This window comes from Metopolophium dirhodum, chromosome 1 (genome assembly GCF_019925205.1).
Source record: "Metopolophium dirhodum isolate CAU chromosome 1, ASM1992520v1, whole genome shotgun sequence".
NCBI classification, from domain to species: domain Eukaryota; kingdom Metazoa; phylum Arthropoda; class Insecta; order Hemiptera; family Aphididae; genus Metopolophium; species Metopolophium dirhodum.
The window spans coordinates 137,422,544-137,494,632 of NC_083560.1; the positions used below are offsets into that span (position 1 = coordinate 137,422,544).

The window sequence follows — 72,089 nt, forward strand, 5'->3', positions numbered from 1 at the left end:
CTATATACGATAAAATTTTCGAAATATTTTGATTTATTTTGAACTGTTTAGGAATATTTTCTGTTTCTAATTTTATTAGTCTTTTTTTCTATATGAATGTCAATAAAACTTTATTTGTTGGGTAGAAATGCTTGAAATTTAATACAAGGCTCCTACTATATTTTTACAATGATATTTGAAAAATATTAAAAATCTTAAGTCACAGTTTTTAATTATAAGCATTTAAAGTTCAAATTTTGACAAAATACGGAAAAATCACGAAAAATAGCAAATTATTTTGATGAGAATTCATAAAAATTTTTCTTTTTAAATCTAAGATTTGAAAATGTAATATAAGATTACTCATAAGTTTGTCTACCTTTATCAAAAAAAAAATGTCTAGAAGAAACTTAAATTAAATTTTTATGAGCGTCTGAAATTTATATTTTTACAACATTTGATATTTACTCGATTTCTCATGTAACAATTTTCTTATTTTATTGTAATTAAAAAACGAATGACTGTAGATACTTGAAAATTTCACTGAATGTTTATATTAGCATTTTCTATACACCATAAAATGTTGAAAATATTTTGACTCTTTTTGAGCTGTTTACGGACATTGTCAGTTTTCAATTTTTTTAGTTTTTTTTCTATAAATATCAATAAATTTTTATTTGTTGGGTAAAAAAGCGTGAAAATTTAATATAATGCTCCTGATATATCGTTCTAATAGCAGTTGAAAAATATTAAAAATACATAGGCACAATTTTTTTTTATAAGCATTTAAAGTTCAAATTTTGACAACATTTATCAAATTTATAATTTATTAATTATTTTGTAGTTAAAAATTTATAAATTTTTAACTTTTATGGCTAAGGATTGAAAATTTAAAACAAGGCTCCACGTAAATAGGTTATATATAAATTACTTTATTCACAATAATATCATCAAATATACTTGGTAAAATCATAGGCTGACTGACCGTTTTCGCTCAGAATCGTTTTTCTTATACAATGATATTATATCATTGAATTCGAATTTAACACCATCCATTACAGTGACCCACTCGTAACCTACCGTACAGCAGAGCGACATCCACTTATCCACCTTTTTTCTTTTTCTTTTATATATATTTACTTTAGTGTGTTAATTCAGCTATTTGTTATTTGCTATAATAAAAGTTATAAATTCGCAAAAATTATATTTCACAACGTGGTACGTGGTATTGTCTATATAGGTTGGAATTGTTTCACCAAATTTTGGTACCCATATTCCTTAACCATTCTGTTGAATATGCATTTGGTAAATCTCACATCCGTCTTTGGGTCGTGAGCGTATGTTATTTTATGTTTTTGTGTACATACGCCGCTATGCGCTTCCGTTAAATTCAACAGTCTACCATTTTTCTGGATTCTACCTACGTTAAATTCGAAAATTCTCTCAGTTATTTTTCCCCTTAATTTTTTTAATATCATGTAGAAGTCCCCATCAAAATTCAAATCATAGCATCTAATATTTAGTAATTCTATATGTCCTAACCCTAATCTACTTAGGATATTCCTATCGTATGATTCCCCAAACAATACCACTACATTTATCTTATCTCCACGCAAAATATAATTTTTTATGAACTCTGGTGTTAAGTTATTTAATTGTGAATTCAGACTTTTGTTAAGTTGCGCTAAGCAGGTCATCTCCACTTCCTTTTTGTTGTGAAAAATCCGCCTTATCGATTTCTCTGCCAACTGTGTTTCACGAACAGTCATAACTCTTATCTGTTCATGGAGTGGCAAGAGAAGCGGTTTCCCTTCGAGCTTACGAATTTTACACTTGTTTAAGCTGTTCGAGATTGCTCCTGATATTAGCACAATGTCTGTCCTCTTCATATTGGTAAATTCGAAATCCATGACAACGGACTTGACTTCCCTTCTAATTTAAAGTCGATAATATATTTAATATCATTATTAACTTACAATTAATGTGTTTCATTCTAATTACTTTTTCTAACTACTTGTGTAAATATTTTCTATAAAGTTTCTAATATTTTCTAAATATATATTCTAATTAATAAAATATTATTTCATAGGTTATTTTATTTGGGGTGGTACATCCTCCCCTCCGAGTGTATTTTGTTCGTCTATCTTATTAAACTTTTGTTCAACTTTGATATCATCCGTACAAAGTTTACTTCTACCTAATCGTACCATTTCATATTGTGGACGTCGCAACGAAGTAAGCCTACATTTATACGTTATGTATATAAAAATGATTAACATGACCGAGAATACTATCAAGCCCAATGTTAAATAAAATAAATAATTTCGCGTATCGCTTGCTTCTAACTGTCCTGATTGTGTTAATATTTCATTATCGATTTGTTGTTGCACCTTATCTAACGATTGTGCTATTTCGTGTATTTTTTCGAGTTTATGTGAATCTTGTTTAACCATTATCTTAGGTAGGTTCATACTTTTTATTCTATCGGATACTTTAAATGATATTTTTCCCTGTCCTACTTCGGGTATAAAGTTAACATAGTGTTTTGATTTTATTTCTTGTGTCGGATTTAAAATAATATCGTTTCCGTACGCTCTGCATTTTGATCTTAACCAAATCAATCCTTGCTTCCGTATTTTCGTAATGTATGGTTCCGCATTTTCCCTACACGCAATAGTCAATGTTTCACCCTTTGTTGTGTATATCCAAGTGTTTGCATGTTTTAATTTATAAAATATGTCTTTCGATAATACTAGGACTCCCGTCTCGCATGTTTCTGGCAAGACATCCGGATTTTTGAATAAAGCTATCTCACATGGATTTTTGCTGTTCGAGTGAACGACTGGTGAAAATTCTGGACATATTGTGAATATTTCTGTTTCCGTACAATGTAAAAGCTGAGTTTCTGTGAACGTGGTATATTGTTCCCTATTCTTTGTAATCGCTACATATTGGAATTCTGGTTTTAAAACAATACTATGATTTTTATTCTTTATTCCGTTTATCATTGTTTCAACCGGCTGTGGTATTGGAAGTATTCTGAACAACGTGAGCTCCAATTCGGTAACCAGCGGAAGCTTTATTACGAATACTATTTGACTTTCTTTATAGAACACTGCCATTTTTGTAATCTTGCTTAATTCGTAAATTTCATTCAGATTTGTGCCCATAGGCAAATTTAAATTAATTGGTAAGGTTAACTTAATTTGCGTTAAATGATCTGCCATTTCACACGGTGTCATTAAACTTGGGTGTATTACTCCTGTCCTAGCCGCGGTTATAATAGCACCTATTGATTGCGTTTCCATTGAATATTGCGATAATAGTGCTGTGAATATACCATGTATTTTATTTGATAAAACTAATGCTTCTAACGTGTTTGTTTTATTACTTCGTTTATTATATCTTTTTTATTTACTAATTCATTGTATAATTTATTTATTTCATCAGACGTGGTAGTACCCAGATAGCAAAAATGTAATGATAATAATACTAAATTATTATTAATTCATTATATTTGAAATAATATCATTAAAATAATATAGTATTATTTTATTTACATTACATTTTTTATAATATTTCGGTATCGAAAAAGTAATCATACTATATTATTATTACTTCATTACGAAGATATTATTATTAATATAATAATATAGTATTGTTTGTTTTGGAATAAATTTGTAATATTAGTTTTAAAGTAATAACACAATAATATTATATTGTTATTACTTCAATACGAGAATATTATTATTAGTAAAATAACATAATATCGTTTTATTTAGAATACATTTATAACATTATTTTCAAAATAACAACTAAATCATACTATATTATTATTAATTCCGAATTCGTTACAAATTCGAAATTCAAATTTACGAATTCGTCAGTATATAAAACAGTATATTTATATATATATCTAATATATAAAAATCTCGTGTCACAGTGTTAGTGTACGAACTACGAACTCCTCCGTATATAATAACGACTCTACGGATTTTAATGACATTTTTTTTTATAATTTGGTAGGTATATTATATGCGGAGAATAGGTAAAAAATTATTCTTCTCACTCCTCTATAATAATATAATATTATACCACCACCCGCGGGGATGTGCTCTAACGGGGATTTTGTGATTTACAGTGGAAATTTTTGTTTATACCTAAATGATTGCTTATTGGTTATAAGATAAATAATTAATAGTAATTAGGTATTAGTATTTATTTATTATTGGTTGCCATTGGTTATTCAGGCAGATCAGGTAATATTATTAGCATGCATTAAATCGAATTTTTGAACATTTTTGCCTACCAATATAATCTTGTTCAGAATTAAAAATACTATATAAAATGCAACAAATTATTATAGACGGTGATAATAATATTATAATATTATTTTGTAAGCACTCGAAACGTACTCGCCGATATTTCCCTCCGCGCAAGTGTTATGGACGTCTCCAAAACCGAGTTTGTTCGCTAATAAGAAATACGCGGTGTAGGAGTTATCACTAATACTTTATTAATATAATCAGTTGTACAGAATACTTAGATTTAAATAATTAGACTTAAAAGATTAACAGAGGTTCTGCTCGATGGTCTGACAGTACTACACTAACTCTTATACAGACAGCGAGACACGGTAGGGGCTCGCTCGGGCTCAAAACTGTCCACACAGCGAATTCCCTTAGCCCGTGTGACTCTGCCTGTTCACATATTAATATGCTTACACACTATTCTATATAATACTATTACTATATCTTATACTGCGTATAGCATACAGACAGGGGTTCACAACACCCCCCGGACTACATGAAACATGGGGGTCTAATGATCACCATGTTTCACTTCATCCGTGAGTTCCGATGCTTTGAAGCTTTTAGAATTTGTAGAGGAGTGTATGGGTTGCACACACTCTGCTACTTCCGGTCTGTAGAGTCGGGGTAGATTACACTTATATTTAATCAACATGTACAGACTTACTGCTATTATCAAAATGACAATAATATAAACTATAATAAAATGATGGTCTGGATTTACAAATATTTTGGTATCGTTGTACATTTTAGATAATTCTTTCAGTTTTTCGGCATCTTCAGCTAACTGATTAAAATTTTTAAAATATTTATTTGTATCTATTTGCTCGGGGACATGACTGTTAATTAATTCTGGTATTTTTAACATTGCGTGCAGATTTAGATTTTCTGGAACAAAATCTTTATGAATTTCTGATGATAGGGTTCTCGATGGTGTTAAGATCAGATTTTCTGTATATATAACGCAATTATCGGAAATTTGAATTTTTCCTGTACCCGTTAGTAGAATTCTGCTAGAGTTTTGTAAGCATGTTACTGTCACTGCCTGCGAAATGCAATAATATAACCACGCGTTTTGCAGATAAAGCTTATGCCAGATTGTAGTATTTAGGCTTAGATATTTGAAATTACACGCTTCTATCGTTTGATACGGGGAATTGTACAAAGATACCTCACAATTTTCCTGGTGTATAAATTTACTGATTGCCTCAGGATTTACACATAACCTAAAAGAGAACAATGTTTCAAATTTTTCATACTGATTTTCGGTTAGACTAAAATGATATTCATTAGTATCGCTTATTGCCAAGTACTGAGCTTGTGGTTCAATAATTACTATATTACCTTTATTTGTAGGTATCGGAAGTGGAATATTATGAAACTGGTTAAACCGAAGGTTTGACAATAAGGGTATACGGGTCACAAATACGAGATTCTGTTGGATGTACACTACGCTTAACTTGGATGTTCTGAATAATTCAGGAATTGATAAATGAGATTCAGTTATAGGTAGCTCTAGTGTAGACGGTAATGTCAGTTGTATTTGTTTAAGTTCGTGAATCAATTGAGATGGGGGGTAGACATTTGTATGCATCAATCCATTTAATGCTGAGTTGACAATGGATTGCAGGTTTTGAGTTTCCCAAGCGAATTGGTTTAGAAAAACTGTCAATATTGCAGTGTGCTCCAGGAAGGTGTTTTGTATTTCCAATACATTGATTGTTGCCACAGAACGCCTGGATTGTTCTTCTATTTTATTTATATTTTGCTACATGCATGGTAGAATTAACATTATTCATGACTGAAGATACTATGCGTATTTGTTCCTGTGATAGATGAACATGTTTATTCTCGGAATGTGCTAGATCTTCAATGTTTTTGTAAAAGAATTCTGCATCTTGATCAGAGCAAACTCCAAAAAGAATGTTTGCTAGCCTTCCTACTGCATTTATCAACCCGCGGGGTTGTCGATTTGGATGTTCAGAAGTTCTGTGGTTTGACCCAAGGATTCGTATGACAGAATTGAAATTTGATTCAATTTCTTGCATGAACGGAAACGTGGATTGTATGAAATCCGTACACGCACTAGTTAAGATCGAGTCCTCTCTTTTTTTCAGTTGAATACAAACGTATCCCGTTTGATCATGGAATTTCTGGAGTATTTGGTACTTCATGTAATAAGTTGTCAGATTTACGTAAGTGATGAAATCCCAATTTGTGTAAGATATGCGAAGAGGTCCCATTGCTTCAAAGTATAAGCCTGATGAGTTCTGGAATGAAGTAACCTGAAAACGTCCGCTCTGAGAGTTTGAAAGTCCACAACATAACAGTGAGATTCTGAAACACAATTTAGATTTCATTCATGAAACTTCTTCAATAGATTTTTGTGCAATTTTACATGTTTATTTTTTTTTAATATGGTTACATTCGGAGAGTCTGTATTAGTTTCCACCACTGTGAATGGTCCTAACCACTTAGGTGCTAATTTTCCTTTACTTGCTTTTTCTTGCACTATGACTTTATCACCTACATTGATTTGCAATGGTACTGCTGTACGATCATATCGCTCCTGCGATTTGTGTTTTGATTTCATTTGTTGCTCTGTTACCATCTGATGCGTTTCTTGCATAAGACGTTTCATTTCATATTGGTAGTCTTGATAGTTATACTGAGGTTCTGGCTTACGACTTATAGAATTTGGTATTGATAACGGATATCCATACACGACTTCATGTGGTTGAAACCCTGTGGAGGTGTGTACTGAAGAATTATGACAGTACATGGCATAAGGAACATATACATCCCAGTTTTGCGGATTTTTTCCAGAGTAGTTCCGCAAATATTCACCAAGGGTTCTATGACTTCTCTCTAAACTACCATTACTCTGAGGATGATACGGAGTAGTTGAAGTTTGAGAGATCTTCAAGAGTTTGCATACTTCTTTAAGAACCTTACTAAGGAATTCGGTTCCACAGTCCGTCACTAGAGATTCTGGTTGTCCATGCAGACATACAAATTGAGTAACAAAATGCTGTGCGACGGTGTTTGCTTCATGATCCTTCATGGCACACGCCCAAGTGAACTTTGAAAAGTCATCGATCAGAGTTAATATATACGAATTCCCGTGGTAAGACTTGTTGAGAGGCCCTACGATGTCCATGAATACTTTTTCGAATGGTTTCGAAGCAGTAGTTGTTATCACCATAGGTTCCCTGATGGTCTGGTTTGGAGTTTTGTTGATCTGACATACAGGACATTTCTTTATGTATTTCCGGATTTGTGCTCTCATGCCCTGCCATTGGTATTGTTGTGCAATTTTGTGGCATGTGCGCGTTACACCTTGATGTCCACCAAGAGGATTTTCATGAAATTCCTGGATGATCTGCAGTTTGCTATCTGCCGTTAACTCATCGCGGGTGTATATCTGAATATACACAGGAGAGTCACGGAAGATATACCTTAATATATTTCGTACGACTTCCCACTTCAGTCCATCTAGGTCACAACCTAGACGTGGACAAGCTAGCTGTGTAACTTTATACTTGACACAGATTGACTTGAGGTTCTGCAGACTTTGAAAGAGAATTTCATAACTTGTTCTTTGCCAGAAAAAGTCTTTTGTGATTATATAAAACACCTGATGATTGTTCACATTAATTGTTGCAATCTCTGTTATTTGGCATTTTTGTCGACGGAGTTCATTAACTTTTCCAAATCGATTTGGGAATTCGAATGCAATTCCTTTTCTTGAATTAAAATCTGCTGATACACAATGAGCTAATGAGATTCCAACATCTACGGAAAACAGGTCTCCTGTTCGCTCGGCAATGTTCTTCGTAGGATCCAGCTTAGTTTCATCTGCTTTCAGGAATGCTTGATAACCAACATCACCTTCGCCCTTCGATTCTAAGTCTAGGTGTTCGTTATCTACTAATTGTAAAGAGATTCCTTGAGTTTCTGGAGGTTCTGACTGGTTATGATGTCCCAACAAGGTTTGAGCTCTCGTAGTTACTATTTGAATACGACTCAGTGCGTCTGCATTGGTATTATTCACTCCTGGTTTGTAATGAATAGTATACTGGTACTCTTCAAGCTTCAAACGCCATCGAGTTAAACGTGATCCCGGGTCTGTAATATTGAATAACCAAACCAATGCACGATGGTCCGTTATTACGTTAAGATGCTGTCCAAAAAGGTACGGCCTAAATACTTTTATTCCCCATACAATACTAGTTAGCTCTTTTTCCGTAGTGTTGTAGTTGATTTCAGCCTTTTTTAGTGTCCTTGATGCGAAGGCTTTTGGTAAGTCCTTTCCAATAGGTCCTTGAGACAGAATACAGCCTATAGCGTAGTTGCTTGCATCACACGTTAGATTAAATGGCTTCTGGAAATCTGGGCATTGTAGAATTGGAGCTTGAGTGAGGAGGTTCTTCAATGTTTCAAATGATTCTTGACATAAATCGCTCCATTTATAAGGAACGTCCTTTTTTAACAATGAGGTCGGTGGCTTAGCGATCTGCCCGTAGTTTCTGATGAATCTTCTGTAGTAACCTGATAGTCCTAGAAAGGCTTGACCTCTTTCACATTTCTCGGAATTGGAAATTGTTTCACACAACTTATTTTCTGAGGATCTGGCTTGACTCCTTCGTCAGTGATTTGATGTCCGAGATAATTAACTTCTTTTCGGAGAAATTCGCACTTCAGTGGTTGAAGTTTGAGATTATATTGGCGGAGTCTCTGAAAAATCTCGGTGATTTTCTGTGAATGATCATTTAGATCTTTTGCATAGATGATGATATCATCTAGATATACGAATGCTTTGATTCCATTTATACCGATCAAAACTTTATTCATGAGCCTCTGGAAGGTTCCTGGAGCTCCCTTCAAACCAAATGGCATTCGTTCAAATTCGAAATGTCCCCGGTCTGTAGAGAACGCCGTTTTGCTACGGTCGGAGGGATCCATCAGAATTTGGTGGTACCCATGGGCTCAATCCAAGGTACTGTAATATTTTGACCTGCCTAGTTGGTCCAAAATATCCACAATATTTGGAAGTGGGAAAGCATCTCCTATCGTGACCTCGTTCAGTCGGCGAAAATCCGCACAGACGCGGTATTTAACCTGGCCATTGACGTCGGGTTTCTTCGGGACTACTAAGAGTGGAGCGTTCCAAGGTGATTCACTAGCTGTAATCACACCTTCCCGTTCGAGGGCCTCCATCTGGTCCGTAATTTCCTGTCTATGCCTTTGTGGTAACCGGTAGGGCTTCACGTGAATTGGTGAAACCGCTTCTGAGGTTTTGATCCTGTGCGTCACCGCTGTAGTTGCTGATACTCGATCTCCTTCTAAAAAGAATATGTCTGAGTAGTCTTGACAGATGGCCACTAATGATTCCTTTTCTTCAGAATTCAGATGATCGGTTCTGAGTGCTCCTTCCAGTTGTTTCAGTCGACTACTGCTTGCATGAGGTTCTTCCTGTCGATCCGTGACTTGTACCGAATGGATCAAAGCTTCCCTGAACTGCTCGTGGACCAGTTCCTTTAAATTTGGCGTCTTTAGCCTAATCGCTTCTTCAGTAGGGTTGATGAATGTGGCTAACACCCTTTAGTTTTGTACTTTGGTTACGGCGTTGCTGCAAGTGACTGATTTCGTGATTTCTTGACATTCGATCATGATGATTTCGTCTTCTGCGAGATTCCCTGCTTCTATTCCTACAAGGGTTTCAGTGCGGGGTTGTAGCACTATTTCAGCCCCGTCAGGAATGATAACTTCATTAGTCTGATAATTCAGAATGATTTTGTTTTCCACCATAAATGGACGTCCAAGGATACCATCATTGGGGATCGGGAATGCAGAATGGATTACTTGGAACATTGCAACTATAATTTTATCCTCGATATATAGTTCAAGTTGTGTTTGTCCAAGTGTGTGTACTATCTGGTCATTAATGCCCTTCAGGTGATATATAACGTCTTCATACACGATTGTCTGATCCGCGGAAGAAGATATTTTTAATAGATTAAGCTCACTCCCAGAGTCTAGAAGTAGCTTTGATTTTTTGCTGATGGTCTGTTCGATATAGCAGGTTAGATGATCTTGATCTAATTCTGCTTTGAAGTAGAGGATTTGGCGTTGCCGGTGTTTTTTAACTCGCTCACCGGGCGCCCAACGCTTGCGGCCGGTTGCTGCTGGTTTTCCTGCTGGTTGCCTTCCTTTTTGGAGTTTAAATAATTCCTTTTACGACAATCTTTCAACAGGTGTCCTGGCTTTTTACAATAGTTGCATTCAATGCTTCTAATTTGTGCCGTTGTGGAAGAAGGTCTTGAGTTTGTCGTTGGCAGTTTGCTTCTGCAATCCTTTGCCATATGACCAACTTTACTACAGTGGAAACATGTGGGTTTCTTCGTGGGTTGGTTTGGCGCTCCATATAGCTTCTTTGTCGCTTCTTGTGAGTTTCTGACCCGTTCTTCTTCCCTTGCTGCTTGTATGGCCTTGTCTAAAGTTAACGGATTCCTGGCCTTGATGAAGTCTCTTAGAGGTCCTAGTCCCTCTACGAATACTTGAATGCTTTGCCTCTTGATACTTACTCCTAGCGCTTGAGCTACCTCCCAACTGTGCCCACTCATCTCTTGCTCTATGATGAGTGTTTGGAGTTGTTCAATCCTATTTGCGTAGTTAGTAACATCTTCTCCGATTTTCTGTCTGGTTGAATACAATTCTGAGAATAGATAAGTGGTCGTCCTCTGCGGTTCCAATGCAGATTTCAACGCTTCCTTTAGTTCAGTCCAATGTCTTATTTCCTTAAACTTGACTGCCTGACGGGCTTTCCCTGTCAGTCTAACTTGGATACCTTGGAGAAGTCGAGCCTGTACATTGTCATGTGCGCATGCTAACGCGAACTCGCATTTTTCCAAGAATATCTCCAATTCCTCCTGCTTGTCTCCACTGAACGAGCCTGGCAAGAGTTTTAGAGCGGCCTCCAGTCCTATTGTCTCTCCTCTTGATCCGAATGAATATCGTACACCGGATGGATCTGGATTTTCTTCGATTACTTGAGGATTTGTTATCGTTTGAGTGTCTGCATTTGATGGTCTTTCAGAATTTACCATGCCGCTTTGCTGGTTATTACTGGTACCACCCTGTGTTTGAGCTGTTTCCTAGTATATAGTTTTTCCTATTGGTGTATACTGGGGTCATGAAAAACCTAAAGACTCAAATGAATTTTTAAGAGATTTTGTTAATGAAGTTAATACTTTAATACATTTTGGTATAAATATTAATGGTATAACCAAACAAGTAAAGATTGATGGCTTCAGCTTAGACGCGCCTGCAAAAAGTTTTATTTTAAAAATCAAAGGTCACTCTGGATTTGATTCTTGCACCCGATGTACTGTTGAAGGGGAATACCTTAAAAACAGAACTTGTTTTCCTTATCATCCAAATACAATAAAACGTACCCATAATGATTACATCATTAGAACACATGAAGAACATCATGTTGGAAGTGCGATTTCGATATTGTCAGAACTACCTATTGATAATATAACTTGCTTATTTGGTCTTGATTATATGCACCTAACTTGTCTCGGTATAATGCGCAAATTAATACATTTATGGATTGACAAAGGCCCTTTAAATGTAAGATTACCTAGCTTAACAACAAAAAAATTATCTTCTTCACTCTTATCACTAAGATCCTCTATACCTTGCGAGTTTTCACGCAAACCAAGAGGGTTATGTGATTTAAATAGATTCAAAGCTACTGAATTCCGTCAAATATTAATTTATACTGGCCCAATTGTCTTTAAAAACATTTTAAATCATGACTGCTATAAACATTTTATGTCATTGAATATAGCTATGACTATTTTATTGTCACACAATATGGACAATTATGTAGAATATGCTCAAAATTTATTAAATTATTTTGTTCAAAACTTTGAAACTTTGTATGGAAGACACTATTAATGTCCTTTAATGTCCATGGGCTAATTCATATTACCGATGACTATAAAAAGTTTGGTCCTTTAGATAACATTGCTGCTTTTCCATTTGAAAATTATTTAAAACAATTAGCTTATCCAATTATTCATGCTTTAAACTGATAATAGTTTAAAAAAAAATATATTTAATATTTTTCTTGTAAATATATTGTAACTAAAAAAATATATTAGTTAGGTACCTATCTATACAGAGTGTATCAAACAGTACTGACATATGGAATAACTTTTTTGGTATTCAATATTTTTTTTTTTTTATTTTTTTGTATTTTTTGTAGACGCTTGCGCTACATGTTTTATATAAAAAAAATTTTTTACTTTTTTAATTATGAAAATAAAAAATTTTAAATTTGATAAAAAATGTATTTGAAAAATTCAAAATAGCCAATTTATAAACCCGATTTTTAGAAAAATTTTGATGGTTCAAATATTTATAAAAGTGTTGCCGTTAATTTTCTACAATTTATTTAGTTTTTGGAAATATGAATAATTTTTTCCTTTATCATACTAAAATAATCAACAATCATCACTCATCACTGGTACGTCCTGACTAGACGTAGTAATCACTATTTATTTTCCCAACAGATTTTATCAGTTATCACCATTTTTACACCGGCCATCGGCAGCTTGCTGCTAATGCATAGAGATAGATAAGAGCATTACTGAGATAATTACTGGTTAGGTTATAGAAAAAAAATAACTTTTATGTTACTACGTTTAAAGTGGTTTAATAGAATTAATATAACAATAATAAAACAATAACAAACAATATGGATCAACAATATTTACAATAATTAGTTCAGTAATCAGTTAATTCAGTTGGTACCTTATATTATTATTCTATGCTAATATCTATTTTAAATAATTTTCAAAATGCCCACCATTGTTTTCTGTACATTTTTCATATCGCTCTAATATTGACGAAGTGACCGACTTTAACATTTCTGATGTAACTGTTTTACATGCTTTAGTGATACGCTCTTTTAAATCATTCAGAGAAGTAGACTGTTCTGAATAAACGTTATCTTTTAAGTAACCCCATAAAAAAAAATCTAAAGGAGTCAAATCAGGAGACCGTGGAGGCCATTCCAGTGGACCACGGGTACCTAACCAGCTTTGTGGATAATGCTGGTTCAAGTAATCTATTACTACTTTTGCGTTATGAGCAGGAGCACCATCTTGCTGTATCCACATTGTTTTCCGAATTTGAAGAGGGATACACTCCATCAATAACGGCAACGTATTTTCTAGAAACTCTAAATAACGTTGCCCACTCAGAGTGCCATCATAAAAATATGGCCCGATCAATGTGTTGTTCAATATACCACACCATACATTTATAGACCATCGGACTTGGGCATTTGTTTCTCGCGTCCAAACTGGATTGGTTTTGCTCCAGAAATGGGAATTATGACGATTCACAATTCCATTATTATCAAAACGGCTTTCATCAGTCCACATTATCTTAGATATTATATCATTATCCTGATCAAAGAGGCAAATCATTTTGGAAATAAATGTAAGTCTTCTCTCTGGATCAGAAGGCTTTAACCCATGGACATAATGCAGTTTAAAAGGATGATATGAATTTGATTTCAATATTCGGTGTACTGTGTTATGACTAATGTTTGTACATCGAGCTATGGATCTTGTAGACGCATTTGGATTAACGCCAACAGCAGCCAAGACTCCTACTGTATTTACATCTTCTCTTTCGGTATTTTTTTTTTTCTGTAACCATTTGGAAAACTACCTACATCATAACAAAAATGATTTAGATCAAGTTTTATTTAAACATTTTAAGTACTAAATCTCAATAATTTTTATATTTATAATACAAATTGAATGTATTGTAATGAGATGTATTTATAAGTAGATTTATTAATTTTTACTCAATTAAAATAAATTTGTATTTTATTTATAATCAACTATTAAATTATGTATTGTTTCAGATTAATTAAAATAATAGGAATTTCAATTATATAAATGTTTAAAATCCATATAATGCATATGTATAAAATGTATTAATAATTAACTATAATGTAACTACATATTGTAATATGTGTAATATATAATTCATTATTGTATAAGTATGTTTATAATATTAATTTATGTACATTTTGAACTTTTGAAGTTTAATCATTAATTAATCATTTTTGTGGTTTTTATTGTGTATTATTAATCATTTTGAATAAATTGAATAAATTAGTTATAATACATAATACTTTGACTATACATTTTTAATATTACCTGTATCTTTTAATGTTTGTACAACATTTGTAATCGTGGATCGTGACGGTTGTCTCCTTTCGGGAAATTTTTGTAGGTATAAGCGACATGTTTGAACTGTGCTTTTACCACTAGTATAAAACATTTCTATCATGTCGGAATACTCTACATGAGTATAAGTAGGCGGCATATTTAATAGTTTATGATAATTATAAGTGTGCACAAAATACAAAATAATTTGCAGGTACTGGTATGAAAAATCATATGAGATAATTATTATAGGCTGACTATTTTTAAAAATCATTGGGAAATGTATACTGGAAATGTATAAATCTTATCTTAATAGCTGGAAAGTTTGTTCGTATCTAGGTTAGAATTTGTGAGTTACAATAGACTAAAAGGTTTTAGTTTACTTGATCAGTGTTCAATGTTCATTGTTCAGTGTGACAATTTAATTTTGATATTTTAAGTTGTGGTTCGATTTAAAATATTTAAAATGTACGAAGAATTGGAAAAATTATATTTTGAGTATCAAAAAAACAATGCTGAAAATCAACTGTCTGAAGTGGAATTTTTTAAGAAATCGTTCTTAAATTGTTTGGATGAAATGGACACGTTACGTCAAGTATGTACAGTTGAAATATTTTAGATAACTTTTCATTTAGTGATTTTTGTATAAAATATAATTTTATATTCAACCACAGTGTAAATCCTACAGTTGTACATGAACATAAAATAATTATTTACAGAATTGTCATTCATTAAAAACCGAGTCAGAAAAACTTAAAAATGAGAACAGTCACTACGTCGAGGGTATAGCTCAACTGGAAGATGAAAAAGAAGAACTTGCTAATGTTGTTGTAAGTGTAGAAATATACATAAAACTTAATTTATTCATTAATATAAATACATATAATATAAAATAACATAAATATTTTCATAGATAACATTAAAACATCGAGAAAAATTATTAACCGAAAAAATTGTACGTTTATAATAAGTACTTCATTCTAGTAGATACAATTAAAAAAAAAAATAAAGCTCAATAAACATACATTTTTTTTTACAGACTATACTTACAACAAAAAATAGTATTTTGGAAGATGATATTGTAAGTTTTGTTATCGTGAGAACTTAAAAATACCTAAATTATATTCTAAGAACTAAGAAGTATTTGCTTTTATTTTTTAGAAATTGCTTAATCAAAAATTGTTGACATATGAGGAGAAAAAAACTGTTGTCAATGAAAAAAACAAATCGGTAACAGTTATTTTTACCTAAAAATGTACTCATTAAATAAATGTATAACAGTCTAAATAAATATATAAAATTCTAAATAAACTTAAATCTAATAATAATTAATAGGAATCACTCTCAAATTCATCTACTTCTGACTTGTCTCATTACGTCAAAAAAGATGAGTTACAGCCGCTAATTGACACAATGATAGAGTCCAGGGTTGGATTCTTGGAAAAATTAGTATGCAACCAAATGAGCAATTTAAAGTTGGATGAATCCACTCAGTCGACCGGGAACAAAAGCACTGACAATTCATTAGAGATGCGTGAAGTAAGATAGTAATATTTTCATAATTTTATAATTAGGTATGTTAATACTTTGTATTTTTTATGTTTTTTCTAAACTTAGAATTGTGTTGAATGGTGGTGTCCATTGCATAGCAAATTTAAGGACATTCTGGGAAATATATCTGTTCAAAACCAGACATTAGAGGACAAATATATAATACGGAAAGCTAAAGCTAGATTTGAATACTGGCAAGGTGGAAATAAGGTAAAATAAAAATGTGAAATTTGATTTTAACAAATCATTTCTTTCAACTAAAATAATTATTTTGTTTTTGTCATATTTTAGAATATACCCAGGTGTCCAACATATGACAGGAAGAAAGGACAAGCCATTCATTATTCACCTCCTTCATGTTGGCCCAAGAATAGTGAATAAATAAAAATCTTATCAAACACTTTTTAAATTTTTTTTTTTTTTTAGTTTTAGACTTCAGATACCTCTATCTCTCATTTATAGTTATAATGAATTGTTTTATAAACTTAAAATAAAATGTAGTCTAAAATGATGGACATTAATTTAATAATAATTTATTAAAAGTAATGAACACATTAGTTATCAATAGTTTCATTAGAATATAGACAAATTTCCGTAATGCTAATATTTGCAGAATTTGGGTATGTCCACATCTAACAAAAAATATTAACACTTGACATGTCCAGAACTCAACATAAATTAATTAAAATTAAATGAACATAAGTAGCAACTAAGTGTAACATAATAACCTAACACATGAAATAACTTTGGTTCTAATCAATATTTTACCATTTTTTTTTATATGTATACATCAATACATAATATGTATGTATATCATTAATTATAAATGCTCATGCTACAAGTACAGTTTACCACTTTGTCTAATTTTGAAGATAAAAATGTTTATTTAAGTGAAATAGTTTATTTTTTACAATATTTTTTTTAAATATCAATATTTTTAAGGAATAAATAAATAAAATATATTTCTTAAATTATTTATTATTCCTGGCATTTTAATAACTTTTGTTGTATGTTTTAACTATTATCAATCTTTAATTTTTATTTGTCAGGTCATTCTGTTACACTTTTTATATTTACTACTGTAGATTACAATTTATTTTGAGGGCTATGAATGTTGTATAAATAGTTCTTAAATTTGTTAACGGGACACTTTATGTCATCTATGTACAATTTAAATATTTTAGATAACTTTTTGTTAAGGTGATTTTTGTATAAAATATGATTATATACTAAACCACAGTGTAAATCCTACAATGCTACATGAACATAAAATAATTATTTACAGAATTGTCATTCATAAAACCAAGTCCCAAAAGCTAAAAAATGAGAACAGTCACTATGTATCTGAATTTGAGAATGAGAAAAAACTGGTATGTCATGTTATACATTTCTTCAAATATAGCATAGAGTTTCATATTAGAAAAATATTAAATTATCCATTTTAAATGTAAAAAAATCTCTATTGTGACTCATGAGTCTTAGTTATTTTATTACAATTCAATAACTTAACCTAATTACTTAAAATATACAACCAAAGTTTCGTCTGCATAATTTACAAAAAAGGTAGTCCAACTTGATATTTCATGTTTCATAAAAGCTACTGTAAAAAGAGGGGTACTATAATTATTAGATTTAATTATTTTATTGTTAAAAATATTGGTACTTACTTATCAATTGTGTAGTCTGTTTAAAAATGTACAACATAAGTATTTATTATTCGATACTTATTTAAATGTACACAGTACATGATCAAAAAATATAAATTTTCATTTGCTGATCCAATTGGGAAATATAGTCAAAATATATTCAAATTTGACTGTTATTATTGATTGATTTACTCGCATTTAAAGAGTTTCGGAGAAAACAACATTTATTTCCTAAATAAAAAAAAAATATCAAATTATTTATTTTTTAGTTAAATGTATTTTTAAGTACATAGCTCATTAATTTTGTAGTTTTTTTATCAAAGATTATAATGTATTATAGTTGTTTAGTACCCATAAATAGTTTTTTGATGTTATTGTCAAAATAATTTAAATTGCGGACATCCTATCGACAACCACCGAAAAAATATAACTATTATGTACACTTACGTCTTGCAGTGTGGTAACTTCGTTTAGCTTATTTTGTTTTTGTAAGTGATGCCGTGATGGTGATTAATTTCTTAGAAATGTATAACAATTTAATTTGTGGAACATTTCTTCAGAAACCACGTGGAAATTATTTTGCAAATATTCTGTCGTTAAGCAACATATTATGATACCTTATTCTGTATGTGACCGATTTTAACATTTATGCGTTGTGTCACTCTTGCATTGTGAGATACTGATTTTGTTTTGGTGAGCAATACATAAATAATCCAATGACAAATTAAATTTGTCATGAATAATCCATAATGCATTCACAGTTTTAAGTACTCCAGTGTTTGTACACATGAAACAAATCCTCAAATTTGATGGACGTTAAAATGATGAATGGTGAATTGGTGTGCTACATTAATAACACAATAACGAGAATTTTCGAATAATAATAACAAGCTTATTAAAATAATAACAGTTAAGATTTAAGAATATAATAATTAATTTATTAGCACTCGAATAATTCAACTATACCGATTGCTATTACTGACGAAAATGCCTACGGGAAGTCGGGAAACAAGCAGAAACGTTTACTTAATATGGGTGACTTTGGGTCTAACATCATGTTAGTACGGGAAACGTTTCCATGTTTTTCGGAGGTTCAGACGTCTTGATATCATAGGGAAACAAAACTCCAATCAGCTGATCGAGTTTCGCTTCTATAATATTGTTCTATGATACTAGTAACAGTGATGATTGATGATTGTTGATTACTTTAGTATGATAAAGAAAAAAAATATTCATATTTCCAAAAACTAAATAAATTTTAGAAAATTAACGGTAACACTTTTATAAATATTTGAACCATAAAAATTTTTCTAAAAATCGGGTTTATAAATTGGCTATTTTGAATTTTTCTAATACATTTTTTGTCAAATTTTAAATTTTTTATTTTCAGAATTAAAAAAGTAAAAATTTTTTTTTTATATAAAACATGTAGCGCAAGCGTCTACAAATAATACAAAAAAATAAAAATAAAAAAATATTGAATAACAAAAAAGTTATTCCATATGTCAGTACTGTTTGATACACCCTGTATAACAGGTGTATTACTAATTGTTTTCTTACTAATTTAGCATTTGGCTTTTATAATATTATATGTTAAATTTAAAATTTATTTTATTTTTTATTGTTTAATAATTAGAGGTAAAAAATAATTATAAATTATAATTATAATTACAAATAATTATATTTGTTGTGCAAACATTATTTAAATGTTGATGTATATTTTTCAAATTTATAGGTAAATACCTAAAGAATTAATTATAATGTGGACAATTATATGTTTCGATGACGAAAATTGTGTGGAAGTTGTCCCAAATTATTGGTTTAAGAATGGCTATTGTGCGTGGCCAAAGAAAAGTATAAAAATCCAAAAAAATATGTTGTCCGTCGTTCCGAAATGAATTGGAATTTGATTATTTCAAGGCAAGGCCTATATCTAAAAATATTGGTAATTTTCTTGACTAATATTTGTATAATTAGGTATATCGTAAATTGTAATGTTTATATTATTTTTATTATTTAGCTAGTATAGAAGATGCACGTTCTAGACTAATAATGGCCCAAGAAACATCAGAGTTGTCAACTTACGAAGATGATAAGTCAACTCGTAACCAACGACACCGTCGACCAACAGATAATATCATGGAAATAAAACAAGACAACCAAAGAGACCATCATACAATAGTAATAAATTGCCTGGAAATGCAATTGAAGATCCTCCTTCAATGATCAATTTGAATAGTAGTGACAACAAAGGTGATTAATTTAATCAAAATAATTTATAAATTAAATAATTAGTATTATCCTCAATTATTTAGAAATTACTTAGATTTTTACTTTTTTCTAAAAACCATGTGATAAATGATTTTTATTTATATAGTGATATTGAGTAACAAAGACAGCAGTGATGACAGCAGTTACGACAACAGTGATATAGATAAGAGTTATAATCCGGAAAAACATTCAAAACATCTTAATACAGGTAAATAACCAAATTTAGTTATCATCTATGTTTGCATTATAAATTATTTGATTTTACATTGTGACTATTACAAATTACAATGCATGGAAATGATGAAACTATCAAACTAAAATACCTCACTAAATAGATATAAAAATACTATATATTGTATAAAAATTATAACTAGGTATAAAAATTGTTTGTAAATTAAGAGCACTATTTATTTGTTCTCTCTGACCCATTATCGCAAATTTGTGTTCAGCAGAACCAAACTTTTGTTATTTTAAGTATATAAGAGTGAATACTGACCTATTATTGAACTTACATTTACGAACATTATCTGTTTATTAAATTAATGTATTTTTAATTTAATAACTCAATATTTTCATGTTCAAAGAACTAAATTACATTTTTTTAAGGTCATACTAATTACCAGATCTTAGGAGGTTGTCCACCTTCAAAAGTCAAAAGAACACTTTTTGGACCACTCAACGATTCTATTGAAGGTACTTATTATACGTATACATTATACGTTAATATTTTATTTTAAATATTTAAACTATTGGTGTTGCTTTATATTATAGATAGTGAGTGTTTATCATCTCCCAACAGCAGAAACAAAATATCATCTGTTGCAAGAAAATTATCTGCTTTTAAACCAAGCACCAGTGGCGGTCAAATGATTTTGTCATGGGGGGGGATAATATGGCTAATTTTTTAACATCCATAATTTTATCATTAAAAATATAATTTATGGTTATGTCTAATTCTAATATCAATTAATACAATTATGGGAAATACAAACTTTATTTATAACTTAGTTAGGTATACCGACTTTATAAATATATTATACTATTATAGCATTAACAATATTTTTATTATATTAGTAAATCTATTTTTTTGTTTTTTTTTGCTAATTCATCCAGTACTTCGTTGGATGTAATGTTTATAACCCCACGATGAACAGCCATAGTGGCCAAGCCATTGAGACGACTCTAGAATAATAAAATTATACAATTTACATATAAGCATAAAGCATTAAATTGACATTTCAAAAATTCATAAGGATAATTGAAATATGTACAAAAGAAATTAACAAAACCTAAAAAGTTAGTCCTAAACATAGTGTTTTATGTTTGAACTATTAATTTAATACTTATTCCAATAGATTATATGTACAAATATTTGACCACAGCAATACAGAATATTTACCTCTACCATACTATTTCTTAAATATGTTTTCAACCGTTTAAGGCATGAAAACATTCTCTCTGGTGTTGCGGTTGATACCGGAAGTGTACAAAATATTTGTAATAAATCAAACACATTAGGAAATAATTCACGTCTACAGAACTTTATAGCATCAAGTCCTGTTCTTGGAGATTTTCCTATGCGTGAAAGTTTTGTTTTCCATAAATTCAATTCCGCTTTCACAGTTTCAATATCAGTAGAAAGGTAAAAATTTACTAATTCCTCAAAACCTTCTAATTCAAAATCATTTGAAAATAAACATTGAAAACCTTGAAAAGTTAATATTAAGTACAATTAAACTAAATTTGCAATAAATATATTAAATTTGAAATAACTTAAAATTAGATGATATATTACTTTTATTTGATTATTTAATTTTTAAAATAGAACTATTCAAGTATGAAGTATAGAACTATTATTTATTTAAATAGGAAATTAACCTTTAAAAATACTACGGTGAGCCAAAAACCTTTCTTCCAATTGACTTATAAAGAAGTCAATATAAGGGACACATATGGATACTCGAAAATACTCCTCAGAATCAGGCGTAGAACCATCATTTCTTATGATAGAATTATCTCTATATATCTGTCTCTTGTTAATTCGTTTAATTTTAATATCGAAATCCAAGAATTCAGCCATTTTCTAATCAAATAATAAATTATCATAAATGTTTTATAATTAAAATTTTACACTTCCAAATTTAATTTAAAATATTTAAGTTTCAATCAAAGTAATCATAATTACCTGTGCTTTTTTGAACATTTGATTAAACTCTGTATTAATATTACTCCTTAAGTTTTTAAGTATTGTAACATTATCACCTGCAAGATCTATAGCTTCCTTTAAGTCAATGCCTTTACTTTGTAGTAATTTACACAATGGTAAACTATAAGAAAATAATATCTAAAAACAATTATTTTCTTTAAAATGATTTATATAAATAAAATATAACATTTAAAAGATTATTAATTTACATTTACTACTTGAAGTGACACCAAAAATTCAGAATCAAGCGCTTTAATTAAAATAGTAGCATCTGTAGCACTAGTATCTTTCCAACTAGAAATGGTTTCCAAGGACACCACTACAAACTTAAAAAGCTCTATAAAATCATTTACAGCTTCATACCTCTGAACCCATCTTGTTGCGCATAACCGCTTTAAGCTTTTTACTTTTGGGTCTAGATCACTTTCTTCAATTGTATTTAAAAGCACATTTTGGCGTTTAGGAGAATTAAAAAAGCAGTATATTTTTTCTACAACGCCCAAGCAATTTCTAATTGGTAGAATATTACTAGCTTTAGATACAGCTAAATTTAAGCTATGAGCCACACAATGCACATACAATGCTTTAGGGTATGTCTCCCTAATAATAGTTTGAACACCTTTTAAATGTCCTGACATATTGCTCGCTCCATCATAACCTTGTCCTACCATATTATTACAGTCAATTCCACAAGCATTCAAACCTTAAAATTAAAAATAATTTACATGCATACAATTCAAACGTTAAATGAATAAAAGAGTTACCTAGTTGTTATAAAATAAAATAATCTTGTTATTTATTACCATTAAGAATAACTGTAGCCAGATTTTCTCCTGTTAGACTTTGTACTTCAATAAATTTTAAAAAGCTCTCATTCATAGACACATTTTCTCCAGATCCACTTAAATATCTGACACATAAGGTGAGTTGCTCTTTTACCGAAACATCTGTTGTCTCATCGACTAAGACAGAAAAAAAACCGGATTTATTGACAATTTGAACAATTTTTTTTAAAATAATATCTCCACATGTTTCAATTATCTCATTTTGAGTTCGATTACTAATATATTTGTTTTTAGAGCCTGTTTCTAAATAGGTTTTCATGTAATCTATATCTTTAGCTTTATATTTCAAGATAGCACGAAAGTTTCCTTCGTTTTCATTTGATTCACCTAAACAATAAATACTATATTATATTATAACTATATAATAAAAACTATATTCTTTAGTATTTACTCCTATTAAAGTATTGAACAGTCTAATACAATTTTGGCATTAACTATTTTTTCTACTTGAGCCTTAACAAGTTGTAAGCTACCTATATAGTATTATATAATATACATACTACTGAAACAAATAGGACCATAATCTCTATGACCTCTTAAAGCTATTTCCTGTTGGCCGCATAACATCACACATTCAATGATTGGAATTAAACGCTTTCGATTTTCTTCAATTTGTTTCATTCTAAAAATTAAATTAAAAAATTAGTTCAAATATATTTCTTACATCTATATTCTATTTATATTTAATTAAAGGTTAAATAGGTATACTTATTATTTGTATGTACCTTTCACTATCAATACGGTTTATAATCGAAGAACTCTTATTTAAATAAACATTTAAAAAGTTATCAGATTTCAGTAATGCAGTTTTATGGTATTCCAAATTTGCATGTTTCTTAAACACCTATCAAAATATAGAAAAATTATAAATAAAATTTTCAATAAATTTGTTTATAAATATACATACTTCTATAGCTTTTTTGTAGTTAGTAAAAGCCTCCAATACAAGGGTTCCTAATTTTTGACCACCAATACCACCATTTGTTGAGAAAACAACACAGTATTTGCAAAAAGCACCTTGGTATTTTTCAGAATAGGCCAGCCATTTATAAGCATTGAGCCAATGGTGTTTGAATTTTAAGCCTCTTTTGGCATTACAATCAAGTAATGGAAATGGAAATGTAGCTGGTGGTATCCACACATCTTTAAGAATCTGAATCAATTTTAGTTGTATTAATTGAAGGTAATAATGAACTATAAGTTATAACTACACATGGAAGTAATCTAAACAATAAATAATAAATTACTAACAAAAGTTGTAATTCTTACCAAATATCTATCAGCATCGGTCAAGGTACTATTAATGTAGGATCCAATGTCATGAACGTTTAAATCAACAGTCTAGAACAATAATTTTAATCGAAATTCCCATTTTCCTCATAAATAAAACATTTATATTAATTTTAATAAAATAAATATTACCACTAAGTCCACAACTTGATTTTCTGTAACGATATTAGTGATCTTACTTATTTGTTCATCTGCCGACACCGAGCGTTTAGAAGTACAGCAAGTTGCATCAAAATAACTAGTAATTTTCCTTTTATTAGACATAATAATGGTAAAAAATAAAAATGTAAAATAAACAATAGTCAATAATAAAAACACCGACTGTATAATTGACACTTTAGTACACTACACGGACACACCACACACAGTAGAAAACTCGTGTACGAAAGACGATGATAGATGATAACTAATATTATGACAAATAATAAACAATCAATGTTTCAAGTTTTCAACCGACTACGTAGTATTGAAAAATATACCTACCGATCGTAATGTAATCGCCCGTATCGGCAATATTCTGGAAATGTGTAGAGCGTGTTGTTATTGAAAATTCTTAATCATCGAGTAGGATAATACGGGATTCCCATAATATTATATATTGTGTAAACAACTAAATATTAATAACAATAATAATATCCTAGTAGTAACTAGTAGTACCTAAACTTGAGTCTAGATAATAATATTATTATAGTCTTGTCATATATAGTCTATCGAAATTTATTTTTAGAAAAAAAAATAGAACAATATGTAATGCTTTATTATAAATTGTTATAAATAGGTATTGAAAAAAATTCATGGGGGGGGATCTATCCCCCTCATCCCCCCCCGTTTGACCGCCACTGCCAAGCACATTAGTTGATAATGGTATTATTATATTATATTATGTGTAAATAAGAGTCAAATAAGTATACTTTTATAATGATTTAGATATATTGGAAATTAAGTCTTCAGAAAGAGCATATAAAACAACTGCCATATATAATACATCTTCATCACCATTTAAAGTGTCATCACCAGAAAACCACCAGATATTCACTCCCACTGTACACAAAGAAAAATTGGCATTTTCAGCTGCTGGGAACAGTAATAATGGTTTGTATACATAAATTTAAAAAATATTGGTTACGGATAACATATGTTAATATTTGAAGAAGTAGTTAAAATTATTTAGAATATATTATCCTCTAAAATAAAAATTACTTAGGGAAACGTCAGACATATAGGTACTTATAAGTACTATTATGAATTCAACTGTAAATCAATACTTTTTTTGTCTGATTTTAAATGCCATAATATTTATTTTTAGTCTATAATGCACGCTGAATAAATATTATCTATAAATGTTTAAAGTATGCTACCAATATAGTTATACATTGTTTAGTACATTTTTACTCATTTTTTATAATATAATTACATTTTTTATTTCAATTTATTTATTTATTTATCATAAGTTATAACCTAACGGGAAGAGCATAATTCATACAGCATATTACATTAATACAAAGATAACAATATAAAACAGTAAATAGTAAAACAGATAGGTTACAGTAATAGTTATGACAAAAATGTATGTTGTTCATTAGCCATACGCATAATGCCATGGATGGGGTTATTTCAACCCTATTTTGTGGTAGAATTCGGCACCGAGAAGGAGTATGATAACGGAGGAAATGATGTGGTACTCTAAATTTGATATTGGAGACGAGAGTGGGGGCATCTATAGAACTGTCCAAGAGTTTGTTTAGAAACGATGATAAATTAGTAGCTGGCGCTCTTCTATCAACCAGTGAAAAAAGTTTTAGTTCGATGAGTACAGGGAAATAGTCATGTGGAGCATGATCTTTAGTACATATGAAGCAAAAGATGGAAAACGTCTTTGAATGCGCTCTAGTAGGAGGGAGTTTGAGGTTGTATAATATGAAGGATGTATGATAAAATATATTAAATATTGTATAAAATTAGTTCTATATTTAATTTTCTTAGAAAACTTATTGAAGAAAATTTTGGGAGTGGTATTAAAAATAAGATACGATCTTGAGGCAGTTGCGCAGAGACAAAATGAACTGGAAAAAATTATGTTGAACCAAAGTCAATGGAAAGACGGACAAGCTTTATTTGAAGATCAAGTCGATGAATTTGAATTCTGTGTTCCGATAACCAATGAAGATTCTTTAAATGATTTTGAACAAAAACTTGCTACATCTCAATCATTTAAATCAAATGTTGTAAGTGTAAAATTTAATTTGACAAATTTATGCTCTCTTAAATGTTTAAAAATTGTCAATATTTATATTGATATTTTAATAGAAATTAATGATTAATGTTATAGGTCAACGGGTTGAGACGTATATCACGTAAAACATTGGCATCCACAGTACGCCAGATGTTGCGTAAGCTCTTTGACGACAAATTTTTAACAGAATACAGTTATGTTGGCCAAAAAAAAAAAGATCTTTTCTTCATTGGGAACATGTACTGTCATTTTTGGTAAGAATCAATAAGATTATACATATTATTATCTCTTATATTATAATAAGAACAATTGTTTGAATTATGCACAAATTAGGTGCATGTATAGTGTATACAAATACCCTCCCAAAATTAATGTAATTTAAAGAAGGATATAGTATTATCATACACATTGAATACTTTTATTAACCTTACCTAGTTTTGAATAAAATATTTTATTTTATTTCTGTTGTAGATGCTGTTCGTAAAATAAAGGAGTTTATCAACTGCACTAATGCGGACATAGAATCGCCAATCAAAGTCTACATTGCTGGTGCAGCATTTAGAAAAAAAAAATAAATTGTATTTAATTACATTACTATAGATCAGTGGCGTTCTCAGGAATTTTCAATGTGGGGGGCTCTGAAATTTTACTAGAATACGAAAGTGGGGGGCTCTGCCCCCCACATCCCCCGTAGTTATAAGAATTACAAATTTTGCACTATTTAAAAAAATTATATATATTTTAACACAATAACACATTATAATATAAAGTCTAATTTCCTTGGCTTTTTTGCCAGATCGTCCACCACTCCCTCAGCTGTTAGTGGCACATCCCCATGAATTGCCAACATTGTGAGTCCATTAAGACGGGTCTAAAATATTTTAACAGATACATTAGGTATACTTATAAATTTAACCAAACATTATGTTTGTAAATAAAAGTTAATACCTCTGTCATTGTACTACGTAAATAGTTTTTAAGTCTTTTAAGACAAGAAAAAGTCCTCTCTGGCGTTGCTGTAGATACTGGTATAGTACACAGAATTTTAATCAGGCGATGGATATTAGGAAATATTTCATTGTTACACAGTCTTAACGCCTCTAATGCATTTTTCGGTTCTTCTTTATTTCTCTCCAATTTAGTGTGCCATAGTAGTAATTCGGCTGTAACAATTTGTAGATCGGTATCTAGGTAATACTGAACCAGTTTGTCAAACTCTTCAGTAAAGGGCTTAGAAAATAAACACCCAAATCCTAACAAAAGAAAAATATATTTTAATAATAATTACTAAAAATTAATTAATTTATAAATGAAATTAAATAGGTATAACTAGCCTTTTAATATATTTTTGTGCTTCAAAAACCTTTCATTTAATTGTTCTATAAAAGAATCAATAAATGGTATGGCTATTGTTATACGATAATATTTTTCTGGTGTAATATTATCAATGCAGAGGTTGGGCCGATTTTTGTTAATTTTATTCTGACGTTTAATTGAAATACTCACGCCAACCACATCAGCCATTTTCTGAAAAAATAATAATAATCGTTTAGTCAAATAATAGCATTTTATCAAAATCTTTACCTCAGCTTCTCTGAACATTTTATTGAACTCTTGTTCTATGTTATCACGTAAACATTGAATACTTGTCACAGTCACTTCAGCTAAGTCCACAGCTTCTTTTAAATCAAGTTCAACTTTTTGTAATAGTTTACATAGAGGCAAACCATATCCAAACAACTCCTAAATAATAAAATAAAAATTGAAGTTGAACAAAAAAAAAACATTTTTGATTCATTTATCACCTTAATAACTTGTAAAGAGACAACAAAATCAGAATCCATAGATTTTGACAGGATATTAGCATCTGTAGCTGTTGAGTCTTTTCACTCAGATATCTTATCGAGCGCACTGACCACACAGGAATATAATTCCACAAAGTCATGAATTGCCGAATATCTTTCAACCCATCTTGTGGCTTATAGGCGTTTTAAGAGGGCGCACTAGTAGACAAAATATGGCATAAAAACATTGTTTCGTAATTCCAGGAATACGGCTTATTGAGGCGTTTTACAGTATAAATACCTATTACAAAAATTGTAGAGGAGAATTTTTTCTAGAAACGTAAGAAGCCCGATTTTCGATATTCTTATTAATTAGTAAAATAATTAATTGATAAAAAGTTTAAAAAAACGTGTTAATTTACCATGCGATATTGGACGATTGGAACAAGATATCAAAAATCGGGCTTCTTACGTTTCTAGAAAAAATTCTCCTCTACAATTTTTGTAATAGGTGTTTATACTGTAAAACGCTTCAATAAGCCGTATTTCTGGAATTACAAAACCATGTTTTTCGGTAAAAAAAACATTTATTTACGCTCGTCATGTGCTGCGCCCATTATAGGCAGCGGCAGCGCTCGATACTAGGTGTTTATACCACCACCCCGCGCGCGATAACAGCAGTACCGCACCATAGGTCAAAACGGGTTTTCTATCGCAGCCGTGCGCCCGTACATAGTTTATAAATAACCCAGATAAGAAAATGATTATTATATTATATTTCATGACAAATATTATTTAATTTTGTTCGGTTTTATATTTTGTATTCGTATCCGAATTTCATACCTACTAATAAAAACTATACTTTTGTTCTTCAAGTAATACGGCTTATTGAAGCGGTTTACAATAAAACTACCTATTATAAAAATTGTAGAGGAGAACTTTTTTAACAATCGTAAGAAATCCGATTTTTGATATCGTATTACAATCGTCCAATATCACATAGTAAATTAACAAGGTTTTTAATTTTTTAACAATTAATTATTCAACTAATTAACAAAAATATCGAAATTCTGGCTTCATACGATTGTTAAAAAAGTTCTTCTCTACAATTTTTGTAATAGGTAGTTTTGCTGTAAACCGCTTCAATAAGCCGTATTACTGGAATTACGAAACCATGTTTTTATGCCATATTTTGTCTTCTATAGTCCGCCCTCTTCGTATTCGAATTTTATACAAATAAAAACTATACTTTTGTTCTTCATGTAATACGGCTTATTGAAGCGGTTTACAACAAAACTACCTATTATAAAAATTGTTAACGAGAACTTTTTTAACAATCGTAAGAAATCCGATTTTTGATATCGTATTCCAATCGTCCAATATCACATGGTAAATTAACACGGTTTTTAACTTTTTATCGATTAATTATTCAACTAATTTATAAAAATATCGAAATTCGGGTTTCTTACGATTGTTGAAAAAGTTCTTCTCTACAATTTTTGTAATACGTAGTTTTGCTGTAAGCCACTTCAATAAGCCGTATTACTTGAATTATCGAACTATTTGGGTATGATAAAAATACTAATTATTGCGATATCGGAATAATTAATAATTATATAAAAAAAAATTAATATTAAATGTCATATAATAATTATATTATAATCGTTTGAATGAATAAATTATTATTACAATAATTAAAATATAAACTATGGTATCGGAGTATTTTGTAAAAAAATAAACAAAATTAATTCAAATGTTATAACATTTATTGGACGTATTGTACACAAATTACAAATATTTAATTATTACTATTTACTAACGAAATGTCATATTATAATCGTTTAAATTACTAAATAATTACATAATTATTAACTGTACAAATAACTATAAATTATTATATAAATATTAAAATATTAAATAAATTAAATATTAAATACACATAAATCATTTAAATTTCTAAGACTTATATTTAACAAATGCGTGGATACGATAAAATCTGTATTCTTAAAAAATAAAGTATAACTACCTACTATTAGTATGAAAAAATGTATAAGAGATTTAAATTTACATGTATAAATGTAATTATAAATTATAAAGTAAAGTTTAGTGTTTTGGTGGAGCAATGGGCACAGGACAATAGCCTAAATTTATATTTTCTAAAGCTGAAATATTTATTTTTTTTTTTTATACAGAATTTTAGACTCGCGTATAATATTATAACAGTTATTATAATGATTAAATATTTGTTTGTATATACAAATTCATACGTCTTATTTAATAATATTGAATTTAGTAATTCATCTTGTGTATTTAACTTTGAAATGATTTTTAAAAAAGCTTCTTTGTCGAATTTTAAATTTTTTATTTCATCTAAATGAATTGGTTTTGGATAACGTTGATTAAGTGTAATATTGCAACATGAATCATTTAAAATACTTAACTCTAAAGGTAGTGTTGCAAAAGACGATTCTACTGTTTGCTCTGTTATTAATACGCCTTTAGAAGTATGAGCTTGACATCCAGCTTTCAGAAATAATTTGCCAGAACTTTTCAATGTAATTTTACGAATAAAAGATCGATTATTACAAATTTTGTTTATTGGAATTCGCAACCGGTATTGTGCCGTTTGCCAAAGAGCAAAAAATAAAGGTGTACCCAAACCTGAGCATACTTGTTTTTTAAACTGGTCAAAAGGAGCTACAAGTATGGAAGCCGATTCAATTGCAGAAGGTTTTAAGCGAAGTATGGAATTACATGGATGGAAATACAATAAGCTAATAGGTATATATTTATACAAATATATAATATATGAAAATAATTTATACATAATATTATAATATAATACATACTATAATAATTTTATATATATATTATATTATAGGTACAAGTGATATTTTATTTATGTTTAATATTTTAGTGCCTACCATAATTTCTTTTAATATTTTATTAAAGGTGATGGTGATTCTAGTGTGACAAAAAGGCTCTCTGAAATTATGCCTTATGGTCCTAAATTTCATATTCAAAAAATAGAATGCCGTAATCATATGTTACGAAATTACGGAACAAAATTATCATTACTAGCCAAAAACATCAGATATCCTTACCTGAATTTAAGAAAACATATTCAAAGTAATATAATAAGATTCAGAAATGCAATTGTTAAATCAATTGAATATCGCAGCCAATTAATCAACCAATCTGACAATGATAAACGTTTAGGTATATTGTATTTTTTTTAGTTTATACTATAATGCTTTATATATTAGGAGGATATAGTATAAAGGGACTAACTTGCATAAACACTTTCGAAAAATTATTATTTTGAAAATTAAAAAAAAAATTATTGGCAAAAAACAATATGTAATTTTCAATTAATATAAATAATACACTAATAATACACTTTTAACTGTCAATTTTAAAATTTTTAGAATTTTGAAATAGTAAATGTTCATGGCCCATTGTTTAGTTTATACCTATATCGTTTTCCATGCAATTTGATGTCTAATAATACTATTGATGAATATAATTAAATATTAATTATTTTATTAACAAGGGTAGGTTTACGTAAGGATATTTTGAACAGTTTTTACCATATTTTGGGTTCTCATGTTCGGTGTGAAGAGTATTTCTGCCATGGTCCCAAATTAAACGAGCACAACTTTGTTGATGACGCAGAAAAATCGAAAGTTATAGACGAAATTACGCAGTTAGCAAATCGATTAGTAACTCATGCTGACAGTTTACTAATGAATGTGGATAACAATGTTTGTGAGCAATTTAATAGTATAATAAACAAGCATTTATCAGGTAAACCGATAGAAATGTTTTGAATATATATATAAGTATAAATAATAAATTTATAGAGATAAATAAAAACATTATGACTCTAGGTAAACGTATCAATTTTTCTCAACGGCAATCATACAACACCAGAGTTGAAGCTGCTGTTGTATCTTATAATACGTCAGCGGAGTTTCTTAGAAAATTACACAAAAACGTAGTTAATGTAATAAGTCCAGGTAAAATAGTCATAATTTATATTTCAATAAAAAATAATTAATAAATAATAATAAATATAATATTTTACATTTGTAGGAGATATCGGGAAAAAATATTTGAAAACAAAACAAATGAAAAGTGAAAAAAGAAAATGTAAAAAACTCCTTTTTCCAAAAAAGGTAAAAAAAATTTCTAAACAAACGGGTCCGGATCAACATTATGGCCTGGCTGAACCGTTACTCGATGATATACCTTCGAATGAACTGGAATCAAAGAAAAGTGCATTCATTCAGTCACTTTACTTTGACCACGACAAACGCATAGAATTAGAAATTAAAACTAGAGAACAGGCTAATTCACAAATTTGGCACACAGAAAGAAGAAACCGAATAACAGCTTCAAATTTTGGTCGGATTTGTAAGATGCGACCAACTACATTATGTAGGTCTACGGTTTACGATATGTTGTATAGGTCATTTACTTCTAAATCAACTGATTATGGTAAAGCAATGGAAAATAAGGCTATAATCGTATTCCAAAACGGTTTTAATTGTACTGTTGAACCTTGTGGTCTTATAGTGGATGACGATTTGCATTATTTAGCTGCTTCCCCCGGAAAAATAATCAAAAATAATTAAATTTAATTACTATTAATATGTAGGTATATTTATGAATAATTTGTATTGTATTTCATCGATAGATGGTCTTGTGGGAACTGATTATGTCGTAGAAATAAAGTGTCCATTCAAAGCTAAAGACAGTTCCAGTTTTATTGAAGCCGTAATGAATAAAAAAGTAAAATTTAATTATAAAAATTTAAAATATGGTATTTGAGCTAAATGTTTAAATATAATATAAATTGTTAGATAACATTTTGCCGTATTCAAAATGAAAATGAAATAGAACTGAAAAAAGAGCATAATTACTACTATCAGATTCAAGGCCAAATGCACGTCTCAAAAAGACAATTTTGTTATTTTGTTGTGTATACCGAAAATTGGTTTAAAGTTCAAATTATTGAATACGATGAATCATTTTGGTCGAATAAAATGGTTAGCAAACTTGAGGTGTAAGTATAAGTGTATACTGTATGACAATAGTAAAAAACTATAATATTATAATTGTAATGTATGTAATATGTATTATTCCATGATAAATAAGTTTGAGGTTATTTATTATTATTATGATTATGTTTGAATGCTGTTCGTTAATGTCTCATGCATTATTGTTACTCTCTTGCTGTAGTTCTGAAATGTTGTAGTGTGACAATTAATAAAGAAGATGTCTAATATAATCTATAGTATATGTGTTAATTATTAGTACTCGGTACACCACATTGGCGACGAAGATAATTCGAGCAAGGCTGGGCAAGTTAACGATTTTTTTTAACTCATTAAGTTAAGTTATTTTAAAATAATAAAGTTAAGTTAAATTAAAAGTTAATCATATTTTTTTCGTTAACTCGTTAAGTTAAAAGTTAACTTTGAAAAAAAAGTAACTTAACTTAGTTTAAAGTTAAAATTTTCTATTTTGCAAAAATAAAAAATTGCACACATAATATTAGTTTTTCTACACTCAAGAAAAATACTGGGAAAATTTTTTTAAATGATACATAAAAGTATTAACTAGCTGTCAAAAAACCTACTTTTCCAAAATAAATCTTAGTCCTAAACTCATACTCAAATCAATTTACCCAAGTGGTACATCCAAAAAAAAAAACACAGTTTTCTCCCAACTGCCAAGATACCAATATTTTTAATTGATTCACATAAATTATAAAAATCAAACAGGCAGTACCTAGTACCTACCACCCAAATATATTTTCTATACTGAGTAGACAAAATGCAGCCACCGTGTAGTTTTAAAAACTAGGCTCAGCACAACATGAACAATTATTATCAGTAAAAATATAATTACTTTGTACTATATTTTTAGATAAAAATAAAACCACAAATGTTAAACCTTTAATAAATATCTTAAAAAATTACATATTTTGTATAAGCTTTAAACTTTTCGTACAAATTTAAATACCCGTTATAGAATATAAAAATAACTATACATTTAAAATAGTTAATTATAATTATAGAAGTTGTCTTTACAAACTTATGAATTATTACGCAATTATTTCAATTTTACCAATTGTGTACTTCCACTGTTACTAAACATGGTAAATAATAAAATAGTTGAGTCATGACTACAGCATTCATTATTGAAAGTCACCACATATCATTTAGGTAACATATAAATAAGATAATCGATAATCTCATTTATGTTGCTATATATCATTTATGTGTATTATATAGATATTATTTATAAACATAAATAAATATATTTTTTAACTGCCCAATATTAATTAATTACAAGGACAAAACAAAATTTAAATTTTTATTAAAAATATTTATTATATTTTAACAAAAGAGACATTTCAAAATTGTTGTCAGAAATGGATCCTCTCCTTTTGTCAAATAATTGACCACCAGCACTAAACAATCTCTCTACAGGAGCAGATGACGGTATAGCTGTGTTAAATTCTATATAAGCTTTTTTTAATTCATGTGTTAAATCAAGTGGTACCTTAATGTTAGTATTTGATAAATAATTAGTAACTAAAGTTTGGAAATCAGAGTTAATCACTGAGATTTCATCATTGGAAAAAGTGAAAAAATCATCTTCATCTTCACTGTTTGTTTCAATATTTGAAGAACTTAGAGAAGAAAGATTTTTGTTTTGATCAAAATGAAATTGCACACGATCAATAACATGTTGTTTTATGATGTTTCTGTCTTCGGGATTAGCCCAAATTAATTTAAACTTTGGTACCAATGCCGAAGAAACTTGTAATGTTTTTGACTGCATGTAATTTTTAAACCTGAAAATATAATGTATATTTAATGTACCATGTAACACATTATAATGATATAATTCAGTTTTAACTTAAGAATCGTTAAATATTACAAGTGCATTACTACTTATAAATTTAAAATATATAAATATTTGGGCGACATAGGGTAATAATATAAACATTAAACACTATTTATGAAATTGTTCTGTAAAACGTTTTTGTACCATTTTAACTTTATAAATAAGTTTTAACTTTTATGAATAACATTGGAGTACATATATCATTTTTCATTGAGTTCTAATGAATATAATAAAAATTAAAAAATGTATAAAAGTACCTTTTGGTTAATCCATTTTTTAAAGCATGAACCAATGGTCTACAGAAATTTAAATTATTAAATTCATTTAAGGCTTTGTTTATAGCAGTAATTGTTGGTAATAGATATCCAATACACACATGTTGTTCACCTTGTAAAATATCTAGCCCTGTTGCAATTGGTTTCATCACCTAAGATAATAAAACAATAAGTATCATACATCCCATTGAAGAAAAATTTGATTTCCTTCTCAATTCCTTCTTCCCAAAGTAATGACAAATTAATAAGAAAAAAAAATTGTTTTTCTTTAGTTTCTTACTGTTAAACTATTATATTTCTTTCATTATTACCTATCATTATAAGTAATAATTTACCTAACCTTGCAGTATTCAATTAAAAATGAAGACTCTCTTTGACCTGAGAAAGGAGTTAATTGAAATGCTGTGAATATTGTATCCATGTTATCTATATGGTCAACAATACATTTTATGGCATCGTAGAATGAATTCCATCTGAAAATTATAGTAATTTATTTTGTTATTAATAATGAAACACTGATATGTCATAATAATACATGATATTTAATTTTAAAGTATTGAAATTTAAATAATATTAGCTTGCCTGGTTGCGTTTGGTGTTATAAGATATCTTCCCAGAATTTCTTTAATTTTATCAGCACATTGTGTCGATTGATTCTGCTTATTGAAAATAGATTGACATTTAGCAAACACACGCCTACTAAGTACTTTATATGGGCCATCTTTTTCTGCTTCAAGAATATCAACTGTTGCAATTAAATTTAACGTGTGCGCAGCACATCTTTGATGTTTCGGCAATTTTATATCTAATACATCATTTGTGTTTTGAGTTTGACTATCAAGTATTTCAGTGATATTTATGGTTCTCAATATTTCATCATTTTCAATTTCAATATTATTACCACTATAATTGTCAATTTCATTATTAGCACCAAACACTCTGAAATCAAAATAAATACATTTAAAATTGAAAAACTTGTAATAATAATTGTAATTATAAAAATAAAATGAATACTATGATATAATGAATGAACTATTACAAAAAAAATACAATATATAAATACATACAATTAGTATATTATTATTATAAAAAGTAAAAATAATCTATGATTGTATACCAGCGTTTAGAAATTAATTAATTCTAGTATTTTTTATACTGTTGAAAAAGATAAAATAAAATCTGATTATCAGCACTGTATATAAATTACAATTTTAAATAAAATTCAAAAAGTTGGTGTAAAATCATAGCTTAATGAATTTGTTATAATAAATTATTATAAATCATAATATTTATAACTAATACAAATGGGCCATTCTAAAATATATATCTTACTTGAAAGCTTTAACAAAATTTGCTGCGTTATCTGTGACTATTAGAGTGGTTTTAGACTGTACATCAAATTCTGTAAGAACTTTTTCAATTAATTCTGCTATATTATCGTATGTATGCCTCCCTAACATGCGTCTACAAGCGAGGGCTCGGGAATTGCGTTCCAATGTAATTGGGTTCAGCCAATGAATTGTAAAACCCATATACGATCTACAATAAATTTATTTTGTAAACATAGGTTTAATATTATTATTAAATAACAATTAAAAATTTATTTTTTTTATAATTTAAAAATAATATTTTACCTGTGGAAAATACTCCAACAATCTGCAGTAATGCAAACATATTCAATTTTTTCTAATTCAGTCTTCAGTTGTTGAATCATATCATTGAACAATGAGCTTACATTTCTCATCATACTTCTTCTGGACATAGGAACTTTATTCGATGTTAAGTGACAATATTTTATAAATGCAGGGTGCTCAATCAAAGAAAAAGGTGACACAGTATTTATAATGAGTTCTAGGTTAGCCTTATCAAATTCTGTTTGACTAAGATTTTTTACAGTTTTTCCTACTTCCGATAATTTCAACTGTTTTTTGGGTTGAGTACAATTATTATTATTGTACGGTTTCCTTTTTCCAAGCTCATTAAATGTAATTAATTCACTTGGATGAACATGCTGAAAAAATAGGTATTAACTTCAATAATAATATAAAACGCATAAAAATCGCACATTTTTAAATTTATCCACTTATTTTTCAATATTTGATACGAAATTACGGTAATTTATATCTACGAGTTTTAGTTTTACTAAAGATAATATTGTAAAATAACAAAAATCATAATAATTACTGAAATTTTTTTAAAACAGGTAGTTAGGTAGCTAGTACTTCTAAACACGATTGATCAAAAAATAATTTTAATTATTAATTTTTCGAGTTGTTTACAAAAGCTGTACAATTGGTACTTTTACTATAATATGGTGATTTATTTTGATATGTTTGAAAACAATTTAATAATAATAATAGACGGTTGAACCTTAATATTAACTGGATATTTTTTTATAAATTCACGAATAATTATAATTATAACTGTCCGATATGCATGAGGAACGATATATATAATATATATTTTACTATAAAATATAAATAAAACTTACCTTGATGTGAGTTTTTAAATTTGAATTTGAACTTATAGAAGTTGATATCAATTTTATTTTTGGCATGCATAGCATGCATTTGAATGTAAAATTTGATTTTTTTTCAGTTGTATCTGATGTTGATAGTTGTTGTTCGAAATAAGTTTTTAAATAGGGCCACTTTAAAATATGGTCTTCAGACATTGTAGTTAAAAAAAATAATAAACTTTTACAGAAATATAATAAGCTAATAAAGTAATAAACTAATAACTATATATTATAAATTCTAACAAGATGCGAACAGAACACATGCTAGTTGGATAATGAAATTAAATTGGAAATTTGGAAATTAAACCACAGTTGTTTTGTGATTAATCCCCGTCGACACTAGCTCTCGTGGTATTTACTATTTTCACAGAATATTCTTAGAATTTCCATGGGTTTATGATGTTTATAGTGTTTACTGTTCGTCTGTTCATACAATAACAATATTATAAAAATAAAACGAACAGAGCCTTGATTCACAAATCATAATAATATAAAATTCTTGTAATCTTATTTACGTTAAATACATACAAATAACAATAATATTATATTATCTTTAGGTACTCTTTATTTTAATATTATATAGTATATCTGTATATACAAAGCTATTCACTCATATCTGTAAAAGTTTAAGCGAAATATACATCATAATATTATATAAATTTAATTAAATACCAAGCAGAAATATTGAATGGGTAATAAATTATAAATTTATATTACGAAGGTTGACACAAATGACACATGATGGTATACTTATATTTTATCATTTTATTGATTATTAGTTGTTTTTATTATAGGCTTCACCAATAACATGTCAAAACAATTATTTATTAAATTCCGCATTTTATCTGTGTTGTGACTTATTATAATGCCGGTAATTATTGTAGAACCAAATTCGGACTAGCCGATTATTATTTATTGCATTTATTTAATAATGGTAAAACGTTCACGACAATATTCAACATCCACTTCAGGGAACCCATTTAAACGATAATCTGTAGGTATAACCTATCTTTGAAAATATTATTAATACAATTTATAATGATAAACGTGTAGGTAGATATTATATTATAGCCCATATAATGACTATTAAAGTTATTTTTCATATTATTTTCGTCTACAGGAAATTCATATTAAAATAATAAATAATAAATATACTAAAAACCTCATTAATAATTTGCATTATTCTTTGCACTAAAATTAACTTAATTTAGATACTTTTAAATAAAATTAACTTAAAGTTAACACGTTAATCTTAAAAAAAAAGTAACTTATTAAGTTAAAAGTTAATTTGTAAAAAAAGTAACGAGTTAATTAACTTAATTAAAATTAACTTAACGGTTTAACTTAATTTTAACTTTTAACTCGTTAATGCCCAGCCTTGAATTCGAGTATGTATGTAAGTAATTCCGCGTAGTGTTAAGTGTTAATTATTTTATAATGGACAAGAACGCTACGAATCAGGTCAGTCCACGTGTTTGCATAGGGCAACAAATGGGACAATTGACAGAATTTAAGCTTAAAGAAGATGATTTTAATTCTTGGATTGAGAGATTTGAATTGTATGTGACGCTTAATGAAATTAATTCACATAAACAACAATTATTATTCTTAACATTGTTGGGTAACGATGGGTATGCATTACTGAGAGATTTATGTACACCTAGTAAACCTATTGAAAAGAAATATGATGATCTCAAAAGTTTGCTTACAAATTACATAAATCCGAAACCGAATTTAATTACTGAAAGGTACAAGTTTAAAGAACGCAGACAGGCTGCAAATGAAACCGTTATTCAGTTTATTACGGGACTTAAAAAAATGTCTGAACATTGTGAATTTGGAACTGTGTTGGATGACGCATTGAGAGACCAAGTTATTTGGGGAATCAGAGATAGTAATATAAAGAAAAGACTATTAGCTGAAGGCTCGTTAACTTTCAAAAAATGCATTGAACTGAGTTTGGCTATGGAGAGTGCTAACAATGACATTTCAAAGATGGAACATCATGAAGCAGTTAACTACCATAAAGCTTCAAAGAAGAAAAATACCAAGTTCCTGACCAAAGTCAAGCAATCATCATCGAATAGTAGTGGCAAAACTGGTGGAGAATCAATCATGAAAGGTACAAAAGGAAATTGGGTATGTTATTGCTGTGGGAAGAGTGGACATACTAAACCATCATGTAAGTATACTAGTTATAAGTGTTCAATTTGTAACAAAGTCGGTCATTTAAAGAATGTTTGTAAGAATAAGGAAAAAAATGTTAATAATGTTGACCTTGATAATGTAGATTTGAATTTAAATAGTTTGTTTAATTTAGAAACTAGAAATGTAAATTTTGTGCAACCTTTTTGTCTTAAACTATTAGTAGATAATGTAACCATAGAGTTTCAAGTAGATACGGGTTCAGCAGTATCGGTTATGTCTGTGAAAGATTTTGATAAATTTAAATTGGGTTGTGTGGAGGATTTGGAGAGAACTGATGTTAATTTAAAAGCATATAATGGTTCAATAATTATACCTAAAGGAATTTTAAAGGTCAAGGTTAAGTTCAAAAATCAGTGGAAGTCATTAAGTTTGTATATTGTAATGGATGGAGGACCACCGATTATTGGTAGAGATTGGTTGATTGAGTTAGAGATATTACCATTAAAATTAAATTTTCATTCCTTATCTCAACAAGATATTATACAAAAGTATCCATCGGTTTTTAATGAGGAATTGGGATGTTTTAAACATAAAACTTTTAAATTGTATTTAAAAGAAAACACTATTCCTGTGTTTTGTAAACCTAGAGTTATACCTTTTTCCCTTAAGGATAGTGTGAGTAAAGAATTGGAAAGACTAATTAAAGCAGAGCTGTTAGTTCCTGTTGAATCAAGTGATTGGGCTACTCCTATAGTTCCAGTGGTTAAACCTGATAAATCTATAAGGTTGTGTGGGGATTATAAGGTTACTTTAAATAAATATCTGGAAGTTGATAGATATCCGATACCTAGAGTAGTAGACTTAATAAGTGCATTCCAGGGAGCAATTGTATTTTGTACATTAGATTTATGCCAAGCATATCAACAGCTGTTACTTGACGAAGAAAGTCAAAAGTTAACCACAATTTCTACTCATAAAGGGTTATACATGTTCAAAAGATTACCATATGGAATTTCATCTGCACCGGGTATGCTGCAAAGGGAAATGGAAAAGTTACTTTGTAATATACCAGGTACAGTTTGTTTTTATGATGATGTAGTAGTATCAGGTAAAGATTACACAGAAGTAAATAATAGACTTGATAGTGTTTTAAAAAAGTTGAATGATGCTGGCTTAACTCTTAAAAAAGGTAAATGTAAGTTTTTCAGTGATAATGTTACATTTCTTGGTTATTATATTGATAAGGAAGGACTGCACATACCTAAAGAGAGAATCAAAGCTATAACAGAAGCTCCAAACCCTAAAAACGTTCAGGAAGTTAAAGTTTTTTTGGGATTAGTAAATTATTATGGCAAATTTATTAAAAATATGTCTTTTAAAGCAGGTGCTTTGTATGCATTACTAAAAAATAATGTTAAATTCCATTGGGGGATGGAACAAAAATTAGCTTTCAATAAAATCAAAGAATCAATAGTATCTGAGAATATACTTGTGCATTATAATAGTAGTTGGGAGTTAATAGTTGCAAGTGACGCTAGCCCAATTGGCATTGGTGCGGTTTTGTCGCATAGATTACCTGATGGATCGGAAAAACCTATTGCCTTTGCGTCTCGTACATTAACAGATTGTGAAAAGAAGTATGCACAAATCGACAAAGAAGCTTTGGCTATAGTTTTTGCTGTTAGGTATTTTCACCAATATGTTTTTGGGCGACAATTCATTTTGAGAACTGATCATAAACCTTTAGTGAGTATTTTTGGAGAAAATAAAGGGATACCAGTTATGGCTGCACATAGGCTTCAGAGATATGCAGTGTTTTTATCAGGGTACTCATATAAAATTGAATTTATTAATGGGGTGAATAATGGTAATGCAGATGCCTTATCTAGATTACCTATCAAAGATTCGGATAACATTAATGATGCCGAGAGTGATAATTTTTTTATTAATTTAATGATGACAAATATAAAATCAATTACTGATTTAGATATTTGTACAGAAATTAAGGAAGATAAAGTGCTACGTGAAGTTTATTTTAGAGTATTATCTAATAAATGGCCAGATAAGATCAAAAAAGTAAATGATGAATTAAAGCCTTATTTTAATCGAAAAAATGAACTAACCATTGAAGTAGGGTGTTTGTTATGGGGACATAGAATAGTAGTACCTGGTAAATTCCAAAAGAAATTATTAAATGAGTTACATCATACGCATATGGGCACGGTTAAAATGAAATCTGTGGCGAGGTCATATATCTGGTGGCCTGGTATTGATAATGATATACAGAACATCACAAAAAGTTGTGTTGCTTGTTTAGCTCATAGTAATAATCCACCTAAAAGTGTATTACATAGTTGGCCTTGGCCAGAAGGACCATCTCAACGTGTACATTTAGATTTTTTGGGACCTGTAGACGGTAAAATGTTCATAGTGATAATTGATGCTTTTTCAAAGTGGTTATATGTTAAACATTTACTTAATATTACTACAGCATCAACTATCAAAGTGTTAAGAGAATATTTTTCAATTTGGGGAATTCCAAAAAAATTAGTCACTGACAATGGACCTTCTTTATGTTCATATGAAATGGAAGAGTTTTTAAAAATGAATGGTGTTACACATATTAAGACTCCACCATATAGTCCTTCGACTAATGGACCTGCAGAAAATGCAGTTAAAACCTTTAAAATGTTTCTTAAAAAGTGTGCAAAAAATTCAGATATAGAGGATAACATAAGTAAATTTATTCTAGCGTACAATAGTACAAATCATTGTTCAACTGGGGTGAGTCCTGCAGAGTTACACATTGGTAGACAGTTGAATATAGCACTGGATAGGTTAATAGTCAAGGCAAAATATAATTATACAAAAAGCTTAGAAAGAGCCAAGGAAAATTATAAGGGTGGTAGAGTAAAAACATATGAAATTGGAGATGAGGTTATGTGTAGGAATTATGGAGAAGGGAATAAGTGGATACAGGGAAAAATTATACAAAAACTATCACCTGTTACATACTTAATTAAAGTTATTAAGGGTAACATCTATAAGCGACATTTAAACCAAATAATTGATTGTATGAATAAAAATGGAACAGAAGTAGAAATTAATGGAGATTTATTAGAAGAATTACAAAATGCTGATAATAATAAGAGTAATATTAAAGAACAAATAGTAATAAGTGAAAGTGTTAATGAGGCAGAAAAAGAAGTAGAATTGGAAACAGAGGATAAAGTTGAGGAAGTTGGATTAAGGAAAAGCCATAGAGTTATTAAACCTCCTATTCGTTTAAATTTATAAAATATTGAATGTTAATTTATCATTATTATTATGTAATTATAATGTTCAAATTATTTAATAATTAATATGTACAATATTATTATATTTATTTTAAGTAATTTAATACCTAATAACCTAATTGTTATTATGTTTTTGTTTCATTATGTATACTATGTTTATTATTTTTTTTATTATTATTCAATTAATATTATATTATATTTAATAATTTTATATGAAATGTAATTCATATGTAAGTCGGGAGGACTGTAATGTATGTAATATGTATTATTCCATGATAAATAAGTTTGAGGTTATTTATTATTATTATTATTATGTTTGAATGCTGTACGTAAATGTCTCATGCATTATTGTTACTCTCTTGCTGTAGTTCTGAAATGTTGTAGTGTGACAATTAATAAAGAAGATGTCTAATATAATCTATAGTATATGTGTTAATTATTAGTACTCGGTACACCACAATAATGATATGCTAACAAGTATAATAACATTTTGTAAATACTATCAAGTATCAGTGTTTCTGTTTGACAAAATATAATATAAATGTTTTTGGTTAATAATATAATGTACAAATAAATAAAAATACAATTAATATACAATAGGTACACACGTTACACCTATGTGTATTGTATTGTTGTTTATTTGTACATTATATTATTAACCAAAAACAATTATATTATATTTTGTATTATATCTTATGTTATATTATATTATATCTATATAAATCTTAAATATTATTATTTCATTAAATTTTTACAGTTTCTACAAAGAATGTTTACTACCGGAAATTGTAAACCCGCAGTATGGAAAGAGACTTTTGGTTACCGATATTAAAGAACCGGCTCATATACTTGACGATATAAAGAATAAAAAACAGAAATAATAAATTATCTATATTAAAAAGAACAATATACATTATAAAAAATTGTTTGTTATATATTATATTTACGGCTTTATTAAATGCATTGATGAACTCATACCTACAAGTTTTTACAATAATGTATTTATGATTTATTAATATCAACTTCATATTTAAAACATAACTAATGAATACGTGTATAGGAGAATAATCGTACTAACTATCGTACGAAAAGTACTTCAGGTTACCTAAAGTTAAAACGTTAAAGACGCAACATGGTTACTAAAAAATGTATTTAATCTTATTATTTTATGTGTATTTAAAAAGTATTTAGATTACAAATGTAAATCAAGCTATCTTGTTAAATTTGTTGTAATTTATGTATGGATACACATATTTGAGTTAACAGGAATCTTTCATTAAAAAGTAGGTCTAGCGAGGATCGAGCGCGCGGCGTGTACGTACATTAGAAATACACGGGTGACAATTTACGCAATGGTCAATATTGTATGGACCCGCTCAACTAGACTGTTTGTGAAATAATAATGCGCCTCTCCTGCGAGTACGCCGCGTGAATCTCGCCACAGAGACATAGGCGTGGTTACGTCCAGCCGCGACGGCGGCGATACAGCGCACAACGCCATCTCTGGAGCGTTACATACGTAACACTTTTACTATTGCACACTCTTAATGATTTCGATTTAGGATTAAAGTCACTTTCTTAAATTTCACTTAATAACATATCTTGTCGTTTAGGTGTGTTGAAGAAACAGTACATTTTTTCAACAATACTCAAACAGTTCCTAATTGATCGTATATCACAAGCAGCAGATACAGCCAGATTTAGAGAATGGGCTGCACAGTGAACATATATAGCCTTAGGGAAGTTTTCAGACACAATTTTTTGTGTTCCTTTGACGTGTCCTGCCATGTTTGATGCCCCATCATAACCCTGACCAACCATTTTACTACAATCAATTCCACAGGAATTTAAACCTGTTAAAACAAAATGTGTATACAAATTAATTATAAGTAGGAAATGCATATAATAAATATAAAATATTTACCATTTATGATAGAACTTGCTATATCTTTTCCTGTTAGGCTATGAATAACAATGTATTTTAAAAAAACTTCACGCAAATAGACATTTTTTCCAGTACCAGTTACAAAACGAACGCATAAAGTTAATTGTTCCTTCAATGAAACATCGGTCTCATCTGCTAAAATTGAAAAACACTCAGATGTGTTAATTTCATTGACAATCTTTTCCAGTATTAAGTCACCACATGAAGATATAATTTGATTTTGGATATTTGAACTTGTATACTTATACCGGTTCTTGGATTCTAAAAATTCTTTAAAACTGGCCAAGTCTTTAGCCTTATACTTGAGTATGGCACGAAAATTACCTTCATTCACATATGGACATTCACCTTCAAATACATTTATAATTTAAAAACATTTCTAATAGTTTAGGTTATCTTCTTAAAATACTGACTTTCAAAAGAAATAGGACCAGATTCTCTATGGCCACGTAAGGCAAGCCCTTGTCTACCACATAGCATGACACATTCAATAATGGGTATTAGCATCAATCTATTTTGCTTCTTCTGTTTTATTCTAAATATTATCAAATTAAATTAGAATTAGACCATTAAAGTTTCATATTTATTATATTATTATAGGTAGGTTACCTGTCATCATCCAAAAGATCAATTATACTTGGTTTATTAGTTAAAAATAGTTTTGAAAAATGTTCACCTCTAATTAAAGATGTTCTGTGGTATTCATGTTTATTGTGATTTTCAAAATACTAAAAAGCAGAAAATAGTTTATTAGAAGAATTAAAAAAAATTTATTGGTAAAAGTTAGGTGCAAAATATAAAAAATTAGTATGTGTCAAATTAAAAATAAAAGTAATTACTTCTAAAGCATTTTTTCAGTTTTGGTATGCAGTCAAGACAAGGCCACCTAACTTTTGTGATCCAACACCACCAACTTTAGTAAAAACTACACAATATTTGCAAAATTCACCTTCAAACTTTTTAGAGTAACATAACCAGCTATATGTCTCAAGCCAACGGTACTGAAATTTCAGGTTTCTTTTAGAGTTAATTTTTAATGTTGGAAATTCATAATTAACTGGCGGTGTCCATAAGTTATTTAAAACCTTAAAAAATGTTATGTACATTAAGTTACATAGGTTTTTTATTTATTTAGTTTTTATGAATAAAAAAATTTGAAAATAATATGTGATTAAACTTATCAGTGACAAATGCGCTCACTATGTTTTTTTCATTATCTGACAAGCTTCGATTTATAAAGAAACCTATATCATTTGTTGGTCCAACTTCAACAAGTGCATTACATTCTAACATCTCTAACTGAAATAAAGAAAAGCAAAGCAACAAGAAAAACATCTATAATTAAAGCACTATTTCACCTATTCTGCGGTAAATGTGGTTAAAGCAAATAGCAATAGTGTGATATCTAAATTTAAATGTAAAAAGTACTTAGGTATCCATGTACTTATTGTACTCACATTTTCTGAATTTTGGTCACATTTGTCACTCGGTATTTGGACGTCTTGAACAATTACACGCTAAAAACAATAATTAGTATTATATAATATAATCCTATACCTCGAGTCTTTATCACTTACATTAGTTGAACTACTTGAACTGTCATCGTCATCGATGCTCGGTACATGAGAATTCTGAACAAAAAAATACAGATATATTATAGTTTGGAACAATTATAGTTCAACGCTCACGGTCCACACACATTTTTAAATTTTTTTTCTTAACTTCCAAGTTCGTAGAAGTTTTGTGCTTAGTAAAATAGTACCGAATAATATTATTGTACTTATTACTTACCGTTGGCGTTTCCACACAAACTTTTTTTTTTAAAGTTGTTGAAGTATGATAACAATGTACTCTTTCTTTTATCTCCCATTGTATGAATTATAGTTAGGCTTAGGTAGTTACCAGTTATTTTAGTTAAATAAATATAAAACTACTAGAACTATCAACTAAGAAGTAAACTAGTAAATACTAAATACTAACACAGAAACGAAAGACTTTAATTAAGCATACATGAATACGAAATCTGTACGTTAACGTTATCATCACGACATCACATATTCACATTATCACAAATCACAATACACAATAAAACCAAATTATTAATTTAAAATGTGTGTTGATAATCATGGTAGGTACTGGTAACTAATGAGGTATTAACCACTATATTACAATCAGTAAAATCAATAATCAATTATTATTTTTATTTTTATTTAATATCATCGAGATAGATAACAATATTGTTATCTATCTCGATGTTTAATATATTAATTTAATCACTTAATCAATAACCATGATATTGTTGGTAAAAAAATATTGTATTGTGATACCCATATGAAATATAAAAAATACGGCCATGGGGGGGGGGGGGGGGGGGTTCAAACCCCATGAACCCCCCCCCACCCGTGAGTACGCCACTGCTATAGATATCTAAATTTTGTTTACTTGCAAGTTGGCAGTTGTACTTTTATATTCATCAATAAACTAATTGTATTTAAAATACATTACTTTTTTCTCAACTCACCCTTTATAAAAAATTACAGAATGTGTTAGCGTGGTGAAGTGGACTCTGCAATTGTGGTATAGGTGATAATGTTTCTACTCATTTTATGTTTTACAGGTTGAATTTAAAGAACAATATATTTAAAGTACAATATTTTACTAGCAAATCAAATTATTTAAAAACCTTTTCTATTCATAAATATAAATAATGGAACTTGACTAATCCAGGGCCTTCAGAAATTCTTAGAAAATTATATTTAATTGACTGAATAAAATAGTCAAACTTGTTGATAGGTAACAGTTTTTTTTATAATTATAATGATTTCTTTTAATTCTTTTATAATAGTTCAAATAATTTGTATTCGTCATTATAATTTAATAAAGCATAATTATTGTAATTTTTTATCATTATTAAATTTTATACCATTATTATAAACTATACTTTTAATATAATGACATTTCAATAATAATATAAATATAATTTTATATTATTATAATAATGTAATAATGACATTTTATAATAATATAAATATAATTTTATATTATTATAATAATGTAATAATGATATTTTAGAATAATATAAATATAATATTATAGTAATAATATGTAAAAAACGTTATAATAATGTGGGAAGTCAGGCCAAAAAATAATACTATAATAATATAATTATATTATTGAATCCTATTTGTTATGAAAAAAGTATGTAAAAATAATATTACTCATTTCATAATAATGTTAAAATACTATTATTTTAACATTACTATAGTGGCAATTTACTATCTGGGTAATCCCCTTTACAGTAGATTTAACTACCGTAGTTTGGTCTTTAAGTATGTGTAACATGCGTTCGTTAGTTCGTTATATTTTACCTATTTCTTCTACCGATTCCTTTGCACATTCTTCATCACATACCCCGAATAATATTTTCATGGCCGAACCTACGAAATTTATTAGACCCCGCCTTTTCCTACTTGGGTACGTGGTTGTTTCCGATTGCTCGGTGTACCTACCTATTGATTCGTACATTTTTTCTCGTTGTAAAGAAATTTCTTGAAACATTACTTTAAAGATATCGTCTAGCCTAGAACACATATCTAGTGTTGTTGCGCTGTTTTTACAAAGATTAGTTATTATACTTATTTCTGATTGTAATTTGTCATGCCTAAGGTCATAATTTTTTAATGGTAAATACGTGATCAGTTGCCAGGTTGCTCCTGTCAACCGAACCGTACCGTAGTTTTCATAATACATCAGTGTTTGATTTCTAAATTCTTCCACCCTATATGGAATTTGACCATGTCCTGCCGTAATCAGAGATAACCTAAAACAATATATATATACACATTAGTTTCAAACTTGTTTTATCTTGTTGAAATAATTTCTAATATATATATTATTTTCGTATCATCTCATCGGCCCGGACAAAATACGCGTACTTATCGCGCTTGAAATTGAACTAATTAATTTATAATCTGTTGTCAGCAGTGTTGCCGCGTGGCAAATTTGAAATTCTCCTGAGAATAACAAAAAAGTTTCGAAAATTCTCCAAGTATGGACAGTAATAAAAAAAATAATAATTACTATGGAATTTTTTTATATAAAATTTTATTAAGATTATTGATGATGAATTTATACATATAACATTAAAAATTATCATTATTTCATATTTGGAATTGTTTAGTTTTTTGAATATCATTAAAGAAGAAATGTTGATAATATGTTAAATGTTTATAATGTTTATGTTTATTAAGTCACTGTCCAAGAAGATATCTACTAAGATCGATTTTAAGTTTGGTAAGTATTTTTTTAAAAAAGGATTAATTTATCATTTGAAGATGAGGAAAAATAAATAAAACAAATATTTTACTTAAATGTGTATGGTGTAATAACAGCACAACTATAAAATCATAAAAAACAAATTATTAAATTAATATTACAATCTTAGTGAACATATTGTTTCAATATTAACATCAACTAATAATAATCAATAAACTGAAATAAAATATAATGAATTAACTAAATAGTTAACAGCAAATATAAAATCATAAAAACAAATTATTAAATTAATATCACAAACTTAGTGAACATATTGTTTCAATCTAATACTATAAAATCGCAAGAAAAACAGCTGATCTATAGGGAATTCATGGAGGATCTCATGGTGGAAAAAATTAAACACCGCTCCGTTTCCCCAGTCCGCCGGACCAATCCCGTCGATTCCCTATAGCGCGGCCAATCGCGTACCTTCGCAGCGGCGGCGGTGGTCGGTTTTTAAACGTTTTCGAAAAACGTTACGCTTTTTACGCTGTTTTTCGACTTTTAGACATTTTCACATATAGTTCGTTTCTTTTAAAAGCCGCGTGGTTTGTACGCGATGTCGGTCCATAGCCATCGCAATCGACGCCAGCGTAGGTCGTTATTATTGCTTTTCGTTTCGTCTTTTCAATTGCCGTTTGTGCTCTATTTGTTAAGTTTATTTCTTTTGAACCCCGTGAATATGCGGTTTGTACACTTAAAAATTCGCGTTCACGAAATGTCAGTCGGTCTTCGTTCCAACGCACAAGTGCACAATAAATATATACTGTTTTTTTTTGTTTTGTTTTTGATTCAATAAATATTGCATTATGTGATTGTAGACGTATTATTTGGTCCTTAATAACGTAGCTGGTATATTGCTTAACGTAAACACAATTAAATGTATTATTAAACACAAATAAATGTATTATTCAAGCATACATAATAACGGTCAGATAAGTGAATAAAATACAATTAAAGTTTAAACAGTGTGTAGAATTATGATACATAGAATTATATACGATTACATCGATGTATATCGAATATATTGGCTTACGTCGCTCCGGATTTGCCTACTTGATATGCTGTAGCACATTGTCCGCGATCCGAGGAATTCGGATTGCCTACCTAGGTGGCTAATTGGATGTTAATCGATTTTGACTTGAGATGACTGACTTGCTAGACAATCCAACTCGGGTTTTGACTTTACACTTTTTACATAAGAAAGAGCACCGGACATGCGACGGCACATACCACTCTATCCGCCGCAGGTGGATTGCTTATTTTTGTTTTGTCTTAGATGGGTAATGACTGATTTGCTGGACACTCTAACATGCAGATTTTCGAATTAACATTTTCTTACACGTACAAAAAAAGCACCGGGCATACGCTGGGGGGTAGTATCATCATTGAATTGCCGGTTTTCATGGGCCATGGGAGATTTTTAGACACTGAATCTTGACTTTCAAACGTTCCCACCTTTGAAACGAGACCGTCAAAGAGCCAGGCCATATCAGAAATTCTTATCACCTTCTAATGTATAAGTGCGACATTTATAATTCGAATGTGTCTCCAAAATCGGTACTCACTTACAACTAACACGGTCAAGGGGACCAACTATTTTTTCGATTATTCACCTATCCATGCAACTAACGGGGTCCGCAATCCACCGCAGGTGGATTGCATACCTGATGATATACGCTTTGCATATAGTCCGCGATCCGACGCAGTCGGATCGCCTACCTATGTGCTTTTATGACTGATAGCTAGACAATCAAATAAACCTATCGACTCTACACTTTTTAACAATTTTAACAACCAAAAGCAGCGGAGAAACGGGAGAAGATCCTGGAGATCGTATCTAGCCTATCCATTTACAACGTTCGTGACGGATTGCTAGACGCTCAAACTTTTAAACATTCCCGCCAAAGCGCCAAGCCTTATCTCCAATCCATATCACTAATCCTTATCACAAATCCTAAACTTTCGTCCTACAGCCTTTGTGACTTTTATAATTCCAACGACATTGTCTCCAAAATTGGTACCCACTCTCAGCGAGTCCAACTTTCCCAGAGTTTCACTTAGAGCTAGTATAAACATAAATTAATAATAATCAACCAAATTGAAATAAAATATAATGAAGAAACTGAATAGTTAACAGCAAATATAAAAACATAAAAAACAAATTATTAAATTAATATCACAAACATAGTGAACATATTGTTTCAATATAAACATAAATTAATAATAATCAACCAAATTGAAATAAAATATAATGAATTAACTAAATAGTTAACAGCAAATATAAAAACATAAAAAACAAATTATATATATATTATATTATACATAAAAAAAAACAGTCATTTATCAGTCTCTTAGTTACCTGCCTTATGTTTGTCTAAAGTGGTTTTTGTTACATCATAATTATAACAGGTTTTATTATCACATTCTTTTATTAACTGTTCCGACAGTAGCAATCCACACAATGTTTCTGTAGACAATCGATTTCTTAATTTTGTTTTATTTATGTTTACAGCACTAAACACTCTCTCTACACAAGCACTACTGTGTGGTAGTGATAGTAATCCAGTAACAAAGTTATTTATTTCAGGATACATGAGTGTACCATCACCTTTGAGAATAGTAAGACTATGTTTCCAAAATGAAAGAACAGACTTGTCTTTGTCAATGTTCACGTTACTGATAAATAAACGCCATTCTCTGTCAAGTTCATTTGGGTCATTTCCTAATTTAGGGAAACATATGGAAACCAATCCTAAAGTTGACGTATTTTTCACATTGTTTGGGTCTAAAAATGTCATTTGTTTTAATGATTTTACTTCATTTGAATTAAAAGGAAACCGAACAAATATTTGCCTGGCACATTCTACCAGAAAACTTAAACAATCAGTTTGAAAAGTTTCTTTTTCTTGTAAGGTTAAGACATTGTTTTGAAAAGCTACAGCTACTGCAGGTCCCAAATATATATTTTCTGATGGTAGATAATTTTCAGGATTACGGTACTGCAGTACTGAAATGTCAGTATTATTTAAAATATTTCATTTTATGTAGCACTGTAGAATAAATTTATAAGCGGAAGCAATTCGATCATAAAGCAAGTATAACTTGGGAGCTTCTGATTGAAATTCGAGATTTACATTTACTATTGTAGGCAAAATGAAAGTTAAAAACTCTAAATATAATTTGTTTTTTGGGTCATCTAAATAGTTAGAAATGTTTGTTCCATTTAACACATCTTTAAATTTCTCCAGACGAAAAAATGATTGGAGAGCTTTGTATTGTTCCAAAATACGCTCAACGGCAGCTAATACAGAAAGCCATCGGGTGCCTGATAGTTGCAACAGTTTATGTGGCTTAATTGACCAGAAAGTTTGAAAAGACTCGTATTCTTTTTGACGTTTAAAGCTCTGTTGAAAATATGTATAAATCGATCGAACCATGTTTTCAACTGTATCTGGCAATTTTTTACAGGCATAATCTGCACATAAGGCCAATGAGTGACAAACACATTTTAATATAAACAAATTTGGAATATCACCTCTTAACTTGGTTTGTAATGAATTGTTTACACCCATCATCGCATTTGCCCCATCAGAAGCAAATCCAATTAAGTTATTTTTATATGGGATCTGATGATTATTAAAAAAAATAGTAATAACTTCGTACATATTTTGTGATGTGGCATCTGCTAATGGCAACAAGGTAACAAATGAGTCAGATACTTCAAAATTTATACATGTTCGAACAACAATCGCTAAATGTTTTATGCAGCTATGGTCCGTCGATTCATCAACTAGAATCGAAAATCTATGGTTTTTCATAATATTTATAATGTTTTCAAATCCTGTAGCTCCAACAACATTATTTATGAGACCTGTACATTTAGTTCTGTTACATGATAACTTCTCTAATTCTTTAGGTTGTAAATCAATAGATTTTATTAACCCAACTAGATGGTCAACCGAATTTATTGGCAAATTATGTTCTGCAATAAACGATGCAATACGAATTTCTGCAATTTTTACTTTACGGGCAGACGAAATCTAATTTTTGGTAGAAGGCATATCAAAAACAGAAGTCACTTTGACATTTTTTATAGTTTGTTTGTGTTTGTTCGATGACTGGTGTTTTTTCACTGCCGACAATCACCTTTGCAATCGCTCAAACAAAATCTACAGTAAAAATAAAAATGTCCTTTCTTACTACGTCCGATCCACTTTTTGTAATCTTTATCTTGTTCCCAGTGTTCTTGATATTTATGTTCGTAATGCCATGTTTTTTGTTTCTTGCCACAAGGAGTTGGAGGAGGACTATTGCCTTGAACATATTCATCATCAGTACTTGTCACTAAACAATAAATATTATATAATTATTATTAATTATATAAATTAAAACTTACTTTTTAATCCCAAATTTGCTCAGATGTTTTGGGTTTGTACTTTGTAGTTAGTATAAAATTCAAATTTACATTTCCATACTCTTCATTGATTATACAGTCATAGATAAGAGATAACCAAGTGGTATGTGCACTCGGGCTTATAACAATAGAATCGCGAATAAGAGCGTGAATGCGCGATAGTTACAACTGTCAACTATCGAAACGATTTTTTTTTTTGATAATTGCGGGTGATTAAAACCATGAAAAACATTGATAACATTTTTTTGTGACAATTTTTTTTGAACTTGAGATACTGGGTCATATTCTGAAAATTTGTATAATTAATGTATTAAATTTGTTCATATTGAGCACAGCACACAATTTCTTAAAAATCCCCAAAACTTCAATTTCTTTAAAAGTTTCTCCCCAAATCCCCAACAATGGAAAAATTCACCAAAAATGGGGAAAAATCCCCAAGTGTGGCAACACTGGTTGTCAGTGAGTTCCGGTGGTTGCTTGTTCGTTCAGAATATGGTGGCAACTCCCACCGTTCCTATACCACCAACTATCAAAATTAATTAGTTCCATCCCATTTTTTTTTTTTTTTTTTTTTTATTACTGATTATCATTATTATTCCTAACTATGTACCTACCTTTTACTTCATTAAAAATACTTTATATAGCTACATTACTTCTAACATTAAGTAAATCCATAACATCGTTTTCATAATCACTATTATGTATATTCCTATAAATGTCAATATTACTATCGCTATCGCTAAATTCGTCCAACTCGTTCATATTACTAATTGTATTATTCGGTGTTATATTTCTTAAACTATCATTATCACTATCACTATCCGACCACCACAGTCCAGCTGCTTCAGTCATATTAATATTTCTAATGCCAGGCTACCGTGTCCTATTATTAACCATTTCTCTACTAATACTACTATTAATGCTAATATTATTATTACTAACATTATTTTCAATATTTGATTAATATTCAAATATTGTGTCCATGTTGCCTTGTTTATTCCTTTATTCAATTCCCAAAATTCATTGATGACCCTTCTTGCCAGTACTATATTGTTATTTAATTGTTGTTCATTTTCGTTTCCCGTGATTACAGGTGGTTCCGTGCGGTCATACATTATGCTCGCTACGCCTACTGGTTTAGATCCGCCTCGGTCGGTCATCCGATTGATGTTCAGGTGGTAACAAAATGGTATTGTTGATATGTTACACGCGTATGGGTTCCGGAACCAATCCCATAACGTTTGACATAATTCTACGATTTCCGCTTCCGGGAACCTGCCAGGAAGGATGTTATTCCTATTCCCGTAGTAAACGTCAATTAACGTCCTAAGATTATGTGTAATCTGTCTCATAGGCTCCTCCCCTGCATATCGGTATATCTCCATTTCACCCATGTACATATCATTTCTTTTTAATACTATTACCACCAGGCGACCTCCCGCCTGAACGCTCAAAGTCATTTCGAATTCCGGTTCTTCATTTGCACTGTCACTGAGTTGCACTAGTAGCTTAGTCCCGTCTGAATCAATGATCACCAGTGCTGTTATCTCCTCTTCCCTACAAGTTTTCTTTTATTATTTTTTTTTTTGTTTCACTATTTAATGTTAGTATAACTACTATTGTGTTTACTATTTCTACTTCCATATTAAAAATAATTTCTATCTACGTATTTGCCTTAAAATGAAGCTTGTGTTATGCCAGCATATACTAATTTACTAGGAATCCCTTACCACGCATACTTATTACTTATCCTACAATAATTTTTTTTCATACATTAATTATACATATTCCAATAATAATTCTGGTTCCGGTATATACTCCAGGTGTTCGATTAATTCCTGACAATATCTATTCCTGATTCTGCTTCTTGACATGTCGTAAAGATATGTTGCGATGCTTTGTTCCATTCTTCTTATTTTGTCCTCTGAGAAAGGTTTAGCCAATTGGCTGTTTGCTATCTGTATATGTTTCGTAAAACATGGTGGCATATTACTTCCGTCACCTATCGTACTTTTGTCATGTTCCACGTTCACAATGGCGAGTTCCAGTTTGGTACAGAATAATTTGTATGTTTCCCTATAATTAGATTTTCTATTAGTTAATTATATACTACCTAACTTTGTTTTGATTTTGATTAATTTTAATTTAATTTAATTTCTATATTATATATATATTTTTTTTTTTTAAAGTTGCGAATTTACTATATTGTAACGTGCCCCAGTCAATAGGATTGAAGGATGATGGAATAAATGTAAATCTCGAGTGTTTAGTATAACATGTTTGATTTATTTAACTTTTTCAACTGTGATAGAATATGTAAAAATTACTCTAAGTCCAAATATACGAATGAAACTAGCGAGATGTGACAATAGTTCTGATGACTGCTCCTAAGCTCGTCGGTTGTTCGTCTGATGAACGCTTGTCCCTGAGCTCTCCTCGATGGGTCTGTCCCTGTCCCTACTTATTCTGGATAACCGTATATGGTCATCTGTGGCCTCGGCACGCGCTCGCACCCGGCAGGAAGTTGAACATATATATATGCTATTATTGTACACGCGCGGTGCTTTATTCCATAATACTCACGATTTTATATGGGCATTTTATGCAAGTTATTTATATAAGTAGTCATATATAGATTGACGCACGCCGTTCATGGTCGCGCGCTCGTTATTCGTTTGTACTACTACACACGCAGCGCATCTGCTATTACTATTACTATTAATGTTACGCGGCGCGTACTATAATATACGATTATGTATACGCATTTACACCGCCTAAATTAGTGTTATATTTTAGGTAATACGGCAGCGCATCTGCTAGTTTTACTATTAACGTTATTATTACGCGGTTCTTACTATATACGATTACTTTGATCTACCGCCCTTTTAGGTTTTATTTTTAGATAAATAGTTAAAATGTCACAGCTCGTTACAATATCGTCGCGGGCTCGTATTGTATCCATTTCCGTAAATTCTAACGTTCGTACTAGCTATCGATATCTCTCCTTCCTGACTAATCTATAGTGCCTCACTATAGTTGTCATTATCAACAGCATTATTATTACTATTATTCCTAGTATTCCGCATACTATATATAGGTAATTAATTACACGTTCCTCTGGAATGCACACAACTGCTTTCTCATTATTATCCATAATATAACTGCCTTTGGTTGTTTCGTAATTTATATTTTCACTTTCTATGGTCCTCCAGTGTTGCATTGATGTTTCGTCCGTAATATTATTTAATTCGTCATTTGATATTGTACGTCTGGTTCTTGCTGCCTGTGTAGTGTGACCTACTGTGCTAGTTATGTTTTTATAATCATTGTTTACTTCCGTGGCGTTGAACTCGATTGACCCAGTTGTCGTTGCTGTTATGTTTATTTGCATTACACTGTTTTTGTCTACCTTTTCCATATCTCTTATCCTAATAAAATTTACAAAATAGTCTGATTCCATTTTGAATTGTTCATAATATGTTCCATTTTTATTTTTTAATTGTATTACACATGATTTTTCCATGAGGTACTCATTTTCAAGAGGATATGGTTGAGGTACACCTCCTTGATATGGTGTGCTACATATAATTTGTAATGATTCCATATTACATTCATTGTACTGAAATTGTGGCATGATTATTGTGTCAGATTGATAGTAGTCTATTCCTACCAGATTTCTTCTATAATTATCTTCGTTTTTATAATAGATCTTGATTTCTGACCCCTTGCCGGAATTTGCATTTTTCTGGCTTTTTACTGTTCCAATTGCTATCGTTATTAATGAAATCCACCTATAATATCCATTTATTTTATTCTTCATATTAAAATGCTATCGCGAGCACATCCCACGCTGACTTATCGTTTAATGTGTACCTAATTTGTGTACTATAAGTATTTCGTATCCTATACTATATCTATACTATATATATGTATATATTCTACTATGCTTTATAACTACATTTTATCCTATCCTATTATTACCTAATTATTTATAATTTAAAATTTCGTTATGTGTTTATTCGACTTCTTCGTTATCCACATTATTGTCTTCGAAATATAGTTTCACATCGTTTTTGTGTACTGTCACTTTCTTGCGATTTCGTGATATACAGTAGTCACTCGATAATTCGAAATTCAGGGGACCGAGTTAAAAATTTGATTTATAGAGGTTTTCGATTTACCGAGTGTTCGAATTATCGAGGGAAAAAAAATTAATTCGAATTAAAGAGAGGTGGAAAATTGTACATAATGTATGTATGTATTACGTTTATTTTTACATTTACTTATTATAAATATTATTACAATGTATATTTTAAAACTATTAATAGATATTTATTTATTATACATACATATTATTATATTTTACATTTATTTTTAATATTATTACATTTTAAAGAAATCTGTTATTTTTTTTTGTGAAAAATTGTTGGTCAAAATCTGGTCCATATCGTTGTCTAACTTACTGATAGCATTGAAAATTGTATCGCATCTTTTTTCGTCCATTTCAGATTGCTCAAAAAATTTACGTAATCCTGACATAAAAAATTTTGCTTCTTTTAACGATATGACAGGAGCCTCCGCCTCCGCCTCCTCTTCCTCGTCATCATTGTCAGAATTGTGCTGATTGGCTAAAGTAGATTGAAAAATTTCCTCGTCAGTAAAAGTACCAGCAGTTGCGACATTATCGTCAAAGTGAACAAATTCTTCAAATGATACAGGAACTTCTAGTCTGTTCCATGTGCTTTCAACTTCCTCACATTGAACAGGAATACCTTCACCAATTGTCTGTCCGTCCTTAATAAAACCACAAGTTTCTGAAGCAATTCGCGATGGTTTGTGCACTAACATTTTCCCATGCTTTGTGTACCATTTCCATAGCAGTGAGTATAGAAATTTTACATGAAACTTCACCAATGCACGCCTAACACTTCTCGAACAATTTCCTTCCGATACATCGTTTTAAAATTTTTTATTATTCCCTGGTCTAGTGGTTGGAGAGTTGATGTAGTGTTGGGAGGTAAAAAATGAATTTTTATATTTTCAAGATGAGGAATATTATTGTGTGCGGTACAGTTGTCAACGAACATCAACATTTTTCGATTTGCCTTTTTCATATCTACATCGATACATAACAACCACTCTGTAAATAATACACCTGTCATCCACGCCTTTTTATTTGACCGGTACATTAGTGGGAAAGATTTTACGTTTTTGAAACAGCGTGGGTTAGCAAATTTTCCGATCATTAAGGGCTTAAGTTTCTGGGATCCATCCATGTTCGCGGCCAACATCACTGTTATCCGTTCTTTACTATTTTTACCACCATGACATTTTTCGTTTTTAAATTTCAAAGTGCGATCTGGTAAACATTTGTAAAAAAGTCCGGTCTCATCGGCATTAAAAATATCCCTAGCATCATAATCAACCAATAGATTGATTAACTCATTTTTCCAATCTTGTGAAATGCACGGGTCAACACTTGCACTCTCTCCACATACTTTTTTGAAAGTTAAATCATGACGTTTTTTAAATTTTTCTAACCAACCCTCACTAGCTTGAAAATTTGTGATACCTAAGTTGGTAGCAAACTTAGATTTTTCTTTTAAAATAGGTCCTGATATTGGAATATTATGTTGCCTACTTTGAGTAAACCAAGCCATAAGACATTCTTCCAGATCGGGGTACTCACATTTTTTCTGTCTGATCCGCGATGAATAAAGTGTTAATGTTGTAAGATGGTTCTTTTGTTTTAGTATTGTTGAAAGCGTAGAAGCTGGTATACCAAAACGTAGAGCAACATCTTTTTTTTTTCACCTGCTTCAACTGCTGCGATCACTTTTTGTTTGTCGGCTATCGACAAACACTTGTACACTTTTACGGGACCCATATTGCGACTGACTACGTTAGTTTCGACTGATTTCGTTTGTTCAATTTCAATAACGGTTTACCCATAGCAGAGGTTTATTTTGGTATAGATTAGGTAGGTAAGATACGATAACATTAAACTACGATAATATTTAACTATCATAATCCTTATACATATGTACATATGAATGTACATATAATCGTGTTTAAAGAAATTCGAATTATAGAGATTCGTGAAAAAAAAATTCGAATTGTAGAGTGTGCCTCACCGACAGACATTTCGAATTATCGAGGGGACCGGAATACATGTATTTTTTTCTAATTATAGAGGTTTTCTCAGGGGACTTAGCGTTTAGTTCGATTTATGGAGTTTTTCGAATTATCGAGGTTCGAATTATCGAGTGACTACTGTAACTACATTTTCTGAATCTAATACGTCCAGTACTTCGTATGGTCCCTTCCAAAGTGGACTTAACTTATTTCTTTGAGTATGATCTTTAAGTAAAGTCATATCATTGATTTTTAACTCTTCCGTATTTGTTTTCTTATCATAATATCGTTTATTTACTTCTTTACTCTTTATTAATCTGTTCCGTGCAATTTGATGAGCTTCCTGGAACTTTTGTTTAAGATCGTATACGTAATCATCGTAATTGTACCTAGGTTCCGGGTTTGCTTTCAGTTTAACTGGTATATTAATATTCTTGCCATATAATAACGGGTATGGTTGGTACCTCGTGGACGTATGTTCCGTAGAATTGTATACAAACATTGCGTAAGGTAAAAGCTCATCCCAATTGTCTAAACTTTTACTTACATAGTGTCTTAAATACTCTGCCAACGTCTTATGAGAACGTTCCATCGCGCCATTGGAAGCCGGGTGGTACCCAGAAGTCTTAATCTTATTTATTTTTAACAATTTACATACGTCTTTGAAACAATTTGACATAAATTCGGTGCCCTGATTGCTTAAAATTTCATCCGGTGTCCACCCAATACGGAATTATGTAATTGTTTGAAAATTACTAATTTTTCTTCCCCGCTAAACTCTAATTTGGTACAAATTATTATCTCTATGTTTGTATTACGAAAAATGTATCTTATCATTGATCTAACTTTTGCCCAATCTAGTCCGTCTTGTCGCCCTAATTGGTTCATTGCTAATTAGGTTAATTTATGTTTTTCGCAAAAATACTTAAGATTCAGTAAAGCAACGTGTAAGTTTTGGTACGTGGCTAATTGTTTCTTTTTCGTTTTTGTTATTAAAAATATTATGTACCTATCTCCACTTTTGAATTTTACGACGTCGCCTAAATCTTTATGAGATTTTAATTGTTTGTCTCTACCAAATCTCATTTTTAAATCGTAATTAACACCTGATCGGAAATTATAATATTTTTCGATTTCAGATACTATGTGGTACTCCGACGGACTATTTATTAGTTCGCCGTGTACTTCCTTAACGTCTTTATTAGATATTACTGTTGTTTCGAATTTTTGCATAAAATTATCATAACTTTCGTCCTTAATTTCCGTAATATTATACATACGCGATAACGCGTCGACATTGGTGTTTAACTTGCCCATTTTGTATACTATCTCATATTCGTATTCCTCCAATTGTAGTCTCCACCTTGCCAATCGGGATAATGGGTCTTTTAAATTAAATAGCCACGACAAAGGCCTATGGTCCGTAAGGATTGTAAATTTTCTACCATATAAATACGGTCGAAATGTTTTTACGCCGAATATAATCGCCAAACATTCCAGTTCCGTTGCCGAATAATTACATTCCGCCCTATTTAAAGTTCTAGAACTGTAAGCTATTGGTAAATCCGATCCTATTTTACCTTGAGATAATATTGCACCTAGCGCCCTACCGCTAGCGTCTGTCGTTAGTATAAATTGTTTTGTAAAATCCGGATATTGTAGAATTGGTTCTGAACACAATATTTCTTTTAATTTATCGAAAGCTTTTTGACAGTCTTCGTCCCAATTAAACTTTACGTCTTTTCTTAATAATTTCACTATTGGATTAGCAATAGCACTATAGTTTTCTATGAATTTTCTATAATACCCACTAAGTCCTAAAAAACTTTTTATTTGTTTAACATTTTTAGGAACCGGAAAATCTTTTACAGATTTAACTTTCGCTTGGTCCGGTTTGATTCCTTCGTCACTAATTACATGACCTAAAAATAAACATTCTCGTTGTAAAAAACTACATTTGTCCGGTTCTATTTTTAGATTGTGTATACGTAATCTCTCGAATACGTTTATTAATTTTTCATTGTGGTCTTGTAAATTTTTAGCATACACTATTATGTCATCCAGGTATACTAAACACTTCATTCCTATTAACCCTGATAACACGTTTGTCATCATTTTTTGAAATGTCGCCGGAGCTGAACTTAGACCCATAACTAATCGTTTAAATTGATAATGCCCTTGTCCCGTTGAAAATGCCGTAAGTTCTTTTGATTCTTTAGCCAAAGGTACCTGGAAATATCCTGATTTCAAATCTATCAAACTGAACAGTTGACATTGTCCTAATTGGTCTAATATTTCCGTTATATTTGGTAATGGGTGAAATTCATTTAAGGTTACTTCATTAAGTGCCCTAAAATCGATAACTATTCTGAATTTTTGTTTCCCCGAGGCGTCCTCCTTCTTTTTGACTAATATTAATGGTGTGTTAAACGGACTCATTGATCTTTCTATGATTTCATCTTTCATCATTTGACCTATTTGTTTTTCTATCTCCGGTTGTTGTGAAAACGGTAAACGATATGGTTTTTTATAAATCGGTTTCAAATCCTTAGGAACTTTTATTACGTGTTCTGCTGCCGTAGTACACGTAAGATTATCCCCTTCTAAATAGAAAATGTCCGCGTAATGTTCACATATTTTTACTATGGAATTATATTCGTGAACTTGAAGATGATCAGTACGTATCAACGCCCTGACCCGACGCGAGCGTTCAGTGTCAATTGTGTTTATACACCGTACGCTATCTGTCAAAACATCCGTGTCGTATGAAATATAACGCGTTTGACCTACATTTATTTCCTGCGTCATTTCAGATATATTTAATATGCTTATAGTAATTTTGTTGTTTTTGACTGTATTGTAAATATTCGCGCAATATACGCCCGGTATTAATTCTTGCTTATTAATGAAAATATTTTTATTATTCATTTCTGTATCGGGTATATCGATTTGTACTATTGTCTCTGAGCGCGGTTTTAATGTAAAACAGATATCACTATCGCTTCCGGTTTTATTATTATTTATTGTTAGCGTGTTATTAGCTACGTCTATTACTGCATGATTATCTATTAGAAATTTATTACCAATAATTCCGTCTGCCAGAATCGGAAAAATATTGTTTACAACATAAAATTGTGTTTCGAATGCTTCATTATTAATTATTAATTCTATTTCTGTTTTTCCTATTGTAGAAACTATTTTTTCATTGATGCCTTTCAAATAAATTTTTTCGTTTTCGTTAATTTCAGTGTTTCCTTTTAATGCATTAATTTTAATAATATTCAGATCCGCCCCAGTATCGACTAATAATTTAATTTGATTCTTATTAAAACTGGGTGATTCTAAAGTAATGTGGTTGTCTATTAATTTTGCTGTGATGTGGAAAATCCTGTGTGTGGGTCTTGAACTATTTCTTGGACCAATCTGACTCCCACTGCTGATGGTCCGTTGGCGTTTCCCGACGTGCTTCTTTCGTTTTTTTGTTTTGTATAACAGTTTGAAATTTCATGACCTATCTTATTGCAGTAACTGCAAAGTACGCCCTGAGTATTGTTATTGTCCCTACGAACATTATTGCTGTTGCTCGCATGGCGCGTGCCGTTTACACGATTATTGTTATACGTATTTTGTTGCACATTAGGTCGATTGCTCCAGCAATCTCGTGCTATGTGATTAGATCTACCACAAGTGTAGCATCCGGTGCCTCGGTTGACATTATTTTGTTGTACATTATTGCCATTGAAATTCCGTCCATAGCCGTTTCCGCCTCGATGACCGCCGCGATTAACCATGTGTGAGCCATATCCGCCCTGATTATTATTCCCATAGTTATTGCGGTTGTTGTGATTAACATATCGGTTGTTATACCCGTTGAAATTATTATTTCTATTGCTTTGATTTGAATTACTGTTTCCTCAGAGATTAACTGCGTTATTTGTATTACCACCATTTTGTCGTTTTTCCTCGTTATTAACGTCTGCCTGTTTTCCATTACCAATTTGTCTCTGCAATTTATCCATTTCTACTTTTGACTCGTATTCGAGCATCTCATCGATCGCCGTTTTGAAACATTGTTCCAATGTACTGGGATTTCGACTTTTCAGTACTGTATATAGGTGATGAGGTAACCCTGTCATAAATATGATCATTGCCTGTTTCTTTGTTTGTTTTTTCACTATATCTGCCTCGGCCTGAGCTAGACCTATCGTACTTGCCGCGCAGAGTTTATAATATAACTCTTCGATTCTATTTTAATAAATTATATCTACTAAATTTATTAATATCCTATCCGCGTGAGTAATTACCAACAGTATTTACTTTACATGTATATACTATTATTGAAACTCTTCGATTCTACTAGCGAATTTTGCCACACTTTCTCCCTCGGTCATACGTGCCGTGTTTAAAGCTATTGATAGGGCCCTCTCCGATACTTTTTGTTCGAATGCCCCCTCTAATATTGTTTTTATTGCTCCCCATGTTTCTAAATTTCGATATTTTGTTACTTCTAACGCATTTCCTGTTGACTTAGAAGTAATTATTTTTAACAATATCGGTGTATCTGCTTCCGTTGTCTCCTTAATTGCGATTTCACAAATATTTATAAATTCGGCTACGTCCTTTTTGCCCGTGCAAATAGGTATCATAGCAATTGTTTTATCTAAATCCATTTTACTCATTTTTTTCTTAACCACTGACTCTAACTGCACGTGAATTACGCTTGAGTCTGACCTAGTACCTAAACGACCTACGGTTTGTTTTCGTGGCGCGGTACCTATCTGTTCTGTTAAGCTATGTGTTCTTACTAACTTTTCTTTACTAGTTTTTTCAGTTTTAACTATGTGTTTCCTAGTTTGTTCTAAAAATTCTTTCTTTACAGCGTCTTTTAAAATTGCCTCTTTTAATTCTTTCCTAGATTTATATTTTTCAACTTTTATTGAACTGTCCGCAGAACTAGTGTCAATATCTGAACTATCGGATTCTGACATATATTTATCTAAACATTACATATATATAATTTTTAATAAATTATATCTACTAAATTTATTAATATCCTATCCACGTGAGTAATTACCAACAGTATTTACTTTACATGTATATACTATTATTGATTTATAAACTAATAATACGTAACTACCGTCACCAAAATTAATAATACGTAAAAAATATTACTTATAAAATAGCTATCATGCACAAATAATAAAAAGAAATTACGTAAACGCGCGTCGTACGTTGGATATGGATGAGTACCTATCTAATAACACGTAAAACGTTCGACCGCCTATGTTACGCGTGTTAAATTTCGATACGGTATCCCCTCACCCGTTTCCCTCGCCCTGTTCCGCGATGTTTTTATGCGTACGCGCTCGTACTACGCTCGAATATTATAACAAAAAAAATCCCCGGTTAGCTACTCCGTAAATCCCTCCAATAATATTCGACTTCCTATCCCTTATTTTTCTTATTACTAATTTTTTCCTAAATGATTTAATTTCCTAATTTACGCGCTTTACCATTTAATCTTCTAAACACTAACAATTTATTTTGATTTCTAATAATTATTCTATCAACTTATTCTTAGTAACGTTATACTATTTCTTATCCTAGGGGGGGGGGCCTACAATTAATCTCCCTTTTTTTTTTCCAAAACTTTTCAAAATTTGACGTCAATTACTTTAACAAGGTCATCTACTGCCTTTCAATTCAAAATCTATTTTCTTCAATATATATCAATTAACTTCTTTCAACAATTATATTCTATATTTCAATTCAAAATTCAATATTTCACTTTAATCAATTATTCTCATATATAATTCAAAAATGCTACGCGCGTGCATCAATTTCCTAGATCAGCCTATCGCCGTCTACTTTAATTTATTAGATCAGTCTCCGCTGTCTATCACAAAATACCATAAAATACTTAGGTCAGTCCCTGCTGCCTATCACAAAAAAATCTTAGATCGGTCCTTGCCGTCTATTTACCATAAAAATCCTAGATCAGTCTACAGCTGTCTATCACAAAAAATCTTAGATCGGTCCTTGCCGTATATTTACCATAAAAATCCTAGATCAGTCTACAGCTGTCTATCATAAAATACGTATATAGTTCTTCCCAAGCTTGTTTCCTATTTTTTTTTTCTTTATCTATTTTTATTCGAATATTTTTCCCTAATATTTTACACCACCACCAAGTATAAAATAAACGCTGATATATATGTATCAACGTGAGACGTGCACTTCAAGGTATACAATTTTAATTTAATTATCTATCTTCACTTAATTAATATACTCACAACAACGTTGTTGCCACTGCTGTGTTCATTTTCCTTGATTGTCTGCTGGCCCGTCTTGAATTGTTCGTTGATTCCGGAGTCGCCTTGGTTGATCAGACCTTAACTGTTACCTCCGTGGAGCTGCTGACGTGGTGTAGCCGCTGCGTCGGTACTGGATCTCCGAAGTTGAATGTAGCCGCCTTGACTGCTAGACTCGCCTTTAGAAATTTAAATCCGCCGCTTCGACTGCTCGCCTCGTCTTTAACTCCTTGAACCTCCTTTTTTCGACTGCGTCAGTGTAATATACTCGGGAGCTTGGTACCTACTATCGTAGTACTAATAGTAGATAAGTGGCTGCCAAGATATTATAGATGCAGGTCGCAGACACTTTATTTGATGTTGAAGTCGTGGTTGATAATAAATAAAAGACAGATGTTGTTTATAGTGAATTTTATTATATTGTTCGATAATTTTCTAAGTCCAAAATAATGTTGTACAGAGTGGCGTGAAGGTGCTTGCACTAATGGGTGGTAGTACACGTCTGAAAACAGGCCGATTCGGGCTCCCTTTTATATGAAGTTCCCCGTACCCCTTGCCTATAGATACTGTATCTCGGCTCACGGATGTGGTTTGTGTGAACATCGATCCAGCCCACGCCTTTTATGACTTCCAGTATAATTCTGTGTATTTGATTTGAGATAATCATTTTTAATATTTTTTATATTGAATATCGTCACGTACAGCGTTGTACTAAAAATAATCATTCTACTGTTTCATATTTTTATATTTTGTACATTGTGGTATACAGAGCAATTATATTGTTCAGTGCGTTTCTTAACAAGAAATAATAATGTAATATTATTTACTAAACAGAAAGAACCCTTATTTCCGTTTCTATTATCCGATTTATGCCGAATTACAGTATCTAAATTATAGTATAGTATAATTATGTACCTGTGGGATTTGTTTTATTATTAAGTAGTAACTTGCTTACTACAATATTGTAATACACTCTGCGTTGAAGTATTCGAACGTTTCCGTCACATCCATCGTCGACTCGAGCTAGGATATTATTTTATAATTCAACTAACCCAACCACCGTATCAACTCTTAATGTTTAGGCGTTTATTTATCAAGTATACATGTACCTACAGTACCTTCTGTGGTTATATCGTGTATCAAATATATAAATACCGATATGAGTAGCTCACGGCGTCACCGAGACCGAGTAGGTAAAAGTCTGTAAAATATAAAATCGAACGCTTCGACGCATATATATATGCCTGTATATAATAATAACGACACCGTCTGATCTCGATGTTCGCGAACGAAATACAGCCACAGGCGGTCAATAAATTTAGCGGGGAACGCGATTAAGTCATCAAGGGGGAGGTCCCACGTCTTCGAAAGGGGTAAAACTCGAGTTGTGAAAAAAAAGGTAAAATTTTCGTTCAATACGAATAATATGATAAGGCGAAAGTGATAGCAAAAGATAAATTACGAAAAAATATTCGCAATTAACACGGCCGCCGCAAATTATCTTCAAACCCGGCGGCCGGCATCGAAACCACGACTCCCGTGTCATCCGCACCGACGCCTTACCTACCTACCTACCTACCGAGTTGATAGCTGGTGTCGAATCTATGACTCTTAAGCCGTTTCAACGTCCCGGCGAATTACGAACGCGGATTCGACGTCCGCAGAGGGCTTTTGAGCCGGCGATCCCACGGCTTCGGGCAGCGGACGACCGGCTCCGCCACCCTCGGACGTCGAAAACGCGATATTCGCGAACAAAATATAACCCTCCGACGCATGTATTTATGCCTGTATATAGTAATACCTACTCGACGTCGGTGATATCGGCCCTCGACTCTCGGCGCCGTCCCGCGGCCCCGGGAATCGTACCGGTGAAAGTACGGCCGCGCGCGGCCTATAAATTTAGCGGGAAACGCGAATAGGGTGCGAACGGGAAAGGCGGACGCCTCGAAAAGGGCTAAAACTCGAATTCTTGAAAACAAAGGCAAAAAACGCGCGCGACGGCGGCGGACGTAAAGCGCGTCTTCTCGGCCGCAGAGGGCCCGCCGGGAAAAAAGTACGGCCGCGCGCGGTAGGTAAATTTAGCAGGGAACGCGAATAACGTCCGAACGGGGCCGCCGGGAGACCCATTTTCCATCCATTCTCCTCTAAGCGGGTTCGGAATTTCGCCATAGGCGGCGCCACACGGGTCTTCGTTTTATACTATAAGACTAGCTCTCCGAGCGTCGCTGGGGGAGACCCCCAGACCCCCCGCGGTTGGTGAGGAGTGTTGTCGATGTCGGATGCCGCAGTGGTCTTGTGGTCTGGTCGTCAACCGATGTCGGTTATGAGTGTTATGATAAGAACGGTGGATATTGATAAGAAAAGTGGATAAGTGATAAGGATTTTGGATTGCTGATAAGGATGTTGGATTAATGAAAAGAATGGTGGATTTGTGAGAAGGATAGTGGATTAGTTAACCGGAGAGCTGTAAGTTTTTTACTGCCTTCAAAAACGCCAAATCAAGTAATAGAATTCAAATATTTCGGATAATCATATAGCCACCTCGATTTATTTGGGGTCTAGCGGGTCAGTCACCTACCTCGACGTTGGACTTATATGTCTCGGCAACAGGTATGCAACGTTCAAATCGTGAAACGTGAAACGTGAAAAAAATTGTAAGACATTTCGGGGGTCCATGAAAATCATATAGCCGCCGTCTTTTTATGGGTGTCTAGCAGGTCAGTCACCTCGAATGACGTTCCCCGTAGTAATAAGGGTAGGCAATCCGACTGCGTTGAATCGCGGACAAGGTTCATAACTGTCACCGAAAACGGAAAATTAAGTAATAAAATTCAAAACATTTCGGGCTTCTATACAAATCATATAGTAACCGTCTTTTTAGGGTGTCTAGCAGGTCAGTCACCTCAGTGGTGCGGGTAGGCAATCCGACTTCGTCGGATAGCGGACAATGTGCGACGGCCGGGTCACGTCGTCAGGTATGCAATCCGACTGCGTCGAATCGCGGACAACGTTCATTACTGTCACCGAAAACGGAAAATTAAGTAATAAAATTCAAAACATTTCGGGCTTCTATGCAAATCATATAGCCACCGTCTTTTTAGGGTGTCTAGCGACCTGCTGAGTCAACTCGGTGGTCCGAGTAGGCAATCTGACTTCGTCGGAAAGCAGATAATATGCGACAGTCGGGTCACGTCGTCAGGTATGCAATCCGACTGCGTCGGATAGCGGACAGCGTTCTTTACCGTGAAAAAAATTTTAAACCATTTCGGGGGTCCATGAAAATCATATAGTCTCAGTCTTTTTATGGGTGTCTAGCAGGTCAGTCACCTCGAATGACGTTCACTGTAGTAATAAGGGTAGGCATCCGACAATCTGCGACGGCTGGGTTACGTCGTCAGGTATGCAATCCGACTGCGTCGAATCGCGGACAACGTTCATTACTGCCACCGAAAACGGAAAAAAAAATTCAAAACATTTTGGGATTCTATGCAAATCATATAGCCATCGTCTTTTTAGGGTGTCTAGCAGGTCAGTCAACTCAGTGGTCCGAGTAGGCAATCCGACTTCGTCGGATAGCAGACAATATGCGACGGCCGGGTCACGTCGTCAGGTATGCAATCCGACTGTGTCGGATAGCGGACAGCGTTCACTACTGTCGCCGAAAACACAAAATTAAGTAATAAATTCAAAACATTTCGGGCGCATATATTCAAGCCTGTATAAGATAGTAATAGCGACACGACGGTGGAGCTCTCCGCGATGTCAATCGGCCCCCGGGACTCGTCGCGAACGAAGCGCGGCCGCGAGCAGCCTATACATCTAGGAGGGAACGCGAATAAGGTTTCAACGGAACTGTATGGAGTTCGAAAAGGAGGTAAAACTCGAATTTCGAAAAAAATATTGAAATTTTCGTTAATTACGAATAATATAGGCGGAAGTGATAGCAAAAGTAAATAACGGAAAAAAAAATACGGATTATCACGGCCGCCGCAAAATATCTTCAATCCTGGCTGCCGGCATCGAAACCACGACCCCGGGTCATCCGCACCTACGCCTTACCTACTGAGATGAAAACTGGTGTCGAATCTATGACTCTTAAGCCGTTTCGCCGTCCCGGCGAATTACGAACGTGGTTTCGTCGTCCTTCAAAGGGCGCGTAAAGGGGGACGCGATCGCGTCGGGAAGGGGACGACGTGCTCCGCTGTCTTCGGACGTCGAAACGGCGAGATTCGCGAAAAAAATCGAACCTTCTGACGCACGTATTTATGCCTGTATATAGTAATACCCACTCGACGGCGGCGTCCTGCGGCCTGTAAATTTAGCTGGGAACGCGAATATCGCGTCGACGGGGAGGTGAGACGTTTCCAAAACGGTTAAAACTCGACTTTTCGAAAAAATTATCGAAAAACGCGGGCGACGGCGGAACTCCTATCGCACGTCGTCTTGCTCAAAATTTAACGGGGAACGCGAATAAGGTCCGAACGGGGCCGTCCGAGGTGCACGAAGGCGTTAAACCACGAATTTTGAAGACATTTTGAAAAAATTCGTCAAAAGTGATAAGGCGGAAGTGATAGCGAAAGGTAAATAACGAAAAAAAAAACGCGAGAAAAAAATTCCGAATTAACACGGCCGCCGCAAATTATCTTCAATCCCGGCGACCGGCATCGAAACCACGACCCCGGGTCATCCGCACATACGCCTAAACCTACCTACCTACCTATCGAGTTGAAAACTGAAGTCAAATCTATGACTCTTAAACCGTAATGCGCAAAAAAATATATCTCTCCGACGCATATATTAAAGCCTGTATATAGTAATAACGACTTGACGCCGCTAAATTAATTATTGTTGTTAATCAATTACTTATTTAAAAACAATATTTACTAAACGTATCTATACATAAGCAATATCAAACAGTATAGGCATATCATTATACAATTTAACTACCAGATTTTACTGAAATATATGAAAATCTATTTGTTTATTAATATTGTATTATATGGTATCTGCAGCATTATAATTTTTAATTTCCTCAACCAATCAAGTCACCTAAAAACTGTAATGAATTAAGTGGGTACTATATAGTTATATTGTACTATTGTCTATTCAAGTAAAGAACCATATAATGCAGCCCTTGTTAAATAATATAGGGGGGTCACTCAATAAATGTGTAGATAATAAAATAGTATTAATTAAATATTAATTATTAAATAGTTTAATGGTATAGTCATATCATAATACAATTTAACTGCCAGAATTTAATTAAATACATAATATGTTATTTTTTGTCTATTAATATACATAATTTGACTCACCTAAAAACTGAAATATTTTATTATATATTTAATATTTAACCACATAATCGTTTGACATGGGCTCAAAACCTATCCATATAGTATAGTCATATCATAATACATCACCTCAACCAATTAACT

General features: G+C 31.1%; 7 protein-coding genes across 8 annotated transcripts; 1 reads left to right on the forward strand and 6 right to left on the reverse strand.

The window, feature by feature from the left end:
- Positions 1-2,069: 2,069 nt before the first annotated feature.
- Positions 2,070-3,206, reverse strand: LOC132932633 (uncharacterized). The gene is made up of 2 exons (XM_060999009.1): positions 2,326-3,206; positions 2,070-2,220 (listed from the first exon to the last, which is right to left on the reverse strand). Exons 1-2 carry the CDS (start codon positions 3,204-3,206, stop codon positions 2,070-2,072), a joined length of 1,032 nt encoding a protein of 343 aa, XP_060854992.1.
- A 17,666-nt stretch (positions 3,207-20,872) lies between these two features.
- Positions 20,873-25,191, reverse strand: LOC132936197 (zinc finger MYM-type protein 1-like). 2 transcript variants are annotated; one of them, XM_061002889.1, is made up of 11 exons: positions 24,490-25,191; positions 24,337-24,408; positions 23,975-24,220; positions 23,793-23,911; positions 23,568-23,689; positions 23,026-23,184; positions 22,432-22,925; positions 22,202-22,360; positions 21,895-22,099; positions 21,416-21,723; positions 20,873-21,198 (listed from the first exon to the last, which is right to left on the reverse strand). In XM_061002889.1, the coding sequence occupies exons 1-11, from the start codon at positions 24,619-24,621 to the stop codon at positions 21,082-21,084; spliced, it is 2,133 nt and encodes a 710-aa protein (XP_060858872.1). In that variant the 5' UTR covers positions 24,622-25,191; the 3' UTR covers positions 20,873-21,081. The 2 variants fall into 2 exon arrangements, with proteins under 2 accessions (XP_060858872.1, XP_060858871.1); XM_061002888.1 differs by having other exon boundaries at positions 23,026-23,394.
- Positions 25,192-27,347: 2,156 nt separating this feature from the next.
- Positions 27,348-28,434, reverse strand: LOC132932635 (52 kDa repressor of the inhibitor of the protein kinase-like). The gene is made up of 5 exons (XM_060999010.1): positions 28,396-28,434; positions 28,175-28,333; positions 27,925-28,117; positions 27,539-27,843; positions 27,348-27,461 (listed from the first exon to the last, which is right to left on the reverse strand). The coding sequence occupies exons 1-5, from the start codon at positions 28,432-28,434 to the stop codon at positions 27,348-27,350; spliced, it is 810 nt and encodes a 269-aa protein (XP_060854993.1).
- A 2,805-nt stretch (positions 28,435-31,239) lies between these two features.
- Positions 31,240-44,413, forward strand: LOC132932636 (uncharacterized; the record flags this gene model as incomplete). The annotated part of the gene is made up of 5 exons (XM_060999011.1): positions 31,240-31,255; positions 32,470-32,986; positions 33,072-33,168; positions 33,240-33,442; positions 44,290-44,413. Coding segments are annotated over 5 exons (957 nt in total), but the record flags the coding sequence as incomplete, so codon positions are not given.
- LOC132936672 (uncharacterized) lies at positions 33,602-39,397 on the reverse strand. Its single transcript, XM_061003436.1, has 8 exons — positions 38,062-39,397; positions 37,205-37,581; positions 36,903-37,109; positions 36,153-36,509; positions 35,911-36,043; positions 35,553-35,722; positions 34,796-35,242; positions 33,602-33,620 (listed from the first exon to the last, which is right to left on the reverse strand). The coding sequence occupies exons 1-8, from the start codon at positions 38,242-38,244 to the stop codon at positions 33,602-33,604; spliced, it is 1,893 nt and encodes a 630-aa protein (XP_060859419.1). The 5' UTR covers positions 38,245-39,397.
- A 14,702-nt stretch (positions 44,414-59,115) lies between the features above and the next one.
- Positions 59,116-60,095, reverse strand: LOC132932637 (tigger transposable element-derived protein 6-like). The gene is made up of 2 exons (XM_060999013.1): positions 60,023-60,095; positions 59,116-59,981 (listed from the first exon to the last, which is right to left on the reverse strand). Exons 1-2 carry the CDS (start codon positions 60,093-60,095, stop codon positions 59,116-59,118), a joined length of 939 nt encoding a protein of 312 aa, XP_060854996.1.
- Positions 60,096-63,705: 3,610 nt separating this feature from the next.
- Positions 63,706-64,134, reverse strand: LOC132932638 (uncharacterized). Its single transcript, XM_060999014.1, has one exon. It carries the CDS (start codon positions 64,132-64,134, stop codon positions 63,706-63,708), a length of 429 nt encoding a protein of 142 aa, XP_060854997.1.
- Positions 64,135-72,089: the final 7,955 nt, after the last annotated feature.

What these genes read in the sequence shown, in the direction of transcription:
- LOC132932633 (XM_060999009.1), bottom strand. Translation starts at nt 3,206, where the DNA reads ATGGCAGATCATTTAACGCAAATTAAGTTAACCTTACCAATTAATTTA. An exon ending in ATATTAACACAATCAGGACA is followed by an intron (nt 2,221 to 2,325) that starts GTTAGAAGCAAG and finishes GTATAAATGTAG; the next exon opens with GCTTACTTCGTTGCGACGTC.
- LOC132936197 (XM_061002888.1), bottom strand. Translation starts at nt 24,621, where the DNA reads ATGTCTAATAAAAGGAAAATTACTAGTTATTTTGATGCAACTTGCTGT. An exon ending in ATCAAGTTGTGGACTTAGTG is followed by an intron (nt 24,409 to 24,489) that starts GTAATATTTATT and finishes TTATTGTTCTAG; the next exon opens with ACTGTTGATTTAAACGTTCA. An exon ending in ACTACAAAAAAGCTATAGAA is followed by an intron (nt 23,912 to 23,974) that starts GTATGTATATTT and finishes ATATTTTGATAG; the next exon opens with GTGTTTAAGAAACATGCAAA.
- LOC132932635 (XM_060999010.1), bottom strand. Translation starts at nt 28,434, where the DNA reads ATGGATTCTGATTTTGTTGTCTCTTTACAAGTTATTAAG. An exon ending in GCACAAAAATATATTAAAAG is followed by an intron (nt 27,844 to 27,924) that starts GCTAGTTATACC and finishes TTCTTTTGTTAG; the next exon opens with GATTTGGGTGTTTATTTTCT. An exon ending in TACGTAGTACAATGACAGAG is followed by an intron (nt 27,462 to 27,538) that starts GTATTAACTTTT and finishes AAAATATTTTAG; the next exon opens with ACCCGTCTTAATGGACTCAC.
- LOC132936672 (XM_061003436.1), bottom strand. Translation starts at nt 38,244, where the DNA reads ATGTCTGAAGACCATATTTTAAAGTGGCCCTATTTAAAAACTTATTTC. An exon ending in TGTTGGAGTATTTTCCACAG is followed by an intron (nt 37,110 to 37,204) that starts GTAAAATATTAT and finishes AATTTATTGTAG; the next exon opens with ATCGTATATGGGTTTTACAA. An exon ending in ATAACACCAAACGCAACCAG is followed by an intron (nt 36,044 to 36,152) that starts GCAAGCTAATAT and finishes TATAATTTTCAG; the next exon opens with ATGGAATTCATTCTACGATG.
- LOC132932637 (XM_060999013.1), bottom strand. Translation starts at nt 60,095, where the DNA reads ATGGGTCCCGTAAAAGTGTACAAGTGTTTGTCGATAGCCGACAAACAA. An exon ending in GATCGCAGCAGTTGAAGCAG is followed by an intron (nt 59,982 to 60,022) that starts GTGAAAAAAAAA and finishes TTGGTATACCAG; the next exon opens with CTTCTACGCTTTCAACAATA.
- LOC132932638 (XM_060999014.1), bottom strand. Translation starts at nt 64,134, where the DNA reads ATGGTTAATCGCGGCGGTCATCGAGGCGGAAACGGCTATGGACGGAAT.